The sequence below is a fragment of the Amblyomma mixtum genome, chromosome 3 (assembly GCF_055824585.1).
Source record: "Amblyomma mixtum isolate Tamu chromosome 3, ASM5582458v1, whole genome shotgun sequence".
Taxonomy (NCBI): Eukaryota; Metazoa; Arthropoda; class Arachnida; order Ixodida; family Ixodidae; genus Amblyomma; species Amblyomma mixtum.
In genome coordinates, this window is record NC_143014.1 from 325718667 (window position 1) to 325780778 (window position 62112).

A 62112-nucleotide genomic window follows, 5' to 3' on the forward strand; every position below is an offset into this window, starting at 1 on the left:
TTTCTTTAGCGACACTCGGTCAAAGAAAGGCGCGGAAGAATTAACGCATGCGAAAGTATTGCTCCTTTCGGAGTGACGTTTGCGAAAGCAGAAGGTATTCATTTTTGCTTAGGGCCTCCTGTGATAATTATTTTGCACTATTCACGGCCACACTGTAGTCTGATGCAACTCGAGAACAAAGCGGAAAAAGCCCCTGAAATGAATCCACCAGTCAAAGCCGTCGACCGATTGTTATGACGCTGCTGCTGTCAATCCCGGTTGCGCCTGCTAGTGTGAGATCGCACGGGGCTGGCAGGTGGAAGCAGATCGACCCCATCGTCACCGTGATTGGTCGACGCCTTTGGTTGGTAGGCCTCCTTTGAGAGGCATTTATTCTGCGTTCTTGAGTTGCATCTCACAGCAGAGCAATCGCTCATGTCGCTTAAGGGTGCCACTCAGTAGCTGTACACGGAAATGGACACGTACAGCTATGCACATAAATGACGGGAAGCCATTTTCGAGGATAAGGTGGTGTCGTGCATCTTTCGGGGGCCTGCTGTGTCTATGTGCCGTTTGCGCAATCATTCTGTGTGCAGCAAATGTATCGACCAGCCGGCCAACACGCGCTAATATAGTTTCAAGAGGTAAGCGCAGCCCCGGTGGATCAGGCGAGTATATGGCCGCGTGAAGCAAACGTTACCTTTTTAAGTGTTTGCGCAAGTGGTCGTTAGACTCCCGGAAAACATGCGACCCAAGGCAGGGTCGACAGACTGCGTCCGGATGGTCACCTAAGCGAAAAAAAAAATTCACAGGGCTATCACTCTTAGACTGCGGCGAATGACAGCCGGATTAATCGTCTTACACCTGATGTTTCAGCGAACACTTTCAAAAATTTCTGTAAATAGGCTTTTTGGGGTTAAAATGTGGCTTTTGGGGCACAGTGTTACAAATGTGAACACCAGAAAAGTGGTGTATTGTCTTAAGTACTGAGCTGGATAACTAATTTTTAATAATTAACTTTTTAACCAGTAGAGTTAGGCGCCTATAGTCGGGTACAACTTAAGAAGGCAGCGACTTTTCCCCGTCAAAGGGTATCCTTCCAGCCAATGGCGTAGGCCAATTCTCGTGACCCTGCTAGGGTGACAATGCAGGGAGCGGTGCCACAAAGGGGGGAGGGGTCTATCCCTGACTATGGAGGGAGGGAACTATCACCTTTTATCTACCACTCCCTGCTTTGTGACACGAGCATGGTCATGACAATCGGCTGACGCCATTGGCTGGAAGGGGGTCTTTTGACGGGGAAAAGCCGCTGCCTTCTTAAGTTGTATCCGACTATAGTGTCAATTATAGAATTGTAGCTGATCGTTAGTAATAGCAATATCGGTTTTTAGAATTTCGAAAACGCGGTTACCCTCTCCGCTTTGACTCGACAAAGTCTCGCTGTATCGTGCGAAAATACATGGGCTTTCGAAAGCATGTAGGCAAAGCGACCCCTCCAGTGCACGTATCTAGTCGAAAAAGCCAAATTTTGTCGAGCCACAGCGCCATGGGTAATCGCATTTTCTAATTTGTAAAAATTGATACGGCTATTACTAAAGACCGGATACAAATGTCTAATTGCAACTGGGTGCCAAAGTCGGCTAGTTAAGAAGTTAAATATTAAAAATTGGTTAAGGAGCTTACTATCTAAGATGATTCACCAGTTTTCTGGTACCCGCCAACACTAATAATACTGTGCCGCAAAAACCATATTTTTACCTCAAAAAGCCTGTCTGAAAATTTTTGAAAGTGTTCGCTGAAACACCCGGTATATTTATTAGAGAGCTGCTACTGAAAGAGCGACTGAGTGTCTATTTGGGAAATGATTTGCAGAGAAGAATATGAAAGGTGATACTGAGACCTGACTGCAAGGGCGCTAGTTGTAAGGAATGCTGTAGCAGAAAATGCTGATCAGAGAAATTGTTGACGCATTGCTTTATATATAATCCGACGATAACAAGGGCAGTGCAAAATACCACATGTCGTGGTCTTGGCAGCGCTTTATCACCTCTTCACGCATGTCGTTCGCGGACCGCGGGATCATCGACCGTTTGTGCGGGTCCCGGCATATCTGAGGAAACTCAGCCAGCGACGCGCATTTTCACCCGGCCGTCTATTCCACTTGCCCCGGAATCGGTGGCGAGAACAGGTGAAAGCGCGTCTTTCCAACCAGAGGGAACTCAAGTTTATGCACGTGGGTGCGACGAAGAAAAAACTGGAAGGGTCACTTAAGCTCCGCCCTAAGTGTATGACGTGAGAGCTTGAACGGGCCCATACATGCGGTATTGGCCTTTTTCGATTTTGCATTCGTAGATCCCTGGGAGTCCTCATATGTCACTCCTGGCGCAGCGATGCAGCAGCTAAGAGATGCGCCACTGCCCTGCGATGGCGGGTGCTAACACCGTGGAGTTTGTGCGACACGGATTGCTTTTCCCGAGCAGCCTCCCGCTGCCTGTCCTTAAGGAAACTGCCACCTCGCCACAATGTCACGTGACCTATGTGGCCCACGTAGATTGGTGGAGCGACCGGCTGCTCCGGCCGCTGTGGCTGCGAAGCTTTGAACGGTCGCTTACGCCGACGCCGCACAAATGACATGGCGGTACTCATCCCCGACGTAACAAAAGGCTGACGAAGTGGCTGCAGAACAGAACGTGATAGGACACTAGGCTTAGCCACACTGGCTGGGAGCTGTTCCAAATTCCTGGTAATGTCTAACAAACTGTAAGTACTTTCCCTTACTGCTGCGTTTCTAGTTTTTTTTTTTTTTACATGTAATAAATTTCCACTTCCTTCCGCAGCACCACTTAACCTCAAAGTTTCTAAAAAATGAAATGAAAATCATGATAACAAAGGGGAATGAGGGCAATTTCAAGGAATATGATGTCCAAATTTGAAGCAACGTCTACGGGGTAGTAGAGCAGACTTCGGAGAGAGGGAGATATTTGCTGGAAAGCCGGGTTTATCATGGTATAGTAATCTACAAATACAGAGTACGATGAGCTTTTCGATATTTGACGCATGTTGTAACAGCTTTTACCGGTTTTAGCGCGTAAACTTTCAGTCTATTATCGCTGCTACTATCGGTTCGTCTTTAAACGCTCAAATTTGTGCGTGCGTTTAATTCAGGTGAGTTGAATGGACGTGTCATGATTTTGCCAGGAAAGCTTGATTATTTTCTTTTCACTCTCGCCCCACGTTTGCCGCACTGCGTATTTCGATTGTAGAAAACATGATCATAGCGGCAAGGCCTGGTTTCATCATCATCCAGCCAGGTGGTTGATCAAGCAGTAATTGTTCCGCGCTGTCGGCTTCGAGTGCCTTCATCCTCTCTACTTCAGCATCTGCTGCAACTGAAGAGAAGCAATATTATTAATTTTCGATAGCCTCTTATCGAGCGCATTCACATTCTTGTAGATCTAAGCCTGCTTATAATGAGTAGTCTTTATTTCACTGAGGACCGAGGTTTGTTCATATACAATTTCTTCTAAGGCTGCTAATATGCTAGAAGACGCTTACGTAGACACAAAACATGCGCTAGATCCGCTGTTCTCGACACCAAAGGACAGGGTAAAAGGGCCGTGAAAATAGGGGCGCATTCATATGAAGCAGCAACAGAATACTGCGATAAACTCACGGGACGGGTCAGCAAATCTGGATGGTAACTCGCGCGATGAGCAGAGGCACCTGCCAACGCGGGCACTCTGCTGAGCACAGTGCAGGAAGGAGTGCAGATGCTCCTCCTCCTACCCTGGCGCCACGGTGATGGTAAGCGTAGGGGCGCTGCAGTTCACTATGAAGAAAGAGCACTGCAAAGAACAAGCATCGGATTGATGACCACTGTTCCTTGAGTCTTCCCGAAATAAATGGGAGCAAGAAGTTCGACGCAAAGACAAGACGCGATGGCGATTGCGTGCGGGCTGCCGACACGAAACAGCAGATGGCGATGTAGCTGCAAATGCGAGCTGTACCGTGTTCGTCACCTGAGATGATGTACAGGTTTTAAAATGGCTGTCTTTTAAAAGTGCGCTTTTTCGTCAAAGCATTCTCAGTGGGGGACCGCATTAGAATTCAGCTAACGCGTGCTAACTAGTACGCTGTTTAACTAATATTATACAGTTAACTTAGCTAATAGTCAGTTTCGTTATTTATTGAGAGGCATGCAGCCCACCGTGTAACTTGTATCCATATCAGACTTTAGAATTTAGAAAACACACTTACCCTCGGCGCTGTGTTCCAAGAAATTTTGCCTATATAGCGGCAATATGCATACGCTCTTGAGAAGCTTGCACGCAAATCAACTGCTGCAGTGCATGTAACTCGTCGAAGTAACCAATTTCTTGGGCCACAGCACCGAGAGTAAGTGCGTTTTCGAAATTCTAAAACCTGATATAGATATTACTTACCGTGGGCTACACGCCTCTGAATGGAAAAATGGACTAACAGTAACAGTTAAAAAGGGAACTATTCAATAGGAGTGAACCAGTGTACCAGTTACGACGTCTTCGCTGTATTCTGAGGCGCTACACAGCTGACCATGCTACGTCTAAAAAAGCACTCTTCCAGTGCAAAAACTCAATTTTCAAATATTGCGGAACATCATAGGTGGTACACCCGGTATATTAAGGATGCGCGGTGACACACAACAAGCCGAAGCGGAGACGAATGCCACGTGTGGCAACGTCTACATCTCTCACAGCGCACACGCTCAGACAACGTAACAGCTATTGCAAAGTAGCAGACATTACGCCGCAACGCAAGTTGTCACTTTTACAGCGGCAGTTGTACAGGTGGCATTCGGCGAAGTCATGTAGTCCTCGTCGTCGTTGGCCTTGTCCGGGCACGGCGCGCCCCCAAAGCAAAAAAGCCGACACGCATTCCATTATTACTTATTGTCTCTTGGGGCAGGCCGGTGTAATAAGTGTTGGAGTGAATTAAAACTACGTATTGGCGTTTATATTGCAGTTTTTCGTACCTCACATGACCTAAACACAGAGTACACATCACAGCGATCATTCGGTTCACAAAACCGAAACGGCATCAAGAAGAAATTCAATAATAAATTATTTAGGGGTCGTAGGCGAATGCCACGTGATGATCTATGTATTCTGTCAGACGAATCATTTGAAAGAGGAAAACACGCAATTAAAATTTAGTGCCCGTTACATTACATGCAGCGTGGCAAAAGTGACACGGACTCCGCTCTCCACTAGCAGTGATTAGAGCTGTAGCATACCGCGATCCTCTACCGTGGTCCCCTTCCGCGCCCCGGCAGTGGACACACGCTGATTGGTCCCGACTCGGTAGGCGCGCGCAGCTGGCCGGGCACGTGGCGCCATCTGCTGCCCTCAAAGAGGTCTGCGCATGCGTGGAAGCTGATCACGGTAGCGGATTGTTTTATGCTATAACTCTCTACTGTCGCTTGCGCACGTACCAACAAAATTGCCGACGATTACGTTACTTCCTAATGCGAAATTTGAGCGCAGCTCATCATCTGTTGCAGCTGCTCGATAGATTGAGGCAAAGATTTCGAGCAATTCATGTATGTAGAATTAAAGACAACTTGTTATCTTCCGCACATTTTGCTTCTACAAGAAAGACTCCACTAACAGTTCTTGATTGTAATGAAGGAAGCTTTGTGGACGGAGAAATAGATGGATATATGCTCGAATTGCTGCAGTAATGCCTGGTTCTCAAACACGAGGTCTATGCAAGTTTTTCGCGAGGTCATCCCAGCCGTGGGAGGCGAATAGCTTGCAGTAATTGAACTCATTCTTTTGGCTGTGACAATATACAGCATCTAAACAGCTCTCGAGAAGTTCCCTACAAATTTGCTGTTAGTGGCTCAATTAAACATGAAGAGACAAATTATTTGGTATTGAATTCAAATTGCTGGAATTTATTTAATTACGTTACCACGTTTTATTGCATTGAAAACTTTTTCAATCCTGTCGTGATGCATATCAAACAAAATGATTTTTTTAGCCCTATGCCGCTATGACTGTCATGAGTTTTGCATGAGATATTCACTAGTGATTGTCGTCACGTGAACATTCTCGTATATAGCGAATTATTGTAATACATAGGAATGACTCGTATCAAACGAAATGGTTTTTGTAGGTCTCCTCGGATATCACAGTAGTGACGCCCCATGGTCTAGTCATTAGTGGCAATAGTAACCTGACCACATTCGAGCACAGTGCATTATCTTTCTACCCAGGCATGCATGTAGCATATCAAACGGAGCGGGTCTTAAATCTTTGTCGAGCTTTAGGGAGGACGAGCTATCACGATGAAATCTAGTGATTCGGGTCACGTGACCATGTTCGAGTGCAGTCAACTCGTTTTGTAACCAGGCATGATGACTATCAATCGAAATGGTTTTTGAAGCCCAGCTAGGCGGTCCCAATAAGAAAGCCATATGACCAAGTCACTTGTGATTAAAGTCACGTGACCACGGTGGAGAACGGGGAATTATTTTTCTCCCAAGGAATGTTGCATATCAAAGGACTCAGGTCTTGAAGTTCTCTTCGGCTATCAGCATGACGAGCCGGCACGCCCGAATCACTAGGGAATCAGGTCATGTGACTACGTTCGAGCTAGCGAACTCTCTTTGTACCCAGGCATGATGCTCATCAAACGAAATGTTTTCCTAAGCCCTGATTGGCTGTCATTGTAAGAAGGCCACATGACCAACTCACTAGTGACGATAGCCACGTTACCACGTTCGAGCCAGGAACATTATTGTTCTGCCCACACATGTTGCACATCCAACAACTCGGGTCTTAACGCTCTCCGCGGCTATCGGGACGACGAGCTTGGATAAAGAAGTCACTAGTGATGCCGGTCACGTGAATACGTTCGAGCGTAGTGAACTCTTTTTGTACACAGGAATGATGCATGTCCAACGATATGTTTTTCCAAGCCCTGCTCGGCTGTCAGTATAAGAAGGCTACATTACCAAGTCACTAGTGACTGTAGCCACGTGACTACTTTGAGCACGGGGGATTATTTTCTTCCCAAGCATGTTGCATATAAAACGGCTGAGGTCTTAAAGCTGCTCTCTCTCTCTTCGGCTATCAGCATGACGAGCTACCATGAAAAATTGTGGCTAAAAATTTCTAGTATTTACTGCTGTGGAGACGTTGCTTTGCCTGCGAACGTCTCGAAAACGCATGGATTTTGGCGCAATATAGGAAGAATTTATTGGCCCACAGCGCCAAGGGTAACAGCTTTATCTAAATTCTAAAAACCGATGTGCATATCACATACGGTGCGCTACACGCCTTTCAGTAATGAAGCAGCCTAACAATAATTAGTGAAAGTTAACTATGCATATTAGTTAACCTGCGTGCTAGTGAGCACGTCTTAACTGTGCTTTGATGTACTGCACCACTGACAATGCTACGTGGAAAAAAGCGGTTTTGAGTTTTAAAAAAATGTATGAAGTCTCAGGTGAAACACCCTGTATAGAAAAACAGCGGAGAATTCGTCGATGCCTTTAACTGCCGGTAGCAAGCTCAACGGCCCTTTTAAAATCGTGAAGTATGCGTGCTCTTGTGTCAACAGACTGACGCATCATCCTTCAGGAGAAGCTTAAGCACCTAGATACACTTGCCAAGCTCCTTAATGGAGTCACGAAAACACTACGCGGAAAAGTGATACTGCATAGCTATTTCTTTGTGCCGGTAGCGGCACTGACGGCTAGAGCCCAGAGTTTTTCAGAGGTGGACGGTATGCCTTGCTTCTTAACGACGTGGTCAAAGGTATACCAATTTATCGAATGCAAATAAAATGCTTATTCGCTTCGAAAGGTACGCCTGCTAGATACCAGGTTGAGAGCAATAGCCTGATACGGCTCTGGTGTTCGTCACAAGCAGCCGCACAGAATGTGTTGTCGTGGAGGGATGCCAGTGCCATTTTCTATTTATGTGGCCGATAACGTTTATATTAGGCACTGAAGCGTGACTGGTGTATTGCAGTGGGTGAAGGAAATACTGTTGAATTGGTTTAGGTCGTTCACGTGAAGAAGTATTGCCAGCGTCTTTTGGGTAAAATGACGCATGTTAGCAGTCGCATACACGGACGTGAAACAGTGCGTTCCATTCAGGCTGTCAAAAGCGGGGCGGGAAGGCTGTACAGAGCCCGAGTGCTGCTGTTAACTCTTATACAGTTCCTGCAACACCAGCCTTCTTTTTACAAATACGGCTGGTGACGACTAAGGGCTGCTGGACGAAAAAAACAATACAACGCTTCAGATATCCATATCATGTTCTTTGTAACCCGTAGTAGTGACAGGGCCACTCTGCGAAGCTGATGATGATTGGAGCGTCAGCCCTCAGTGCCGACGCAATGCTTTGCCAACTGCATGCAGCCCAGTTTCTCCAGGAAAAGGGTAATACACTGCAAATGCTGCTTGAGGAGTGCCCACCCCGCATACACCTAGTTCTCTAAAAACTGCGGTTCAAGTTAAACTTCTCTCATGAATGATTAGCGCGTATCTTTTGTGCTTTGAAAAAAAGAAAACAATTAAGGAATGAATGAATCTGTAGCTTCAGTAGGCAAGCACAGGAGACTACCTGAGAGCCTGCTAACATTGGCACAAAGCAAAGTGATAGTCATTAAACGTTACCGAACGCCTTCGTCTTGTCTGCTAACAAAAGTAACAAGGCAGTGGGGTGAAGCAGTTCCTTTCGCGACAAGGAAGCATATAGTTTCGCCTCGAACACAGCGTCAGTGATGGTGCATAATAGGCTCCTGCAGTAACAATGCACAGGTCACAACTACGTCTCCGTTATTAGGCGCTGTTTCGGTGCTGTGCCGAAGGTGTGTCTACCAATGGTGACGCGTTGAAAACGGCTCTCTTCAGGGCGCACGTAAAGGAGCACACAAGCGTTGGGCACCGGTCGTAGCAACTAAGGGGAGCGCATTGCCAGATGCCTGTCAAAGCCATTCGCTGTCGCCTCGTATCAAGGCGACTGCCAATGAACGGAATCACATCGACGAGGCCACATAGTGAGTTAGGCGTTGCTGAATTAAGTGAAGTTCGATTTGGTTTATGGGGTTTAACGTACCAAAGCGACTCAGGGTATGAGAGACGCCGTAGTGAAGGGCTCCAAAAATGTCGACCACCTGGGGTTCTTTAACGTGCACTGGCATCGCACAATACAAGGACTTCTAGAATTTTGCCTCCATCAAAATTCAACCGCCACGGCCGGGATCGAACCGGCGTCTTTCGGGTCCGCAGCCGAGCACCATAACCACTGAGCCACCGCGGTGGCCAATTAAGTGAAGTGAGTTCACACTTTGACAATGAAACTGTGCTCATTGCACGTGAATGTGCACAGACGCAGCTTTCAGGTTTGCCGTGAGTATTTTGTTGCGAAAGCAACACTACGCGAGTCGCCGAGCCATTTCGCGGCGCTGAGGAAAGGCCATACTGCGCTTGCGCGAGGAGCAGGGACGTCACACGGCGCACTGCTGGCGCGCCGATGCCGTCGCTGCGCGGGTGACTCAGAGGTGTCGCCGCCCCGCTCGCCAGTTGTGCATGTGCAGTAGTGGCGCATATTTGCTTCGCCGAGACCGCGTCTGTCAGCGCGCAGACTGCGCCTCGCGCGAGTGTCCCGTCGCACGTGCACACAAAGCTACCAGAGCGTCTGCTCCGGCGGCGCCCCGACTTTCCACGGTTCGCCGCTGCGGCGCTGGCGTCGCGCTCCCAAACTTGAGCTTGGGTTCCCTTTGGAGAGCGACGAGACGGCTAAACTCTAGCTTTCGCAACACCATTTGGTTAACCAGAGTTAACCGCCAGCCAATTTTTAGGTGAGCTCGCTCCAGCGCAGTCGTAAGAGTAGTGGCCACAAGAGCGGAAACTAACAGCTGCATCATACCGGTACAAACCTATGGGGCAGAAACATGGAGGCTAACGAAAAGGATTCAACTTAATTTGAGGACAGCGTCGCAAGCCGTGGAAAGGAAATCAATAGCTGTAACGCCAGGAGGCAGTAAGAGAGTGGGTCAGGATACAAACGAAAGTTTATGATATTCTAGTCAAATCCAGGATAAATTGTCTTGGGCAGGGCATGAAAAGCGAAGGCTAGATAACCGATGGTCGCAAACCGTAAAAGATTGGATTCTAACAGAAGGCAAGCTTATCACTGGGTGGCACAGAAACTGGTGGCTGTATGAGGTTCGCAAGATTGCGTGGATAAGCTGGCTGGAGTTGGCACAGGACAGGCTTAATTGGAAGGATTTGGGAGAAGCGTCTTTCTTGCAGTGGATGCTATTGGGGCGACTATAATAATGAACATGATTTGAAAGCTTAGGGTAAGCAGCAGCAGAAATTCATGAAACTTGAAACAGCAACGTACATCAAGTAAGAGTCTTACCATCAAAGTGTTGTGTCGTTAAGTTTAGTATTTTTTGGGGGGAAGGCAGCGTTAGTGATTCGGAAAAATTCTGCGACAGCACAGCCAGCGCAGCGAGAGCGCTTCTAAAAAGCGCTAATTCTTTTTCCAATGAGGTAAACACACAGCTGGAATCCGTACCGAAGCAGGTCACACACCGCTATATGTTACTAGCGCTCTCTTTCATATCTGCAGAAAGCAGTCTACCATAAAGCTGTTACGTTGCTAGCTGGCAAGGAGTTCGCTCTCCTGATCGCAAGATGAGGTGGTACTTGCAGCAGCTACGTCTTTTCACAGAACGAAATAGGCGTACGAACAGGGCGCCTCGGGCGGCTTTAGCTGCGGTTCTCGGTGGAGCAGTGGCGGCTTAGAATGTGAATTTTTATTGCCGTCCAGCTAGAGTACTGTTGACACAAAGTACAATATCGAACTACAGACCACATAGTAGTCGCTGTGTAGTAGATCCAGCTTCTGGCACCATGGTGGAAAAAACAGCGCAAACTAAGACAGAAAACACAGAACAGGAGGGGAGACAATACAAGCGCTGACTCGCAACTAAGGTTTATTAGAAAAAACAGACAGAATATATACAGTAACCACCCACGACTGCGTACGTCATAACCCCGGGGAAAAAAACAGATTATATGCATGGCGTGAAAGATGATCTAGACAGTAGCAGCGCGCGTGTGCACCCGGTTATTTAAGTACCTAAATTCCAAATCTGACAAGGCCACTGAAGGTTCACTGACGCACCGTTTGCCGTTTTTTCGTATAAAAAATGCTCCCATCAGCTCCCGGGTCACCTTATCTTGGTGGCGAAAAAGCACATTGGCTTTCGGGAAAAGTGGTGTGCATTTGCAAACCCGGCAGTGTGCGGGAAGGTTGTCTGGCGGGTCGCTGTCGAGTAAGTTGCGGTGCTCAAAGGGCCTTACGTTTACACAGCGCCCCGTTTGCCCGATATACTCTTTACCGCAAGACAGTGGAAAACGATATACAACACCCTTTTTGCAAGGAATGAAAGGCGACACATGTTTTGTTGTACAAGCCTTGCGGTTCTTGTGGACACCAGCCGCCAGTTTTTTGTCCACTTGTGGGCAAATTGCAGCGAGCTTCTTAGGTGTTGGCAACGAGCTACGCTTTCTTGACATGCCTTTGAGAGCTACTCCGGGACACCTTTGCTGGATGTATCGCCCGCGCACCGTCAATCCACTCCTTGGTTATGAGTCAGGGCACTCAAAACTGATCAAGGACGGTATCGCTGTTTCGTGCCTTAAGGCCGCCACATCTAGGTCGTGCCACCACCGTGTTGCGGAAAGTGTGTCAGAGCAAGTGGTACGATTGAAAAGTAGTGGTTTTCCCGACCACGTCATCTCCAGGACAGGAGAAAAAGTTCTGAGGTGGGTTAAGTCAGGGGCCAACGGAAGAGGCCGCGTTGACAGTGAGCGCCGTAGGCCGGCTGTCATTCCGTACGCTCACAGGCTTTCCCATGGGTTTAAGAGCGTGGCAAAAAGGTACGATGTTAGGGTGGTGTTCTCGGCACCTAAGAAGCTCGCTGCGATTTGCCCACAAGTGGACAAAAAACTGGCGCCTGGTATCCACAAGAATCGCAAGGCTTGTACAACAAAACATGTGTCGCCTTTCATTCCTTGCAAAAAGGGTGTTGTACAAGTATATCGTTTGCCACTGTCTTGCGGTAAAGAGTATATCGGGCAAACGGGGCGCTGTGTAAACGTAAGGCTCTTTGAGCACCGCAACTTACTCGGCAGTGACTCGCCAGACAACCTTCCCGCACACTGCCGGATTTGCAAATGCACACCCCTTTCCCCGAAAACCAATGTGCTTTTTCGCCACCAAGATAAGGTGACCCGGGAGCTGATGGAAGCGTTTTTTATACGAAAAAACGGCAAACGGTACGTCAGTGAACCTTCAATGGCCTTGTCAGATTTGGAATTTAGGTACTTAAATAACCGGGTGCACACGCGCGCTGCTACTGTTTAGATCATCTTTCACGCCATGCATATAATGTTTTTTCCCCAGTGTTATGACTTCCGCAGTCGTGGGTGGTTACTGTATATATTCTGTCTGTTTTTTTCTAATAAACCTTAGTTGCGAGTCAGCGCTTGTAGTGTCTCCCCTCTTGTTCTGTGTGTTCTGTCTTAGTTTGCGCTGTTTGTTTTTTCCACCATGAATTCACACCAACTAGCCCAAATGTCTGCTTGGCTTCTGGCACCAACTAGACATGTCGCGCACATCGAGCTACGCGGGCAATGACAGCACTTCCGTGCTTCTAATGGCCACACCACTGCACCGCAAATCACCACCTTACGCATCACATCAGGGTAGAAAACACCGCGACAGTATTACAAGTAACGACGTGTGCCGGCGGGGAAGTTATCGGTGAACCAGCACTGAAAGACGCTTTCGAGGCGTTTGTATTATTCCAGGAATATAAAAACTGAACCACGCAATGTACGCATTCACGTGAAATTGTTGATTATGACCTGTCAGGCGATTCTAGCGCTGGCGAAAGAAGGTTTCAGAAAATCTTGTATTTAATACGTCATGCTTAGGTTCATAAGGAGCGTACGCGAATATGCTAACATAACACCAGTGCTGCTACACGTGTGAGCAAACCTTCCGTCTCCAAATCTCGTCACGAGTTGTCGTGCCTTAATTCGTGAATGACAAGCCCTAGTTCCTTTCCTTTTGGTGAAGCTTCCTTTTTATTTATTTTTTCAGTCTTCTTTCTTTTCTTTCTTCTCCTTAAGCCTGCTTCACACGTGTATATGCATGATGTAAAAAATAGCGCACAGGGAACACACGGGACGGAAAGTAAACGACGCAGACAAGCGCTAACTCGCAACTGAGGTTTATTGCTGACGCGCGCAATATAAGGTAGTCACTTTAAAAACATAAAACAAAAACAACCACAAACAGTCCCTCCTGGAAAGACCAAGTCAGAGGAAAAATTGAAATTGAAGCATCAGGCGCCACTCATCGCTGTGGAAGATCAGTTAAAAAACCATTATCAAAAAAGGAATTCAATGCAACGCTGAGGCTAAAAAATTGATTTCACAGTCTGCCAAGTTAACAGAGGGCTCACTGATACACGGATTCCGACATTTCCTAATATGGTATGCCTCCATTATCTCGCGTACACGCTGATCTCGATGTCTGAAAAGTATGACAGTACTAGAAAAAATCGGTTTACAAGTTTTCCCCTTCTGCTATTCTTTTTTGCTACATTCCCGGCAATGCTCAGGAAGATTGCCATAATGATCTTTTAGGGAGTTACGGTGTTCACCAAGCCTAACGTTGAGGCATCGCCCCGTTTGTCCTACATAGACAGCTCCGCAGGACAACGGTAGTTTGTACACTACACCCAAGCTGCAGGGAACAAACGGGGCGCGGTGCCTAACGGTGCATCCGCGCTTTTTTCGCTTATCTCCAACACCTTCTTGCCTGTTCCGTATCTGAGAGCATAAACTGCTCAGCTTGCTTGGCCCGGAAAAAACCACCTGAGTGGCGCCTGATGCTTCAATTTCAATTTTTCCTCTGACTTGGTCTTTCCAGGAGGGACTGTTTGTGGTTGTTTTTGTTTTATGTTTTTAAAGTGACTACCTTATATTGCGCGCGTCAGCAATAAACCTCAGTTGCGAGTTAGCGCTTGTCTGCGTCGTTTACTTTCCGTCCCGTGTGTTCCCTGTGCGCTATTTTTTACATCATGAACGTTATCCAACTTGCCCAACTTTCCGCTTTGCTGAGTGTATATGCAGTCGCGCAATAAATACATCGAGTTGCTAATCAGCGCTCCTTTGTGTCTTTCCTCTACTGTCCATTCCCTTATTAGCTGTGCTCCTTCACACTGTTCAGTCACCAACTCCCCCAACAATATATCTTAATACAAGGGAAGTCTTCTGATTTCACCAGAGTATGGGCCAAAATGGCACCAAAAGCGTTTCGGATTGATGTCCATCATGATTCCAAAGAAGAGTGCACTGTTCTCGAGTGAAGTCGCATGGCACGATGCACTAATGATTAGCTGATGCGAATTCCACATATTGATGGCCAAGCAGTGATCCGAAACTCATTTAGTTTCATATGCATCACCCCTCGGCAGCAGAAGACTGCAAAGGGCTGTGTCTGCCATTTTTTATCTCACATGAATTATTTCTGGGTAAGGCGGGCACCGGGATCCAACGTCGCCGGGGGGACAAATGACTAGTAAGTTTGGTTTATTGGGTTTTAATGTCCCAACCCAACTCAGGCTATGAAGGACGCCGTAGTGAAGGGCTCCGGAAATTTCGACCACCTGGGGTTCTTCAATTAACGTGCACTGGCATCACAAAGTACACGGGCCTCTAGAATTTCGCCTTCATCGAAATTCTGCCGCCAGGGCCGGGATCGAATCCGCGTTTTTCGGGTCAGCAGCCGAACGCCGTAAAAACTGAGTCAACGCGGCGCTGATAAATAGGTACTAATCACTAGTAAGTAACAACTAATCACTACTAAGTAGGACGTGTGAGTTGAATACAGTGATAGCCGAGCAATGCTTCGAACACCATTTCTTGCGATATGCGGGCGCCTGGGTACAAAAACATTGCACTCTGCTCTACCCTAGTGAAGTGACAAGAGTCACTAGCGATGTGATCATGTAGCCTCCTTTTAGTGAAAGCCATTCGGGGCTTAAAAAACCATTTGTTTTCAAATGCGTCACGCTTAGTTACAAAAAGATGTCACTAAGCTCGAACGGATTTACGTGACCCGAAGTGATTTCATCACAAGTTATTTCATCATGGGAGCTCGTCCTGCTGATAGCTGAAGAGAGCTCCAAGACCTGAGTCGTTTCATATGCAACATGCGTGGGCAGAAAAATAATTCCCCGTGCTCAAACGTGGTCACGTGGCTATAGTCAGTAGTGACTTGGTCATGTGACTTCTTACACTGACAGCCGAGCGGGGCTTGGAAGAACATATCGTTTGATGTGCATCATGCCTGGGAAAAAGAGTTCGCTACGCTCGAACGTAGTCACGTGACCGGAATCACTAGTGACTTCGTCATCCAAGCTCGTCGTCCCGATAGCCGGAGAGAGCGTTAAGACACCGAGTCGTTTGGTATGCAACATGTCTGGGCAGAGAAACAATTCCCTGTGCTCGAACGTAGTCACGTGGCTATAGTTACTAGGGACTTGGTCATGTGGCCTTCTTTTACTGACAGTCGAGCAGGGCTTGGAAAAACATTTCGTTTGATGTGCATCCTGCCTGGGTACAAAAGGAGTTCGCTACGCTTGAACGTAGTCAAGTGACCCGAATCACTAGTGATTTATCATGGGAGCTCCTCATGCTGATCGCCGAAGAGAGCTCCAAGACCTGAGTCGGTTCATATGCAACATGCCTGGGATAAAAATAATTCCCCGTGCTCTAACGTGGTCACAGGACTTTAGACACTAGTGACGAGCATGTGGCTTTCTTATTGTGACAGCCGAGCAGGGCTTGGAAAAACATTTCCTTTGATAGGCGTTATCATGGTCGTGTACAAAAAGACCTGACTACACTCGAACATAGTCACGTGACCCGAATCACTCGATTTCACCGTGTGAGCTCGTGCTCCCGATAGGTCTACAAATGTTTAAACCGGTTCCGTTCGATATGCAACATGCCTAGATAGAACAATAACGCACTGTTCTGGAACGTGGTCAGGTTACTATTGCCACTAATGACTAGGCCATGGGGCATCACCTCGCCATTGCGATAGCCGAGCAGGCCTACAGAAACCATTTTGTTTGATATTAGTCATTCCCAGGTATAAAAATAATTCGCTATACAAACAGCATGGTCACGTGACAAGAATCACTAGTGAATACCTCACGCAAACTCATGACAGTCATAGCGGGAGAGGGCTACAAAAATCATTTCGTTCGATATGCATCGAGACAGGATTGAAAAAAGTTTCACTACAATAAAACGTCATCACGTAATTAAATCAACTGGAGAAATTTGAATTCAATGTCAAATAATTCGTCTCTGCATTTCTAATTGGGCCACTTACAGGAAATTTACACGGAACTTTTCGAGAGCTGTTGCGATGCGGTTAGAATGTCACAGCCAAAAGAACGAATTTCAATTACTGCAAGCTTTTTCTTCAGAGGGGGTGGGGTCTTTTCCTGGAACGGCAGTTTCTCCCAGAATTCCGAGCAACTGCTTGGAGAGCGCACACCACGGAACGAGCTCCGGTCGATGACCGCGCGTTCCAACTCATATTGAGCGCGATAGTGCCTATAAGCGCGATCCAGGCGTAGGTTGTCAATGCCTGCAGCCCACATCTCTCTCTCATCACCACACGTAAAGTCTTTGTCAAAAGTAACCAGGCTGCATGGTTTGCTTGTAGCTTGTACAGTGGAGCCCTTGTGACCTTCCTGAAGATCAAAAGGTGTTGGAAGGTAAGAACACCCCCAGTCCTTACCTTTAACGACCATTTCAGCTTCAGGGAAGCTGTAAGGGCTCCACTGTACGAGCTAGAAGCTAACCATGCAGCCTGGTTACTTTTGACAAAGACTGTACCTGTAAGCGCGACTCAGGTGTCCACTGACCCAGGGAGCCAGTTATGCGCACTTCCTTTCCTTAAAATGGCACAACGCTGTCACTGCCAAAGCATGCAGCGCACATCTGCCACTACCGCCACGTAGCTTAAAGCACGATTGGGGTGTCCGCTGTTCCAACAGGGCAGTTATGCGTCTTTCCTTTTTTTCCATGCTCCCGCTGCAGTGGTTTCGCAGCTTAAAGCACGACTAAGGTGTCCACTGCTGGTTACAACATACAACGGCAACGGTGACGCCGCAAAACGCGGAAACGGGCGCCAAACAGCTGCGCTCTAAAAATCGCCTGCGCGTAAACTGCGGCGGCGTGAACGCGCTTACTGCCTGTGAAACACGATACGAATTCACGTGCGGCACGTTGCAGGAACGCGTGCGTTTGGCCATAAAGTATGCGCTCCGCGTTTTGCACTCCAGTGGATATAGATACAACGCAGTTTGCCGGCAGTGAAGAGAGCATGACGCACTAGACTTAAGCAGTTAAGCCGCAGAGCGAAGATCGCGGCACTGCAGATGGTTAAAGATTAATGCCGGCCACACCCTCGACACGTACAGAAAGGTGGGGAAGGTATGCGCGCCCCGCAAACGTAGGTGCGAGTTACTGTAGTAAAGGTGCAGTGCACAGTTGGGCATCCCTTCATATGTGAGGCTCCCTGCGTGAGTGAACGCTTGCACAGAAGCTCACCTTTTCGAAGAGAACCTTTCGTGAGCTCAGCGAAGATGTGGCGCTCCTTGGGGGCAGCAACCGGGAGTAAAACTCTGGAATCACCGGTAGCCAGCAAAAACCACGAGAGAATAAGCTCTGACGACTGAATCGAATGCTCAGAGCAGCAGTGTTTCTCTCAGGCGCGTGAATACGACCCTCGAGACACTTTCGCTTTTTCTACTTCGACGGCAGCGTGTGAGAGAAAACGGAAAGATCAACGACGCAAGTGATTTTCATTCAGATTTGTTCTTTTTTATAGTGGATAACTTTGCGCTCTTTCCCGGGAGACATTTTTCAAGTTTAACTTGTGTACAGATTTAGTTTTTTTAGACATGATTCCTCAATTACGTTTTCTTTTTCATCATCGCGTTCCATTGCCTGTAAAGGAGTCTGGAAGGGACTTTCAATGAAGGTACGGTATTCCAGTGGTGCAAAAGGACGCCGCTTCACGAATATCCTCCAGCAAGAATTGCTTTAAAGTGTTTTGCAGAAACTTAGAATTCTGTAGATAAAATTTGAATTTCAGCGTCTTCGCTCATTTCCCGCTCTTCTCGTCATTTTTTCCACGCTCAAAGACTCCGCCAGCGCTACCCACTCGGCCCGACCGCATGCTGCCATGACGAGCGCGGCAATTTCCCGATGAGGCGCAGCTGGGTGACCCACCGGGGAGTGACGACTGCCCGCGTGGCGTCTGAAACAATTCAATCAAAAACCATTTCTTAACCGTCACACGAAATAGCCTGAAACGCAGGAGGGCGCGAGCTTTAAAAAGTCGCCGGAAGCGGCTCGCCAGTTTTGGGTACTGTGTTACGGGTAGAAGTGTATTGTTTGGTTCAGCCGTTCATGACAGCCCAATGTGGTGATTGAGGGAGTTTATCTACTCTCCTCAGAAGGTGTTCAGGGCGCCTTTAGCAATGCTTTCGGCCCTGGTCTCCTCACTTGAGGACAGACAAAGAATAAATTTTTTGTAGACAGACATTAAAAAAAGTCACTGAGATCGAAAACGAATCGGTGCAAAATGGCCCCCTTAATATTACTCCACTTTTAAAAATTACGTTTTTTTTTTGTTGCGGTTGAAAACGACGAAAATGTTGGCAAATGACACGATCGAGCGCTGTCACGGGAGCAGAAATTTCTGACGATTTTTATTCTATACGTACTTGCTTGGGCACTCTGATAATTTTGTACTCTTTTTCTACTTTAATTTAGGCAATATTCCAACCATGGACTTTTTTTCTTAAAATAATACTAAATGTAGTACACACTTTTTTACGCGTCTTCATATGCGGACGCCACGGCTTGGTAGATAGCGTGTCGCAAACTGAAGCTCGGAAAAGCTTGTTCAAAAAATTCTTATAGCTGCAGCTCCGATCTGCATCTCATATCTATTTGACGATGCGAACACTTCCCGGTGCAGTCGACGCTGCAAACATGCCGGATGAGTTGAAGACGAAAATGGACATGTCCAGCGTTCTTGGACGTCGCTTCTAATTGCGAGGCAACTGCGGATTAATGCAACGTACCTTTATGAAGATACCGATGACAATGGTCTAATCTTCAGACGCGCAGGAAAATCTTGCCTTTAAAGCTTGACCTGCCATCGCACCGACTGGTGAACAGTGGAATAGAGAACCAATTGCTCGCGTTTTTTACATTAAATAGCAGAAAAACCCAAGCGTCTCGAGAAGGGATCAGTGGATATGGATTATTATGGTGCAATCTCACGATATGCGAAAAAATGGCACCAATGAAAAACTTCTCGTTGAAAAAATGCGCTTGTCTAGAATTTTTGAGTAATATAAGGAGTAGCTAAATTTAAAGTAAGACAATGATTCGCCAGTAGAAGTTCTAGAAGGAGGGAAGTATAAAACTGGGTTTCCTCAGAGAGAGAGAGACTCTTTAATGAAGAGCAGAGAATTTAGCCGGCGTTTAAAAATCGCTGGCATGCTACTCTGCGTAGGGAGGGGAATTTGGGAGATAAAGACAGAAGGAGAGCAGAGTGGAAGAGGTAAAAAAAACGAAGATAAAATGCGGCCATGAAATGGGTACTAAGGATGCAATGGCGAGTATTGATGTAACCTATGGAGTGATGGAGTGCATAGTCCGTCAAATGGGCTGACGAAGTTCACTGCATGAAGAATGCATGAAGGTGACGTGCAAGTGAATTTAAAGCTTATCGAGATGTCCAATGTCTTTTAAATATGTGAATAGAAAAGTCATTGCAAGTCTCTGTTGCCTAAGACAGGCTAAGGGACCTAAAACTTTGTCCATTGTAAGGGGCACTGAGCAGAGCTTCTGCATGCAATGTTCATAGTACGCACGCTCGTTAGCATATGCAGGGCACTCAAGCAAGATATGCTCCACAGTTTCTATCGCGGCACAGTTGTCACAGTGCGGACTGTCCATTTGTCTAAAACGGTATCGTAAGCCGTTTGTATATGCAGCATTAAGACGGAGTCGATGATAAAGTGTTTCCAGATGTCGAGGAATTCTGGGTGAGAGCCTTGATCTAAGATGTGGGTCGATTGAGTGAAGAAATTGGTACTGATATGTCGGAAAACTCCAAAGTCGATACATTTCTTCGGAAGCAAAACTTTTGGCCACCTGGGACGCATCAGATTTCGTAAAAAAAATTCTAATGTATCTCCGATGTTTATGGCCCTTACGGGCCGCTTCATCTGCTTTTTCATTAGCCTGAATGCCACAGTGAGCAGGTACCCACTGAAATGTTATGCAGTGGCCTGCGGCAATAGCTAAATGATGTAGATATCCGATGTCCAGGGAAACTGGCTGGTGATTCGTTTTCTTCAGCAGGTTGGCCAGGATCTGGAGAGATGCTTTCGAATCGGTGAAGATAACCCAACGGTCGGCGGTTCGGCGCAGGATGTAAGAAACAGCTTCCTTAATGCCGTGAAGCTCAGCTGTCGTAGAGGATGTCCTCCGCTGCAGCCGGTAAGAAAGGGCATGGCCTGTTGAGGGCACATAAAGGCCACATGAAGAGGTTTCTTTAGTAGTTGAACCATCGGTGAAGATATGGGTGTGCTGCCTATATTCCTCCGTTAAGTAGGCGAGAGTAGTTTGCAGAAGCGCTGCCTGTGGCATGCGGCTCTTTGAATTCACACCTGGGACAAACTTCTTCACCTTTAGAGGAGAGAGTGTCCATGGAGGAAAGGCCTGAGGTAGTAGTTTCTGTGGCTGATTAATAGTAGGGATGGGCAGGAGCTGCACTGCCTGGCCAAAGCTAGAGTTGCTGTGAGTTAGGTGGACACGGTGCAGGAAGTGCTTCTTCCCTTGAAGAACATGGCGGAGATGGGTACGCATAGTTTCCTGGGCGGCAATCACCTCTAGTGGGAGACATCCTGCCTCCGCTACTGTTCCTAATGCAGAGGAACCCTTTGGGAGGCCAAGGCATATTCGCAGGCAGTTGTTCCGTGCGGCAACGAGAGACTTACTGCTTGATGTAGATAATCTTTGAAACACTGGTAGACAGTAGCGCAAGGTTCCTTCAACGTAGGCTTTTTCAAGCAGAAGCATTGATCGGCAGTTGCTACCCCACCTTGTTCCAGCCATGAACCTAAACACTTGCGATGCTGCAGTGATCCTCTCGCGGACGCAGCGGGAAGGATTAGAAGTACTTGCGAACGTAAAAACAGCGGAAGCCGACCATGTCACCCACTGCATCCAAAGAAAAGACCAAGCCTTGCTGTGCGGTCAACAGCGGAATCGATTCAACCTGGAAGGTTCTGACGGGATACTCGGGAGTAATATTAAGAAACTGTATGCACAGGAGTGCTTGAGCAGCTGAAAAGTTAAAAAAGAAGAGTTTCAATGTTTTTTTTTTTTGTAAACGAAGATATCTCTCCCTTCTGCTAATGTTAAAGCGACACTATAGGGAAATATCAAATTAGGCAAGACTTATTCCTCGCGAACATTACCGACGTTTTTTTCCACGCCGAAAGCTGCCTGCGTTGCTGAAAAAAAATGAGTCATGAAACCTATCTCAAGGGCTCCCGTCTGCCTGCTCCCATCACCCTTCCCTTTTAGATTTGCGCACAAATGAAGTCTTAAACAACAACAACAACAACAACTATCCATATTCAAAGCGCCTGCGAAAAATAAACTGCCGTGTGGCGTCTCTACGAAAAAACCGACCAATCAGGGGCGCCACTTCCAAAAACCGGAAACTAGGCCGGAAACCGGAAGTCTTGTCGCAGCGGCAACGTGCACCAGGAACGTTTTATGGAAGTAACTTTATGTCGGCTGCGCATTGGAAACACACACACACCTTACACAAAGCTTCCTACTGACAGAACAAGAGAAGCCAGTCTGTGAAGAATGCAGAGATGAACTTGCAATTAATAACGTTTTATTCTCATGTGTGAAACTTGAAAAATTAAGGAAAAAGCACTTTACTGAATTGAACACATTCCTTTTCCCCCTAGACTGGTATTAAAGGTGCACTGAAGAGGAATCAGAACTCGCATTTTTACGGATGGAACACAATCTACACGCTCCGAGCTTTCCTGGAAACTTTGAATTATTGCCCTGTGCGTCCGATTTCCCTCATTTAAATCGCATTGACGTCGGGCTCCCGTCTTTCTTTTTTTAATTCCCTGCAAACGGTGGGAGCAGTCAACCAACGTTTCACCCAGTCCCGTGGCGGCTTGCCGCTGTGCCATCGGCGGAGGGATACGTAGTGATCGGCGAAAGCAAAGAGTCCATGCGTATTTTTATTTCCGTGAGCCTAATTTACACGTATGTAGTCTCTGACTGGATCTATCTATTCCTGGAAACCTAAAAAACAAAATAAAAGCGAAAGCAAAGCCGCCACGCGACTGCCTGAAAGGCACTCCATACGTTGGTCGACTCCTGCCACCGTATGCGGGGAATTAAAAAAAAGGCGTGAGCCGGACGTTAATTCGATTTAATTAGGAAAATCAGCCGCACAGGGCAATAAATCGAAGTTTCTAAGAATGCTGGGAACGTGTAGATACAGTTCCCGCTGCAAGAAGACGAGTTCAGATTCCTCTTCAGTGCACCTTCAAGCCACAAAGCAATTGTGGACATATCTGTGTTTTTAGCTTTTTAAGAGAAGCAGGCTTTCTCGAGAGACTATAAACTCAGATCCACTGCTTTACTTTACTTTTTTTATGCACCTCAGCCGCCTTCTCGTGCCTGATAAGAATGCTGAGGTCTTTACTCGATTGGTCGGGAAACCTCGGGATCATTGCCAGATAAGGATGGCCGCTGAGGTCACTCGACTTTCTTTAAAGGTTTTAATACAAGCCATTTCTACAATTTCTTTCCCAGCATTTCAGTGTTGTAGCAACTAACTTTGTCGGCTGTTTACACACCGAAGTTTTTCACTTTTTAGTTAAATCCGCAGAAAACAATTTTCTTACACCTTGACCTTGGCGCATGATAGCCGTGGATGCTTATGCGCCACTAAACTCAACACAACACAAACAAGGAGCGAAGTGGGGTGGGAATATTCTTTCCAGTTCATACTGCAACACTTACAGCTATTTTAGTTTCTTAGGTCGCAGAATGTATACCAGCAGTCATTCTTGAATTAGCTGCTCCGGTCAAATACCGCTTTTTGTGGTTTTTACTCCAGCATTCATGCTTGTTTTTCAAAGTGTCGCTTTTTCGACAACATCCATAAGTCATTTGAATACTCAAATGCTAATTATATGAGCAGACGTGAGGGCTAGCTGGTGATTCATGCTTCTTAAAACAGCGCAAAAGACAGGGACGGTGTGTGTCCCTTCTGTCTGCGTCCGTGTCTTTTCGGCTGTTTCAAGAAGCTAATTATATGCTGGTATTGGCGAGACCGGAACAATAGGAAGAACAACAGAAAGCATCGCCATCTTCCCGCAGTACACGACGAATGGATTCACGGCTTCGCTTAGTCGCATACACGAGTTCGTTGTCATGGGCATGCATTTTGCCTTACAGGACTATCCATGCCTGCGCACGGCGCGCGCTTATGTAGCAGGACGTGGCTTCACCAAGGTGCTTGAAAGTTTGAAGGTGTACTTTTAACAGTAAACAATTTTAGCTTCTATACTTCCTCTGGAAGCGTCATCGAGAGTTCCATGTTTAGTGCACTTCTTACAAAGCCAATATTTTGGACGGAAAAATGCTCTCTCAATTTGAGATGGCAAATGGTAGACATGAAAAGTACTGCTTTGTACTAAATGAGTTTTGCGCAATATTTCCGGCAGAACACAAAATTGCACTCGCAGAACCTTTGGGTCACGACGTTCTCGCCGTTCAAGACAGTCGCGATTCTCGTGTCTTCGGGTCCTCCGCATGGGTGCAGCCTTTGCCCCGTCACTGTCGAACGCAGGAGTTGCCCCTGAACCGGTGGAAGAAAAGTGGGCAAGACTTTCCCACGCCGCTTCTGCCACAGCTGAGGATGCTCGTGCATGTCCTCTCTGCGCTGCTGGCCATCGTCGCCGGGTTCCCGACCTCCGTGCGGTGCAGCCAGCTCGTCGCGACGCCGTTCGCCTTCTTGACGTCCAGCTGCCGGGGCTCTGCTTCGACCAGGGCATGACGACGGGCGACCATGCGAGCGCCGGCGCCAGAGGGCCTCAGAGTCACTTATATGTGCAGTACTGGTAATAATATATAGCCTACAGTAGATTCGCCTTCAAGCCGCGTAGTGGGGCTGTGTAGCGCCTGTAGTGCTGCTGAAGATTAGTATCACCTTCGAGAACCCGAGAAGGCTCCGATGCGAACGAGGCACGCTGCATGGGCCTTGAGAAGACCCGATGGTCAGCCCATTAAAGCTGCACCTTCCTTCTTGCTATTGGGTCTTAACGCAGGACCTCGCGGTGGTCACTCTACGTCAAAAAGGGGCAAAAGCATTGACAAGTACAACCAGTGGGTGTTGCGATCAAGGGGATATTTACGCCAAGGATGTCTATGAATAGTTCCAAAAATAATAACTTCCAAACCTATCGATATTCTTTTCCACAGAGTGCATATGAAAGGCGACGGCGCCTTCTTCACTTTCTCAGCTATCCAGAGAAATTTTCTGATACATCATATCCCATGAGGCGCTGTGTCGACATATGTGATCGCGACCTTAATCTGCTCACATCTGCGTATACAAGGCGAATTTTTGACCCTCCCTATCCTACAGTTTTTAAATATTACCTAGATGAAAAACTGGTGCCACCGTCTATGCGATTTTCTTAAAGGACACTTCATCCACCGTGGGAAGACAGCATGTCGTACTTTGTGTGGCCCTAAAACAATACTACGAATGCAGAAGTACAAATTTTCGCAAACTGTATAATGCAAGGAAGCGTTTTTATAATCAGTATGCATGTAATAAAATAGGCTCACTATACATTACTATAAATGAGCAGAAAAGCAGATAGGCGTAAACGAGCACCCAATTTGCCCATGCCGAAACAGGGCTTTCTTTCAGTCCCTCCTTAATCCCTTCCCATAAGGCGCGGTTCAGGCGTCCACCGGGATATGTGAGACGGATACTGCGCCATTTCCTTCCCAAAAACAAATTTCATTTAATTTCCGAGAGGGCTTTATCTTCATGCCGCCAAATATTGCGAAACGTGCAAGACAATTTTTTTTTTCCTTCAACAGACACACTTTCAGAGCAAATGTTCTTGCAAAAAAAAAAAGGCCATCGCTTATAATACTACACATTAAAAGCTTTCGTTTTCGCATTGTAAAAAGCAGAAACGTTTCATTGGTGTAGCCTGCTATTGCGGGTGCGCGCCCTATGTCCGTGCATGGACTATGTTCATGCCATGAGAAACTCTCCCAAGCCCTTTTTCTTTGAGAAAATAGTTTGCATGCAATGAGTGCCGAGTCCTGCCATGTCCTGGCGCTGAGCTTACAGAATTTGCCAAGAAAGGCATTAACTGCCGTCGCGTCGGTGTGGTGCGTGGCCCACGCGCGAGAATCATTCCTGTTTACGTCGCCACACGATGTTTCTCTGCATGAATGCTGGATTTGCGGGACAAGTGTGTTCACCTGAGGGATCTCATGAGCTCCGACTGCTGCGAAGCACAGGGTCCCACATTTTACGTTTTCAAGAAGAGAAAAAGACCCAAGACATTGCGTAGAAGCTCTTCACGTAGAAGCTCTTCACGAGAGGCAGCTGAAGAATCCCTGCTCAGTACATTTAGCCGTATTGTCCCTGTTGACCAGTGGACATTGACAAATGGCATATTTTCAAGTTCTGAAGCTGTATGGAATGCGTTTTACGCGCCGCTCAACTTTGAGACAGTCCCTTAAATTGTTAAAAAGAAGACGATCGGATTTACCTTCGCGCTGCGTCGTGAAGCCGTCTTTGCAGCGATTTTTGCCCGGTGTAATGTTGTAAGGGAGCAACTGTGCTAAGCCTTATTGTTATATTCAGGAATCCCCAACGTACCTTTAATGCGCTTATTCGCTCCTCATATCCCGAGATGCCATACTAGCGATAGTGTTTCCTCTATTTCACGGAATGAGAAAGCGAGGCTATAAAACCGTCGAAATGTGGAATAATTCCTAACGTTTTGTTGCACACTGGTCGCTGAGCATACGTGGTATTCCATTTTCAGCCACATGCCATTTATGCCGGAATGTCACCTACATTTTGCTCGTTGTTTTAAAAAAAGGGCTATCTAGTGTTTACCCATCAGTCACCGTGTTCTGACTCGTACTGAGAAAATAGCGAGAGTGAGTCATACTGGAAACGCCCTGAAAAAAAGATTATATTAACCAGATTGAAAAAGTAATGAATGTAGCAATAATAAAAATAAAACTATTCGTCGCGAAATTAAAAACCCCTAAACCCTAATTTGGCGTACTCAAAACCTCCCCGATTGGTTACTCCTTTTCTCATTTTGCACTGAACACAAGCATTTATCACAACTCCATTCAGAAAAACGGCATAGCTCGCTGGAACCGCTCACGTTTCCTGCTGGTGACCCGCCGACAACGTCGTGAATACATTTGTGTGTTTACGTGAAAAAAAAAAACTATCGCATGGCCAGTTTTGAACGAGGACTATGATGAAAAAATAAAGACAACAAACACTGTGTGACACGTCTACAGCGAATGCCTAGATGAATACAGCGAAAAGTTAAACAGCAAAATGAGGTGGCAAGTAATGTAAACACTGTCTGAATGCGTTAAATCGCGTGCATCGATATGCGTTAAAATATTCTGCTGACAAAATTAACGAGAGTGGGTGGTGGTGGGGGTGAAAACATTTATTTAATCATAGAGAAAGGTGTTGGGGGTCGTGATCTGAAGGGTCACGCCCTTACAACCACTAGGTGGGATGCCTAGTCATGCACCCCATTGGCGGTCGCCGCAGCCCGGGCGCGCTGCGTTAAGGCCCTTTGGGCCTCGAGGGTGCAGCAACCGGACAGGGTCGCCTCCCAGTCCTCTCGGGTGGAGTTTGGGATAGGTGGCAGTTAAGGGCGTTTTCATCGTCACCTGCAGCATTTTCCAAAGCAAGGTTCGAGCAACAAGCGCAGCATCGCCACCGCGGTCACTCCACTTCACGCGGCAAATAACCACCCTCTCTGCGCTGCTCCCGCTGCGATTCCCTCGAAACTCCGTCGTGGCGCCTCTGTTTACTTTAAAGAGCTCAGTACAATAAACGAAACGGCGGCAAGCTACTCGGCCGAGTATAATGCCAATCAAGGCGCAAAGTCATGCGGGCTGTCGTGCAGACGACGCCACGAAGGACTACAAACAAGATGGCGGCTCGCTACTTCCGGTAAACGCGCGCATGCGCAGAAGGCTTTGTAAATTCAGTCTATTCATGTAAGAATCCTGGATTAGAATATTTTGATCTTTTTCTGACTGTGCTGTTTCAGACTGTAATGGTTGCTGTTTTGATTTCAAAGAACTACGAGCTCGTATCATTGACTGCGAGCACGAGACACATGACCGAGAGACATACAGGCGATGCCATCATGAATGATTTTCAAAGGTGCCTCGAAGGATTCAACATGGCGGGAAAGGAAGTGTGTGCATGCGTCACTGACGCCGGCTCGAACATGAAGCGCGCAGCAAATCTCGCGCAGACGGAATATCACCTGTGTATAGGGCACGGTCTACACAACCTGGTTGTCAAGGACGGATTTGGAATCGTCCCAAGACTCAACAGCTTGCTAGTCAACTGCCGTGACATTCTGAAGACAGTGCACTACCGAACCTCCGACCTGGAGGAGATAGCGGACTCGGAACTGAATGCGGCAGTCTTGTCATTGGTCAGTACAGCCGAAGCGTTTGAACATGACGAAAATGATCCTGTACTTGATGAAGGCTATCAAATCAGCGATCATGCGTACAACGCCACTCCAGTAACACGGGTAGGGGCAGTGACAGTTAAACTGGACACACCGACCAGGTGGCATAGCATATTAACTATGTTCGAGAGCCTCGTCGCGAATAAGGCTGCGCTCAGGAAGTTGTTGGCTCGGCTAGGGCGCCCGTTCCCTAGTGTCGAAGACTGGTGTCTAATTGAAGAGATTGTGCAATTCCTGCACTCTTAAAAAAAAAATTAGTAAAAAGTTAGTAACTGCAAGGAGAAAGTTAATAACTGCAGCAGTCACTACTTCTCCTGGACCGTTACTAACTTTTCACTGCCTGTTACTACCTAGGCACAGCAGGATTGCTGTTGCTACCCGGTGCGCCCAAGTTAGTAACTGGAAACACCCCCACACATCGCTGCTCAGAGGAATCTGATAACAAGACGTTTTAATGAAGCACGGAAAAGTTGTTGCGTAATATCAACTGTGATGCCTTAGCCTCCTTACTGCGAAAGCGGAAGAGCAAAAATAAATAAAATTAAAGGTGCACTTAAGCCTCCTTACAAGCAGAAATGCGAAAGCATTCCGAGTTCCGTTGCTTCCTGTTACTTAGCAATGTAATTAAGCACTAATATAATTAGCGATGTAACGAATTAGTTAATTAACTTGTATTAACATTTGATTAGTTTTGTTCCTTAATTACTTCCATCCCTTCTATTGCTAGCTCAATTCTGGAATTATTAGTAATTCACTAATTTCTTGAATTACTCAGAGTAGTTATCAAAATTATTTACCGTATGTATTTCATTTAGTAATTCAGTCATTTAAACTTTCCATTCAATCATTATTAATCATTACAAATCATAATTACACTATTACTGGATGATCGACAGTTCATGAGGACACGCTCTGTCCACAGCCCCGGCTAACACATCCTGTCCATGCCACTCATGAGGCAAGAAATGCTTTCGCATTAGAGCAAGTGTTACATGTTTTAATACCTGAATATAAATGCCAACAATGTCACCCATTGGAGCAGACTTAAAATATCCTGTCAAGCGAGCCAAAAGATCATGTCGCAAGGATCAAAACTACAAAAAAATTGCATTAATTCACTTCATGCTCTTGCCTGCCTCTTTCTACGTTAGTTTTACTTTGATCACAGTGAGAAAATGGCTGCCATCGCAATAAAGACTTCATATGAACTATGTTTGTGATTCAGTTAAAATTAATTTTTTAGCTTCCTTTTAGACGCAGTTTAAGTGCCATCACTACTTCTCTAAAGAAGCCGGCTTCCAACTGATGGCATGTGTACAGCTCTCCTGGTTTCTCAGCTAAAGCTTGATATTGCTGTCTAATAGTGCAAAATGATGGAATAAAAACTTCCATTTAATTACACTGCAAAAAAGAACTGGACCTTTGTTTTCAAATTTTCCACACGGTTTTAGCAGCTGGGCTTTCACAATTAATAAGGCACCGCATCAGATTCATACCGAACAGAAATTTGCTAGTGTATATGAAGCAAATAAAGTGCAAAACAAGAACTATCAGGCATAAATTTTCAGAGCTGTTTTAATAGCTACAGATGGACATGCGGTTATACATCAGTGGCCAAGACATTTCGTTACCGATTCCAGTTGGTGAAGGCAAATCCTAAGCACAGCAACCACATTGGGCCAAAACAAACCGAAAGAAATGTTTGTGTTGTAACATTGTACTCCATGTCAAAGAACATCACAAGGTTCAGAGTGTTACGCAGTGCTCAGCTGCTGTATTGTTGCACTGTAATATAATAACATATGAACTACCAGCTTTGAAAATAGAATTAAGGTGGCCATTCCCATGTCCAGTGTAGCTTACGCTCTCTCATGATAACTGAACAAGCAATCTGGACAACTATGTAGTGAACAGAACAACATTTTATGAGCGCTCAATTAAATGATGAAGTCAATGTCAATGCACATTGCATGAGTAAGTAGTGGCTACGTCATTCAGCAACCATCATTTCAGGCCTTAGCACCAGCTCAGAATCAAAATAGAGGTCAAGAACCTGAGGCGATGGAAGGTTGAAGGGCTCTACAAGTTTTTGCTCTTCTGTAGCATGAACAACGTAAGACTAGCGGTATCGGTTAAATGTGAGGCTCGTGAGCACATTTACAAGCAAGAACAGGCTACCGGAATAAGCATACAGTCTAGTTATTTGTCCAAAAAGAGGCAGCAGGTCTTTCTCCAAGATGACAACATCCAACACTTTGTAGGTCAAGTTCTCCACAGTAGCAGAGCCAACCTCCCACACTGGAATGCAAGGAGAGACAACTTCACGCACGCATGAACACAAATCCTCATTTTTCACCTGCCTATGTTTTGTTGTCTGAATGGCACTGCACATTTCCAAGTTGAACAATTCAAACGCCTGACGTAGTTGATGTCGCTGTGCTATGGAGTAGCATATACGAGGTCTGTTAGAAAAGTATCCGACTTTATTTTTTTTTTGCGAACACCTGATGGATATGAAACAAGCGCGCTTACAGCAGCCGACCTTGAACCCTCGTGCGCATGCACGAATTTTTTCCCGCCTGCCGATAGCGTCAGTCGCTGGGAAGCAGCGTTTGAGTGAGGCAATGCGCAGTGCTCTCGTCGGTTTTTTGTTGCAAGGAAAATGGCGGCGCGAGAGGAGCAGCGCTACTACCTCAAATTTGGCCAGAAACTCGGCGATAGCCAAGTGGAAACCATTCGAAATGTTCAGGCGGCTTTCGGTGATGATGCTATGAGCAGCACACAGATTAAGCAGTGGTGTAACTGGTTTAAAGACGGCCGCACATCCGTGGAGAGAGAGCCACGCTCCGGTCGGCCGTCAACATGCCGAAATGACCAGGTAATTGCCGAAGTGAACGCTGTGGCGATGCGGGACTGTTGTGTGACTATCCGAGAAATTGCGGAAGAGGTGGACATCACCAATTTTTCTGCACATTCCATTATCACCGAAGATTTGGTCATGGAGAGAGTTGCGGCGAAGTTCGTGCCGAAGCTGCTGACGGTGGAGAAAAAGCAGCTTCGTGTTGAAGTCTCACAGGAGATGCTGGATTCCACAAACAGTTACCTTGACTTTACCGACGCCGTAATCACTAGTGACGAGTCTTGGGTGTACGGGTACGACCCGGAAACCAAATCCCAGTCGTCACAGAGGACGCATTCCACGTCACCAAGACCAAAGAAGGCCCGCCAAGTGCGCAGCAATGTCAAAGTGATGCTGACTGCTTTCTTGACTCCCTCTGTGTGGCACACCACGAGTACGCACCCCACAGGGTCAAAGAATGACTAAAGAGTACTACAGGAATGTCCTCCATCGCCTACGTGGTGCTGTGCGGCGCAAGAGACCGGAATTGAGGTCAACAAAAAATTGGCGCATCCCTCGCGGCATTGCTCCTGCACATTCCTCGCATTTGATTCAGACTTTTATGACGAAAAACCTGACTCCTGTAGTTCAACAGGCTCCTTACTCTCCTGATATGTCCCCCTACGACTTCTGGCTGTTTCCTAAAATCAATATGCCATTGAAAGGAGCGCGATTTCAGAAAAGAATGGACATTATGGCTGCAACGACAGCAGAGCTAAATTCCATTCCGAAAAGGGCCTTTTCGGAATACTTCCAACAATGGCAGCACCGCTGGGAGATGTATATGGAGCCCCAAGGAGACTACTTTGAAGGTTATTAGGTTTTTAACGCTCCAGTTATGCCAGTTTTTTTTCTTCGGGCAAAGGTCGGATACTTTTCTAACAGACCTCGTATTTCTGAAGTTTTGGTTGCGTTGAGCGATAGCCTTCATATATTGGTGTTTGCCTTCACACCGCATGCACCAATACTGCTTTAGTGGGCCTAGTTCGTTTATCAGTCGAGGGTAGTGCACCAGAAAATGAAGCTTCGGAATCATTTTACCAGGGTAGAGAGCAGCAAACGAAGACAAAAAAAAACGAATGCCGTCCTGCAGACATGCAAGGTGGTCGCGTGGTATCACGTCAGCAAATGTGATGTCTACCACTTTTCCAAGAAGCAGGTATACTTCCCAGTGCTCATTCTTCTCAGGCACACTGTCTCCGAACATGAGTGAAAAAAATCTGAAGAGGCACCACTTCTGGGAAGCAGTGCCCTTGTACGCACTTGCTCCACTCAGAAAGCATTTCCCCACTGCGTCAGGTCTGTTTTTCTCATCGTGTCGGCCAAAATTGAATGTGGTGATGCAATTCAGGTCTGAGTCTCGAGTCACATTAGAACTCAGCAAGCCTTGCAAAATTTGCCCGAGAACATGCGGGATGCCTCCTTCAAGCAAATCGTGCGTCAGGTCGGGAGGGAGTTGCATTGTCACATCAAAATATGCAATATCTGAAAGCGGCGATTGACTTTTAACCCCATAAAGTGCCGTACTGAGTGGCTTGTTCACCTTCGCACTTTCAACATGATTTTTATGCAGACTCAAACTTCGAACCAGGACATCACTTTCATGAAAAACAGTACTAATCACTGATTTTGGTGCCGCAAAAAATCTGCATGAACGCCCTGTGCTGAAAGAACAGCTGAAACCACTCAGCCTATTCTAGAAAGGTGCCACTAAAAGCAACCAGAATTGCTTTCACCTTGACAGTAGCAGAATTTTTCTGCAGAGTGAAGCCAGCTGTCCCTAAAGCTGCTACGTCATCAACAACTGGCTTCAAGATAGTATCAGTTCCATGCTTAACAACAAGCTTGTACTACACAAGTGCTACATGGATGAAGCGCAGCTGTGATCTGTGGCGAGCGTGGAGGTTCAGCACATTGAAATACACAACAAAGATTTTGTGAACGCCTCGTTTTGACCCAAGTGTGTTCACAACGTCCACTTCGTCGCTGTACAGCACAAGAAACAGCGTGCACTGCACACCATTCTCAAGCAGTGCATACAGTTTTTCCTTGTACAAGGAACCACCACAAAAACTTCGCAAAAGTGGGGAAGACTCCCCTGCTGAGAAGTCTCGCTCTATGTGGTCACAGAAGCTCTCAGATAACACAATGTTGCGCAGCACACCCCTTATAGGAACGACCTGGAAAGTATCGCCAGCACCAAGGTCAAATATTTCAGGCTTTACGTAGGGCAGGTGATGCTTGGCGAATTCGTTTCTCCGATATTTGCTACCAGCAACTTGAAGAATGTCTTCCAAGAATCCACAAGAAAGTAACTTGCGCAACTCGTTTCCTGCTGATTCCAGGGCGATGTTTTTTTCAACGAGAGAAGCGAACATTCGAATGATGTCGAGAGAGGTAACCTTGAAGTCATTAAAGACGCTCTCTGCTGTAGAGTGCGGAAGACTGTGCACATCAGCCACGCGAAAGAAAAGCAAACAAAGCTGTTTCTTGACCTTCAGTGCAAGGTCATTGACTGTAGCCGCGTGAACTGCAGAATCGGAGGCTGCGCTGCACCCGCCGCCGGTAGTCTCCAACGGGCAGCCCGAAGAAAAGTCATTGTTGCCGCCCATGGTGTATTCGCCTGCGGTGCCTCTCGCCTCAGCATCCCGCGATGATTCTTCAAGGTCCATTGGTTCAACGACAGCTCCTTCCTCAGTCTCCTTAAGGTCTATATAGCTTCTGTGCACTCGATAAATGTGCCTACGGTAAGATTCAAACTCCTTGTAAGTTTTCGCGCACCCTTCCACACCACGCATAATAGAAAAACTGCTGTCGTGGCGGTGGTCTCTGATGTGCTAAACAACCTTGATAAACTTTGTGGACGTGAACGGACATCGTGGGCATGCGTGCAACATATTAACTCATGCAACTTGTAGCATTCAGTTGCTGAACAACATTCTCGGCTCGGTGCGCCCAACTAATGATGGCAGCAGGCCGCAAAAATGCTTGCCGAGCGTAACAGGATGAACACACCGCGCTGTTCACTCCTTGCGCTCGCCGATAATCGATGCCGATAATCGAAACAAGGGGGGTAAAGCTGAGCTAGCAAAGCGGTCCACGCATGTAAGTCGCCATCTTGGAAGCCATCTTACAACACATTATTGTGGCCAGCACAGTTTTTTCTCGCAATGTCAAGGATGGGTGAAGTTTGAACTTGAATTCGGAAAACTGCTGCAGAGAAAATAAGTATATGTCACTCTTACACGTATTTTCAATGTTTTAAACATATTTTGTGATCTTTAGCATACTGATTGTGACCATTTCTTTTAATATCGGACGATTGTGAACATGTTCACGAGTAAACTGAGTAAACGCTCCCGGAGTTTCGGTTTTAAACTTCTGCTTTCGAACCTGAGTTCAGATTGCTTAAGCTATGGGATCAAGGCACCTAATGCAAGGAGCTGCACACGACAAAGAGTCACTCGCGCTCCCGTGCGCCGTGAAGCCACCTTCGTGCATTGACGCAAGCCAAAGCTCCAAAAGGATCGGGCATTTTGTATCATTGGTGAGTAAACGTGGGAAGTGATACATATGCACATTTCGCGACAACTGTGTACTGCAAAGAGTGTGAACGAAAATCTCCCTGCTCTCGGAACTCTCTTTAAAGGTGGATGACACCAAGCGAAAGAACCTTGCTGCCGTTTAGCCCCGTCGCGGTGGCTCAGTAGTTAAGGCGCTCGGCTGCTGACCCGAAAGACGCGGGTTCGATCCCGGCCGCGGCGGCTGAATTTCGATGAAGGCAAAATTCTAGAGCCCCGTGTGCTGTGCGCTGTCAGTGCACGTTAAAGAACCCCAGGTGGTAGGAATTTCCGGAGCCTTTCACTACGGCGTCCCTCATAGCCTGAGTCGCTTTGCGACGTTAAACCTGAATAAACCAAACCAAACTTGCTGCCGTTTGCTTTTTCACGGCATTCGGCTTTCTTAACGGCATTGCCTCAATCTGCTTGACAGAGTACACATTGGTGCTACTTATAAAGGATGTGGGTGTTCTTGCTTAAATACGTTTTTATTACGTTTTTCAGCACTAATGCATGCGGTAATTAAAGGTAACACGGTTGAAATGAACGGCCGTGCAACGATAACGGCACAAGAAGAAGGACAACACATGCGCACACTACCAACTGTTTATTACACGGAAAAGAGGCACACTTGTGATCCTCAGCTGAAGCATGTGACAGCGCATTATCTCTCCGAACACAGCCAGTGACAGGAAATCGGCATGAAAACAAGAAAGCATACATGTAATCGCAGGACCCTTTTTATCCCGTGCGTATGAAGTACTAGCAGCACTAGCTTCTCATAAATGGGTTCAAACCAAACAGAGGAATAAAAAAAAATCTCAGCCAAAGAAGTGTCATACATTAAAAGCAAAAGCAGTCAGAAACGTAAAAAAAAAAACAACACAAAAGCAAATAAGAACGAAAACCCACCACAATTTAGTGAGCACAATGCTAGACGTAAACGAAGGTTTCTCGAGCGGTACATGCTGTTCAATGTATTTCTGCCTCCACTTTGCTTCAGTCGTTCGTGATGAAGCTCGAAGCGTTGCTGCGTACGAAAATCCTATTATGAACTAGTCCCGCGCCAGAAAAAACACGGCACCGTCTTCCTCGGCGAAGAAGAAAGATAAAAAAAATGCGAGAGGCCCGCAGTACTCTAACAAACCTTCGACATTTAATATAACAAAACGCTGAACATTCAAATCAAACCAGGCAGAGCAGTTGCTCCATTTACCTTGGGCATTCGTTTCCTTTGCGAATTGTGTTGGTCCTTTAGGGGCCAAAGCAAATTTCCGACGTGTATTTGCACTCGACAACACAGGACATGTAAAATCCCGTGCGCTCTACAGACGAAATACACTCCAAGCGCGTCACTATTGCGGTAATTGCCTTCAATTAACAATTCAGAAGTCACAAGCCACCTATATGAAATTACAGTCGGTATGCGACACTACATATACCATTGAAAATAATCCAAACGCGACGATTTTCCCGTTGTTTACAGCACTTTAGAGCAGTCGAGAGCTACTCGGCATACCGCCATCTTCCCACGGACTACGTTTCCAGGTTCCAACTCCGTTCTTTGTCCAGATTTACAAAGTGTCCAAACAGCTGGCAACACACACAAACCGTTGTGTGATGGCGGCGTTCATGCGTTGCCCACTGGCACGCATGGGCTCAATGGGCAGCTTTCCCTCTAGAGTTGGTTATATTAACTCTATGATCAAAACGCTACACGCCACGACCTCCTTGCTATACGCTACTGATCGTAGAGATACTAATGATCATACTACCGATGGATGCGCGATATCGATGCGTATGCCAGTTCAGGTTGGGCTTTGGTCTTTTGGACCTTCCGGGAACGGTCGCCAAACTAAAAAGCCTGAAAGCATTACGCAAAAAAAATCAGCAATAAAAATAATTAAATTCGGTGAACAAAGTTTTCCGACTACGCTGATTAAGAAAGAAAAAAGACTGTTCCCAACAGAAGACTGGCAACGTTCTAAACGAAAGCACAAAAAAATGCTGAAAGATGTGAAAATATTAAACTTTGCCACATTAAAGTATTAAAAGAAGGTTTGTTGCTTTCATTTTTCTTTTGCAAAAAAAGTCGTAATTTGAAATGTACAGTAGTTTTTAGGTGGCGCTGCCTACTTTCTGAAAGAGAAATAGTATCCAGCATTTGTCCATTTGCTCTAAGCAGGCGCGTTTACCACCTTGCTCGCGCCCGGCCCTCTCGTTGTGCGTAGCATGTTTTGTGTGTTTGCTCTTTGTGGAAAGTGTCAGTGCTGGTTTGCAAGCACCTTATACACGTGCTGATATGGCCATGGAGCAGCGTGCCTTCGAATATCTGGTGACTTTCAAAGATCGGAAGAAAGTTATCTGCGTTCGCGGACAAAGCAAGGCCGATGTTGTGGAGGCCTTAAAGTCGACAGATTTTGGTCACGCTTTGCTGACAGGCCGTATTGAGGTAAGTTCTTTTCTTCCCTAAAATACGCGGCATCAAAGCCGCCGGAATATCGCGCCTGTTTTCAGCGTGCCAGGCAGCTTTCGATGTCGGATGCGCGTCACCGCCGATGCCGAGCGTGGCGAAAGTTTTCCCTTTTTAACCGCGCTGGATGACAGACTGCATGCGTGCGCGCCTTTTTTGAAGTGCGTCTCGCCGCCGTAGCTGCCAACTGGACATGTGCGCGCACGGTGTCATTGCAGTTTAGCGTAGGTAGCAGGAGGTATCGAATGCTCTATCCCTGCTCCAGCGGCGCCAGATTGCGTTGAATGCTGCCGTTCTCGCTGGCTGTTTCACATCGGTAGGCCGAAGAGAGTCCGCGTTTTTTCTGCCGTACCGTAATCGCGCCACGCGTGGTTGTTAAGTCGCGTTATATCTGCGCCTCGAAAGAACTTATTGGGAGGTAAATTTTTTCGAGCTCTGTGAGCATGCTTGCTTTAATTTTATTTGCTGCTATGCTTTAGTTAGACAAGATCATATCGCACGTGTTTTGTGCTAGCACGATTACCGAATGATGATTTTAGGAAGTGAGGCTAATATAAATTTTGAATTTAGGTCTGCCTCGTTCTTTATGGTTTTTTCTCAAAAGCCATTTCAGTGCATCATCTTGGGTTGTGCGATATAATCTAGAGCACGTATTCGCATACAAGTTTTCATGAGTACGTTCTGCTGTGGTCGAGGGAGCATTTTCATTGTTTGTCTACTTCTGCCAGCCATCAGGACGAAATATTTGTAAGCACTTAAAAATGATATGAAATTTCAAATACCTCACAATCACACCGTTTAACCAAAGCAGTCATAGAATACATACGTTCCATTAAGAAGGGTCTTGCATTCAAAGGCTGCAACAAGACTGTCAAGAAGAAGAAATGAAATAGTGGTCCTCAATTTGTTATTATAAGAAATGTCCTGATATTTGTGCCTATTTCAGAGGCTCTATTGCCTATTGCTGTGTGGAACTGAAAATATGAATACCTTGCAGGTATACAATGCGCGATACAGTGAGTGCGTGGACTTGCAAGATGACCACGTATTTGCTGATGGCGACAAAATTAGGCTTGTATGCGATGAAGAGTCGCAAGAAAACAGCAGGTTAGTAGCTGAATTAAAAATTTTGTTACACTCTGGAAGCTCATGTGGCAATGACTAGCCTCTCTATTTTCAGCACAACCGAAGAACTGACGATGGTTCCTGGACCTAGTCTCCCTGACGGCCATCAGCTCCTGATGGCAGTCAGCAGTTTGCCTTCGAAGAAAATGAGTATAAGCTGCCTCCTATATCTTTAGATATAAGGAGCGCAATTCAAACCTCAGAGCATGGGAAGGTGTCAAGCCTTACAAAATCGAGGATAGTTACATGGATTGACAACCATTTAATGACCATAAAAGCGTAAGTATTCATCTACATAGTTATGTTTCTTTTTCATTATAATTATAACTTCCACTGTGCCCACAGCTACCCAGGAAGGCTTTATGAGAGAGCATCGAAAGCCTTGGTCAGAGAATACTCGTCCTCAGGGACACAATTGGCACTGGCTGGGTGAGTGCAGCAGCAATTGCAATCGTGTTTGGTAGGCAATATATCTTAGTAAGCTCGACATCAGTCTTCCTTCTGATTTTTTGTCATTCTTGCTTTGCCCAACATGGCTTATTGCTGATATTGCTCGATGATTTAAAAACAAAATGTAATGCAGATGAGTATCTTTCTTAACTGCAGACTTCTCACTTGCAGGACTTCTCACTTCTTTTTTGCAGGACTCATGAAAAGTGTCCTTCAAGTACAAGATCGGCTACATGCGAAAAACTCTGAATATGCTGCCCGCTGTACAAGATGCTAGGAAAATTTATGGGAAGCGAAAAAATGTGCAAGAGACTGCATCTGCTAAAAGGCAGCGTCATTTGGCAAGTGAAATTTCATTCTTGCAGGGCGCTCACAGGGTGTATCCAGAAATTAATGCAATTAATTTTTTTTAGTGCTGCTATCGGTCCTACCACACTCGGATTGGTTGGGTTAGGTGGGGGGGACTTTCAACTTTTCATCACTGCCCAGCACAGCCTGCTGTAAGCTCTGGGAATGTCGGGATTGCTGTTTCTGTGTACCTACTGATAGTTCTGTGTCACGACATGCGATAGCATCCGCACGCGAACAACGGTACGCAATCAAGTACTATGTGAACTCATTAAAAGTCCTGCCGACACCTACCAAATGATTCAGCAGGCCTGCAGGAATTCTGCTTTGTAATATTCTCAAGTTTCAAGGTGGTTGAAGGCGTTTAAGGCAGGCCCAGAAGACATCAATGATGAATCCTTCTCTGGACGGCCAACAACAATCAAAAGTGACGAAAATGGGTCTTATGTTCGTGATCGTTTGAACACAGACTGTCCAATTAGTATGCGGATGATAGCAGAGACTCTCAACATTCCAAAAACCACCGTCCACGACATCCCAAGCGACAGTTTGAACGTGCGGAAAGTGTGCGCCAAGCTGGTCCCCACATTGTTGACTGACGACCACAAGAACAACCAAGTGGTCATCGCGAGCAAACTTTTGGAACGCGTGCAAATTGAACCTTATTTCTTGGGCAGTGTCACTGCCAGTGACGAAGGATGATATGTGAGAACGACCCTGAGACGAAGTGCCAAAGTTCCGAATGGCGCACCTCAGGTTTGCCTCTACAGGTTTGGTTTGCGTTTTTACACGTAAATTTTTTAACATTACACCTCTCCGTGTTATTTTCCTTTCAGACTGCACATCTTCCAGATGCAGAGATTCAGCATGATGAATTGACCATCAAAGGGCACATTGATTTTAGGACATAGAGAAGCTTCGCGATTCGATGAAGCAGACCAGGCCTTCAAGGAGGAAATGGATGAAGGAAACACGCCCATCGACCGCTGAAGTAGGTTTGAAGGTTTATTAAAACGAAATACAAATGAGTAGTAAGTTTCATAAAAAAGTTAGTACAGTAGGAGGTCCCAAAGTGAAAACTGTCTGGGGGACCTCCCATCAGGAATACATAAGGAAAGTGCATAAGTTTGCCAGAGGAGCTGGAATAAAAGTATACAATCAAGTTAAAACCTATTAGGGTAAATTGCGGCAATGAATAAGTTATACAATATTTAGCGGGCATAATTAAACAAAAAAGGCATAAAATAGCAAAACATAAGAGCAATAGAAAGAACACAAAAAGACATCAGATAGCAATGGGCATTGAATAAATGCAGATATAAAACACAGGCGGAGAAAGAAAGAAAAAAAAAGAGGTTCCAGATGAGTAGCAATATGACCGTTTGCTGTGAGAGTGGGGAACAGAAAATAAGATGAAGGCAACCTAGCATGGCATGAAGCTGAATGGGTTGATAGGAGATGTTTTTTTAGTAAAGTGTAGAAAGCGGGCTGCGAACGAGCGGATTTGATTGCTAGCGGTAATGAATTCCAGGTTTTGATGGCGGAGAAAAAAAGCAGTTTGTTTTCCATAATTTGTGTTCACTTTTGGTAGAAGCATATTGTTTTGTTCAGAGAATCTAGTGTTATTGCTATTAGAAAGGAAAGATGCGGAAGAACAGAGAAGTTGATTATTATTATTGCGAGCGCGGTAGATTAGAAGACCTAACCTAAGATTAAGGAGGCATTTCAATGGCAGAATGTTTAGATCAGAGTACAGAGGTGAAGCAGTGGCTGTGTATGGGCTGAAAGATAAAATTCGAAGCGCTTGATTTTGAAGATGAGAAATACATGATATATGGCATGAATAGGTATTACCCCATGATGATAGGCAATAATTAAGGTGACTGTTAATGAAAGCATAGTACAGGGATAAGAGAACATGGTGTTGAACGAAATGTCTAGTTTTTATTAATACTCTTATTCCAAATGAAATTTTTTTACTGATAGATTTGGTGTGTAGATGAAATTTTAGATGACAGTCAAGCGTGATGCCGAGAAACGTAACGGATTCGGGGGCAGTGATAATATGATGTCCCAGATAAATGGCTGAGCTCGGGATGACATGCTTTTGATGAGAGCGGAATATCATGAAAGTAGTTTTTGTAGGATTAAGCTGTAGTAAGTTATTTTCACACCATAAAACAATATTCTGTAAGTCCATGTTTAATTTCTTTATTAGGCTTGTGAAATTGCTGTACTTGAAAGATATCCAGCTTTAGCAAATGCTGAAATGGTGAGCAGGTCTCCACACCATAATTCTTATTGATTCTCAATTTGTGTCTTAACCTTACAGCTGCTAAATTGTTGGTTTCTTGTAATTAATTGAAAATTGTTTTTTTCTTATTCAAGCTTCATGAGGAGTTCACCGCTGTGACAAACATAAATTTGGAGCTAAAATTGCTCGGATTTATAAATCAGTACGGCGAGTGGTGTTTTGAGCTTGCCAAGGCTCCACGCTGCGCTAACATCACTGTTGCAGAGATTGAAGCAGAGCTGGAAAAATTGGAAGGTGATGCAAAAAAAGTGTAAGTATATCTATTCCGTGTTCATAACCTTGCTCAGTTCTATAACAAATTTTTGGTCAACAGACTGCTTTGCAGTTGGTGTGCTACAGTTGCTGCCAATGCTTCTAAAGGAGCAACCAAGATTTCTGAAGGGACCGGTAAGAAGTGTATGGCTTTATTTTCTTAGGCTGTTTGTTTACGAAACTGCAACTGATTTGGCTAATACTATTGTTGCAGGACACCTACCCCACCATTTCTCTGAACGGCGCAAAACCTCATGAAGCTACAGATATTGTGGCACATTTGAGAGCTTCAGCGTTGAGGCCATCGATGTATTAGCGGGCATGGCAGCAGTTATAGAAATGTATTGGGTTTTTGATGTCAAATACAACCCAAGCAATTTGGAACACCCTTACGGTGCTGGAGCACTTTTGTGGTCTCGCCACATCATCAAAGACGCCGTTAGTGGTCCGCACTATTTCATCCATTGTAAGTGCTCTGAAGAATACTGTTGAATAGACGTTCGGAATATGTATTGCTCTTTGTGGCAGACTTTTTTTCCCTCGTTTCTGGAACAGGGTGAGTTTTAGTTCCTGATCAAACTCGGGGACTAAACCACTTGCCCATTGTTTTTATGATAGTAAGCACTAATTTCATGAGTGGATGCTAGCCTGTTTTGTGGAAGAAGTCAGCTTTGTCTGGAGTTTTCAGTTTTTAACTATACCAGGAATTTTTTTTCAGAATGACATGAAAATGCCTTCTGCAGATACCACAATTGTGCCGTTAAAGCTGCACGGTAATGCAGAGGTAGATAATTTCTTTTTTTTTTTGCTCAGCATATCATAGTGGAAATCAAGATATTTAACAGAAATGCACTGATTAAGACATGTTGCACTTGTAGAATTGCAGCCCTTAATCGCGACGACATGTCCTCTTGGAACAAATTTTGCACCGAGCACTGATTTTGAGATTACCTACTCAATAGTGATCAAGAAAATGCATTCGTGTCTATGTTACTTCCTTCGTGCAGTGCGAAAATGTGTCGAGCAAGAGAACAGTGACTGCGACACCAGCACCTTTGCCACACACTTAACTACTGCTATGCACAGAATATGTTGTATATTTTAAACGGCTACGATTGTGTTAGTCCATTCGGGCTAAATTTATAAACTCATAGTAATTGGTGTAGGTCTTTGTTAAATATCTAGGTTACTGCTATTATTTGCAGAGCAAAAGGTGTCCTGCTCTGTGTGTTATTCAGCAGAAAGAATGGTGGGTATCTGCAGCAGGAATTTAAAAACGGTTCTTAGTCCCAATGAAAACACCCAGTATATTGTCACGTTGTAGTGACGGCAGTCCAGCGGTCAGGAAGACACCAGAAAGACTTGCAAACGAAGCTCTTTATTTGGGCTGACTTGCGCCCGCAAAAGAACTGAATCACTCGGTGGCGGCGTAAGCAACAAGCGTGCTTGTCAACAGTCGAACTACGAATGTCCGCCGCTCGCGGCATCGCTCAATTTAAAGCCGGCTAGGAAACTTCCAGATAACAGGTCAAGATCATCTACGGTAATCTGGAAAAACCTAGATGCAGCCTTTCATGGCTGCGAACAATCGAGATTAGTCTGGTCGCTTCTCGCGCCAAGAACAAAAGTGATAACGACCCTTTCCTGCTGCCTTGAGCGTGAACGAATACAGACTGCAATGATACGTGGCATTACCCCCTTCTAAAGAAGCATCGTCTCGATGCTTTAAAATGAAAATAAACACGGACAATGAAAACTTCCAGTCCTTTAGCGTTCATAATATGGCTTCAGGCGTACGACATGTACGACTTCCGGGCGTGTGCGGCGTCGCTGAGATGCTGTCGTGTCGTCGGGGATGACTTCGTAGTCGAGGTCACCGATGCGACGGAGAACCTTGTACGGGCCAAAGTAGCGTCGCAGCAACTTTTCACTCAATCCACGGCGGCGAACTGGTGTCCATATCCAAACACGATCACCTGGCTTGTAATGCGTGTCTCGTCGGCGCAGATTGTAGCGTCGGGCGTCGGTGTGCTGCTGGTCTTGAATGCGAAGCCGCGCAAGTCTTCGGGCTTCCTCGGCGCGATGAAGGTAGGCGGCGACGTCGAGGTTGTCTTCGTCGGAAACGTGCGGGAGCATTGCGTCGAGTGTTGTCGTGGGCTTCCTGCCGTATACCAGCTGGAATGGGGTAAACCTGGTTGTCTCCTGGACGGCAGTATTGTACGCGAAGATCACGTAGGGCAGAATGGAGTCCCAGGTCTTGTGTTCGGCGTCGATGTACATGGAGAGCATGTCTGCGATGGTCTTGTTCAGACGCTCTGTGAGTCCGTTGGTTTGTGGATGATAGGCAGTTGTCCTCCGATGGCTTGTCTGGCTGTAGTTTAAAATGGCTTGCGTCAGCTCCGCCGTAAACGCCGTTCCTCTGTCTGTGATGAGCACTTCCGGGGCGCCGTGTCGCAGGAGAATTTGTTCGACAAAAAATTTTGCGACTTCTGTTGCGGTACCACTAGGCAACGCTTTTGCTTCGGCGTAGCGGGTCATGTAGTCGGTGGCCACGATGATCCACTTGTTTCCTGATGAAGAGGTCGGAAAGGGGCCGAGGAGGTCCATCCCTATTTGCTGAAAGGGCTTAGTTGGCGGTGGTATGGGGGTCAGGAGTCCGGCTGGTCTAGTCGGAGGCGTTTTGCGTCGCTGACACTCACGGCACGTTTTCACGTAATGGGAAACGTCGGTAGCTAGCCGTGGCCAATAGTACTTCTCCTGGATGCGGTGCAACGTGCGAGCAATCCCGAGATGTCCTGCAGTCGGCTCATCATGACATGCCTGCATAATTTCTTGCCTGAGATTTTTGGGCACGACAAGAAGATGCACTGTCCTGTTCGGCGCGAAGTTCTTCTTCAGGAGGACATTATTGTGAAGGACGAAGGACGACAGTTGCCGCTTGAACCCTCGGGGAGGCGATGCGGTCTTGCCTTTCAGATAATCAACTAGGCTTTGCAAGTCAGGATCCGAGTGCTGCTGCTGCGCGAAACTGCTGGCGCTTACCGGTCCCAAAAAAGCGTCGTCGTCTTCCTCTTCGGGTGCTGCGTCGACAGGAGCTCGTGACAAGCAGTCTGCATCGGAATGCTTGCGGCCAGATTTGTAGACTACAGTTATGTCGAATTCCTGAAGACGCAGGCTCCAACGAGCAAGGCGGCCGGAGGGATCTTTCAAATTGGCCAGCCAGCACAGAGCATGGTGATCGCTCACAACCTTGAATGGTCGTCCGTATAGGTAGGGGCGAAATTTGGACGTGGCCCAAATAATGGCGAGACATTCTTTCTCTGTCGTCGAATAGTTGGCTTCGGCTCTCGACAGTGAACGGCTGGCGTACGCGATAACTTTCTCCTGTCTGCCATTTTTCTGAACGAGGACCGCTCCTAAGCCCACCCCGCTTGCATCGGTATGAACTTCGGTTTCGGCGTTTTCATCAAAGTGCCCGAGCACAGGAGGCGACTGTAAGCGGCGCTTCAGCTCGTTGAAAGCTTCCTCTTGTGGCCTTTCCCATTTGAAAGGCACGTCAGCCTTGGTAAGTTGAGTCAAAGGTTCAGCGATGCGCGAAAAGTTCTTGACGAATCGTCGGTAATAAGCGCACAATCCAAGGAATCTGCGTATAGCCTTCTTGTCATTAGGCTGTGGAAACTCTGCTATCGCAGCCGTCTTCTGGGGGTCTGGGCGAACTCCATCCTTGCTTACGACGTGACCAAGGAACAGCAGCTCCTCGTAGGCGAAGTGGCACTTCTCTGGTTTCAGTGTCAGGCCTGAAGACTTGATCGTTTCCAGCACTATCCGAAGCCTTCTGAGGTGGTCTTCAAAGCTTGAGGAGAAGACAACAACGTCATCTAAGTAGACTAGGCAAATCTTCCACTTCAAGCCTGCGAGCACCGTATCCATTACTCGCTGGAACGTCGCTGGGGCAGAGCAGAGGCCGAATGGCATCACCTTGAACTCGAAGAGTCCGTCTGGCGTGATGAACGCAGTCTTCTCGCGATCTCTTTCGTCGACTTCAATTTGCCAGTAGCCGCTCTTCAGGTCCATCGATGAGAAGTACTTAGCGTTGCACAGCCGGTCCAGTGTATCGTCGATGCGGGGGAGGGGGTAGACATCCTTCTTCGTAATGTTGTTCAGGCGGCGGTAATCGACGCAAAAGCGAAGGGTGCCGTCTTTCTTTTTCACTAGGACGACCGGTGCTGCCCAGGGGCTCCTCGATGGCTGTATGACGTCGTCACGAAGCATTTCCTCAACTTGCTTGCGGATAGCTTGGCGTTCTAGCGGCGATACGCGGTAGGGGCTCTGTCGCAGTGGTCGCGCGTGTTCGTCTGTGACAATGCGGTGCTTGGCAAGCTGGGTTCGTCGCACATTCGATGCTGATGAGAAGCAATCGGTGTACTTTTGAAGAAGACTGCGTATTTGGTCTTGTCTGCTCCGGGGTAATGCCGGGTTGATGTCGAACGTGGGTTGATGGCCTTGGTCAGATGGTTCTGCGGGTTGATCGAGTAGGGCAAATACGTCTCTGATGTCTGCCAGCTCGTCGAGGAAAGCGATCGTCGTACCTTTGTTTAGATGCCGGTATTCTTCCGTGAAGTTGGTTAGCAACACCTGGGCTTGGCCATTTCGGATTTCGGCGACTCCCCTCGCGACGCCCAATCCTCGATCCAGGAGTAACTGGGTGTTCCCCTCGATAACGCCTTCGGCATTTTCGATGTCTCCAGTACCTATGCCGACGAGAACACTTGATCGGGGCGGCACTCTCAATGCTTCATCGAGGACGTTTAAGGCAACGTGATGAGTCGCGCCCGTCGCAACCGGTATGGCTTTTTCCGTGGAAAGCTTGATCGACTTAGATCGAAGGTCGATGATCGCCCGATGTTCGTTCAGGAAGTCCATTCCCAAAATCACGTCTCTCGAGCATTGCTGTAGGATCAGGAAGGTTGTCGCATAGGTTCTCCCATTTACAGTAACTCTCGCGGTGCAGCGTCCTGACGGCGTAATCAGGTTGCAACCTGCGGTGCGGATCAGCGGGCCATCCCAGGTTGTTGTTACCTTCCTGAGTCGGACAGCGAGTGGGCCACTCATGACAGAGTAGTCAGCTCCCGTGTCCACCAAGGCAGTAACCGCGTGGCCGTCGACCGTAACTTCAAGGTCACTTGTTCGCGTTCTCGTATTGTACGTTGTCTTCGGTGTCCGATCTCGGCTTCGTCGAGTAGTGAGGATGCGGTGGGCGTACTGCGACGTTACTTCACTGGGCAGCGGTAAAAGCTTCAAGTCTGGCCGCGTCGTCGTCGTCGGTGTCGTCGTCGTCGGTGTCGTCGTCGGTGTCGTCGTCGTCGCCGTCGGTGTCGTCGTCGTCGGTGTCGTCGGTGTCGTCGTCGTCGGTGTTGTCGTCGTAGTTGAGGCATGGTCTTGAGTATTCGTCGATGGAGGATCTTTGTCATTGCGCTTAGAAGCAACCTCACCTCCAGAGGCTGCTTTATTTAGTTTAATCTTCGGGGGCTGGGGGAGCGTCCACGCACGGCGTAACCTCGGCTAGGAGATACAAAGCGCGGGGACGATGGCGACGGGGAACGTGATAGGCGGCTCGGCGATGAGTATTCTTCCCGACGTAAAAACTCCTCGATTTCGGCTGGTCGCTGGCCGGGTCGGGGTCGTGGAGCGTCGTAAGAGAACCCTCGGATGCCCAGTCGTCTGTATGGGCAGTGCCGGAGGACGTGACCGGCTTCGCCACAGTGGAAGCATAGTGGGCGGCGCTGGTCGGGAGTTCTCCACTCGTCGCATTTCCTCGGCTGCGCGCGTCGCTCGTAGGACGGGCGGGTTGGGGCGAGTGGGCGGCGGTCCAACGCAGCTGGCTGAGGGCGATAGGGGCTTGGGTCCCGTCGTCGAGGTGCAGGACGTCGCACAGCTGCTGCGTAAGTCATGGCTGGCGGCTGCAGAGGCTGCATGGGTGTCGGCGTCACACCCAAGGCCTGTTGAACCTCGTCCCGGATGACGTCAGTGAGCGATGAAGGTTGCGGCTGCGTTGCCGTTGGCAGAAATCGTCGGAGCTCCTCTCGCACAACTTGACGTATAACCTCCCGCAGGTCATTGCTGTTAGCGGTGTCCAGGCAGCTTGCTGAGAAAACGCGCTGCTGGCGGTCATACTGGCGGGCTCGGGCATCAAGAGTTTTTTCCATCGTGGATGCCTCTTCTACAAATTCCGCGACAGTTTTCGGTGGGTTGCGGACGAGGCCGGCAAAGAGCTGCTCTTTAACTCCTCGCATGAGCAGCTTTACTTTTTCTTCTTCCTTCATGTTTGCGTCGGTACGCCGGAAGAGACGCTTCATTTCCTCAGTGTACACAGCAACGGTCTCGTTTGGGTGTTGTATGCGAGACTGTAGCAGCTGCTGGGCTCTCTCCTTTCGCACGACGTTCGTGAAGTTCTTTAGAAGCTGCTCCTTGAAGGTTTCCCAGTTCGTGAGGTTAGCTTCCTCATTCTCAAACCAGACTTTTGCTGGTCCCTCCAAGGCGAAGAACACGTACCTAAGTTTCGTGGCATCGTCCCAGTTGTTGAAGATAGCCACACGGTCGAACTGCTCCAGCCATTCTTCGGGGTCGGTGCCAGGCGAAGCGTCGAAGGTTGGTGGCACCCGGGGCTGCTGAAGAATGATTGGAGTCATCGTCTGGGGCAAGCTCATGGTAGACGTTGCTGCTGGCTTTCGCTTCTGGGTAGGGTCCGGCAGAATCCCGAACTCAGGTTCGTCCCCTTGCAGGCGTCGGCTTGCGCGGTGGACTGGACTCAGGTCCTGCGGTAGATGACTCAAAGGGCTGGCGTCACGACTTGTAGGGGGTGTCCGGAACATGGGAGGGTACCCAGCACCTCCACCAGATGTCACGTTGTAGTGACGGCAGTCCAGCGGTCAGGAAGACACCAGAAAGACTTGCAAACGAAGCTCTTTATTTGGGCTGACTTGCGCCCGCAAAAGAACTGAATCACTCGGTGACGGCGTAAGCAACAAGCGTGCTTGTCAACAGTCGAACTACGAATGTCCGCCGCTCGCGGCATCGCTCAATTTAAAGCCGGCTAGGAAACTTCCAGATAACAGGTCAAGATCATCTACGGTAATCTGGAAAAACCTAGATGCAGCCTTTCATGGCTGCGAACAATCGAGATTAGTCTGGTCGCTTCTCGCGCCAAGAACAAAAGTGATAACGACCCTTTCCTGCTGCCTTGAGCGTGAACGAATACAGACTGCAATGATACGTGGCAATATAATATGTGCTTCGCATTACAAACTGTATCTAGTGACTAGGTAGCAGCCGTTACTAACTCCGGGTAGCAGCCGTTACTAACTCCGGATAGCAGCCGTTACTAACTCAGTGGATTAGTAACTGTTACTAACCTTCCCGTTACTAACTGCAGTTACTAACAGTGTAGTAACATATGTGACGAAGAGTTACTACCCCAAACTTAGTAATTACTACTACCTTTTTTCCAAGAGTGTGAGCTAGTTTAAATGGCGGTGGAGCTTCTTTCGTAGGAAAAATCGAGCACGTTTAATGGTTATTCGAAGCCAGCTTTTCGCCTCACATAAAGACGACATGTCCGGCAGTAGCCTTGTGCAAGAAATGAAAAGAGAGATGCTGCAGAAATTTGAAGACAGGTTTCCTCTAACTGATGTTATGGTCATTGCATCGCTTCTTGATCCCAGGTTTCAAAACCTAAAGGGAGACGTCCAAACCTGAGTTTCTAGAGAAACAGGTGCGTCGCTGTGTCAAGGAATGCGACGTCACAAAGCCACCTGTATGTGACGCGCGCCCTAACGACACTTCGGCGTCCTTAGAGCGACGCCATTCCAGTGTACCACAGCACTAGACGAACCAAATCAATGCCAAGTGTCACGCACTTTTAAGGCGGAAGCCTTTAATGCCTCATCGTTGCAAGCAGGGGTTGTCGACAGAAATGTCACGCTTTTCAATTGGTCTAAACGGTCGTGACGTCACAGTGCGCCAATTTCAAACGGGGCCAATTGTACTTTGGCTACTAACCATGCAACCAATTAAGGGATCGTATAGTGATGCTCCAAGTAAGTGTGACTGAGTTTAGTTAATTGCTTACTTAACCAATTAGCCTAATTAACCTTTCTAGTTAGACCTGATAAATAAATAAAACCGAGTAGGAATTCGGCCGAGTTCGGGAATCGAGCCCCGGTCTCCGGAGTGCGAGACGAGCACGCTACCACTCCGCCATGCCAGCTCGATGGTTTGGAATGAACAAAGGCGCGTCTAGTGAATACGGTATCTTCACCCCCGCCTTCCTCCCTTCCCGTTACAGCTAAGTCTAGGTGTCCATCGAGATATGAGAGACAGATACATTTCCTTTCCTCAAAAACCAATTTGCCGACGAGGGAGACGTAGAACCGAACGGGCGATGGCGTTGTATGGACTCTCTGGCAGCGTTGCAAGACGCTGTCGCGTTCCGCTCTTAGAGGCGAAGCTTATACATCAGTGACACAAGCAGCAACACCGCGCTTAAGGCTTTCGCCTCACCGCACTTTAGGTCAACAAAGTGCCCCCCCGGAATTCTTAAGCAAATCCTGCGCGCAAGTACACGACATTCGAAAATTCTGGAAAGGGGCTCAGAACGAGCTACCATGGCTCTCGTGCCTGGCTAAAAAAAACTCTGCGCATTCCGGCCACGAGCACACCGAGCGAACGGGTGTTCCCGGTGGCTGGTCTCGAACTTCGATCTCGAAGAGCCAGTTTGCACCCACTCACCCTAGATAAACTCTTGTTTATTCATGATAACTATAGCCTTTGTAAATCTTGCCTCCAAACTAAATTCTGTCCAATCATTGCTTTGCTCACAGTTTGTTCGTTTGCGATGTGTTTTATTGTGTACTTTTCTTATATATATATATATATATATATATATATATATATATATATGTATATATATATATATATATATATATATATATATATTCTGCCACGCGCCTAACCCGCCGTGCGGCCTCCGCGCTGACTTGAAAACGCGGCGGTGGGCTCTCGAGGCGCACTGGATCTGTTCTGTGCCCTGAGACCTGGCTCTACAATTAAAATAAGGCTCCCTAGTCTTGGGTTCTTCCCGACGCCTACCTTCACGGCTCCTCTGGTCGGGACACTGCTGGACGTGCGACCAATGCTCCCTACTCCTGCGGACGACTAGACGCGCCCGTCTCTTGTGACGACACCTGCCCATCGCGCCAGCCGGAGGATCCGAGGCCTGTCCCCCGAGGCCCTCCCTTTTGACGGCGCGCCCTCGACTACCACTCCACTCATGGCTATGCCAACGCCCGCCCTGCCTACGGCTGTCCCATCAGACAGCCCCACCTATATCACCCTTCAGACCCCACGAACGCCTAAGCCCTTTCACGGTGACCTGTTCGAGGATGCAGAGGACTAGTTGGCGCACTACGAACGGGTTGCGACCTTTAACTGTTGGGACGACGCTACCAAGCTACCTAACATGTACTTCAGCCTTGAAGACTCGGCACGCACGCGGTTCGAGAACCGTGAGGCTACTTTGTCTACGTGGCCGGACTTTCGACGTCAGCTCCTGACTACGTTTGTGTTCGGCGAACACGGGCCGGGGCAGAATTCCAGAAAGACTTGAGTCATGCAACAAAGGTGCGGCGTGGACTGGGGACGGCCGGAACAGCAGCGACGGTGGCGGCGTCAGGTGGCCGAGTCTGCCCCCGGGTCGCCGGACGGAGTGACACCGTGAAAGGTCACGCTGTTGATTTTACTTGAAAGGCAACTGCGACATTGACAGAGGTCCCGCGTTTCGGACATCAGGCGGGGAAGTACAAGGCGCCTCATTCACTACTGGGAAACGCAGCGCAGTTCCTTTCCCATGGAGGCACCGATCTCAGCACAGTGCTGAAGTCGACACGAGAGCCTTCGATGACATGTCTCCCCCCCCCCCCCCTGTCCACCGGCTGGGAAACGGCGTGGCATTCCTTTCCCTCGAAGACCGGTCAATTCGACACAACAGTGTTCGGGGACTGCTGGCTTTTGTTCGGGGACTGCTGGCTTTTCCCCTTCCCACCAACCGAGCTGCAAGAGAGCGAGAGTTCAGCACCGCCCCCTGATGTGGGTGTTACCGCCAGTGCCCACAACTGTCCACCTGATTGGAGAACGTTTTGCGAACTTTTTTCCCCAGTCAGGGATCTGGGGAATACGAAGGGTATTTAACGGGATGTTGTTTGGTGACCGCAGCAGTGCCATCTCGACTATAAATATGTAAAATAAACCTTCTGTACAGTTTCCTCCCTATCGGAGTTCGACCCCGTCCTTCGGAGCCGGGACCTGCGGGGCTGAACGAGTCAGTCAACACCAGGACCCCTCCGTCTTCAACACTGGTGGCAGCGGTGGGTTTGAAGCCCCATCTTAAACACTGGTTGGCAGCAGCTGGGATGGACCATGCGACATCGTACTTTCTCCATGGGTGAGCGCTTTGGCTTTTGCTATGGGATTCGCCAGGCTTTAGATTCAGAGAAAAATCTTGACTGGCAATCAAGGGTTTGTCATTTGAGAGGGGTTATTCTCAACCCCGTCCTTCGGAGCCGGGACCTGCGGGGTTGAACGAGTCAGTCAACACCAGGACCCTCCGTCTTCAACACTGGAGGCAGCGGTGGGATTGAAGCGAAGTCTTCAACACTGGTGGCAGCGGTGGGGTTGAAGCCCGATCTTCAACACTACGTACGCACAGAGCGACCGCCGGGAGAGCGCGGAGTGTACCCTGACCTCTCGTATTCAATTCAACTTCCCAATGAGGGTGTTGCCATGTACGTCGGGGATGTGACGCGTCTTTGCCATCGCGCCAATCCGGCCATGAGTGAAGAAAAAAAGCTGCGGCACCTGATCCGCGGCGTAAAAGACCAACTCCTTCCCAGCATTGTGCGGAACCCGCCCAACGCCGTCGCGGAGTTTCAGTCCAACGACGTGCACCAATCAGTACGCCCGGCAACTTCGTTCAGTGATCGTGGTGGTGAAAAACTTTTTTAATACTCAGGGAGAGTTTGGGGATCAGAAGACCCCGCTATATGGTCGGTATCCTTAGTCCGGGACACCGCACGACGAGGCCCCGTCTCGCGCCCGCTTTACTAGAGCCCTTTGGAACTCCAGTGTGGAGCAGTTGAAGAGGGCAGTCTCCCATGCCTCTCGGGTGGTGGTGGGGACAGGGGGAAGGTGAAGATTCTGATTACATGTCGACGCTGTTTCGCTGTCTACGTTGGACCGGTTCGACCATGATCCCAGGACGAATCCGGACTCCCTTCGCGAACTAATCCGTTCCGTGGTCCGCGAGGAGCTCCAGCACCTTCAAGCAACATTTGCCCCTCGCGTCGATTCCGCTACCAGCGTCATCCGCGAGGAAGTCCGGCAGGCACTCAGGACACAAGATGCTGCAGTTGTGCCGGCGCCGTAGTCGACCCCATACGTTCCCGCGCCGTACCCGGCTCCTGTCCAGCCAGTCACGTACGCTGACGTCGTGCGCCGCCCAACCCCATCTCCTGGGCCTTCGCCTTACACCCCTCCAGTGGTCGCGGTGCACTCTGCTCAACCGACTTCTTACTGGGCAGAACGGCGCCAAGCACCGCGAAAGACTGACCTCTGGCGTACTCCGGATCAACAACCGCTCTGCTACCACTGTGGTGAGGCCGGCCATCTCTACCGGCGGTGCCCCTATCGCGAAATGGGACTGCGCGGATTTTCTCTCGACAGCCCCCACCCACGACCTGGAGAGTGCCCTCAGGACATTGCCGAGTACGTCACCCGCCAGCGTAGTTCCCCGTCTCCTCCACGCCGCGAGTCGCGATCGCCTTCTCCATGCCGGTCTTCGCCCTCTGGGTCCCGTTATGCCTCAGAACAACGTGGTTCCTCGAGCCCTCGTCGGGAAAACTAGCTTCGCCGGCCTTTGGTGGCGAGGCCGCCGAACGCCGATCCGCCGCAAAGCTTCCACCGCCGCACCAACCGCATCGTCCCGACGTCGCACGCCGCATCGCCCAACAGTTTTCCCCGACGCGCCATTCGATTCGCCCCGAAGCCGCAACCCCAATCGCCGACCAGCTTCCGCGACCGCACCGACCCAATCGCCCCGACGTCGAACGCCGCGTCGCCGAAGAGTTTTCCCCAACGCGCCGCTTGAATCGCCCCGACGACGCAACCCCAGTCGCCGACCAGCCTCTGCCGCTGCACCGACTGAGCCATCCTCAACAGCAATCGACGGGCCGCGCTGAAGGGAGGGTCTTCTTGGATATCCCTGTTCTCGTCGACACGAAGGAGGTCAGCCCGTTGGCCTATACGGGCGCAGATTACTCTATCCTTACCGGACGGCTTGCGACGGCCCTAAAAAAAGTGACGACATCCTGGAAAGGCCCCGACATACGTACGGCCGGCGGACATGTCGCACCGCTCTGTATGTGTGCGGCCCGGGTTACGGTTCGAGGCAGCACATTCGTCGCCATTTTTCTCGTTCTGCGTGGACGTTCTCGCGATGTCATCTTTGGCATCGGCTTTCTTCGCGAGCACGGTGTTATAATAGACCTCCCGAAACGCATGGTGACGTTTTCTCCCACAATGGCCACAGAAGAGCCTGCGCACCAGGGTTCTCGGTCCGCCCTGCGAGTCGCCGATGATAACGTTACGGTACCTCTACATGCCAGCATTGACGAGCTACATCGGAGACTCCGGGTTGTCGAGCCTAATGTCTCCCTCGTACTCACTAAGGGGGTGGCGGTGGCGCGAGGCCTTGGATGCCTTCATGACGGTTGGACAGATGTCCTTGTTACCAACTTCTGCAATGAGCATCAACATCTGTTCTGTGGCACAGCCATTGCTTACGTCGACCACGTTCAGGAAGTGGCCGAATGCTTTGCTTGCGAGGAGGGCACACCTGGAGATGACGCCGAAGCGGTCAACAACGTATACATAAATCCAGGCCTTCCACCCGCTGAAAAGAGGCAACTCCAGGACCTCTTGCAGTACTTTGATGCGTGTTTCACGTCGTCGTCTAAAGCGCGACAAACGTCGATAGTTACACACCGCATTATCACGCATGAAGCAGCCCGACCTATCCATCAGCAGCCCTATCGTGTGTCCCATCAGGAGCGAGATGCTATCCAAACACAGGTCCAAGAGATGCTCGCAGACGGCGTCATCCAACCGTCAAGCAGTCCGTGCTCGTCTCCTGTCGTCCTCGTGAAAAAAAAAGGCGGAACACTACGATTCTTCGTCGACTACAAGAAGCTTAACAGTGTGACCAAGAAAGACGTGTATCCGCTGCCGCGTATCGACGACTCCCTCGACCGACTTCGTCAAGCCAAGTACTTCTATTCGGTCGACCTAAGAAGTCGTTATTGGGAGATAGAAGTTGATGAGAGGGACCGTGATAAAACCGCCTTCATCACACCTGACTGGCTGTACAAATTTCGCGTCCTCCCATTCGGGCTCTGCTGTGCTCCTGCCATAGTCCAAAGAATGATGGACACCGTCCTCACAGGTTTGAAGTGGCAGACCTGTCTTGTTTATCTTGATGATCTCATCATTTTTTCCGCAACGTTCACGGAACTACTGCACCGTCTCAGGACTGTCCTCGAAGCCGTTGGATCCGCCAACCTCTCCCTCAAACCAGAAAAACGTCACTTTGGTTTCCCCGAATTGAGGTTTCTCGGGCACGTCATTAGTGCTGACGTAATCCGAGCTGGCCCAGAGAAGCATGCTGCCGTTGCTGCCTTTCCGGTCCCCGCCCACAAGAAAGCAGTCCGATGTTTTCTGTGCCTGTGCTCCTACTATCGCCGCTTCATTAGAAACTTCGCCCCGCTCGCCAGCCCTCTGACGCTCCTAACCAGTGTTGCCACGACACATAAAAAATTAGTAGTAGATTTTTTCGCGAAAAATCAGTAGAAATCAGTAGATTTTTAATTTCAATTTTTGTACTCAGTTTATGAGCCCACGAATTCAGCGCTTATATTAGTACTCTGCTGTTGTATTGTAGCTTCTAAGAAATAGTACAAAAATTGGCCACGAGATTCTTGGCGATACTTTTGAAAAACCCGGGGATCCAGAGAGCCATTGTCAAGCACGAAGTAAAAAACAGTGAAGCCCTCTGATGGGTGATTGGGAGATCGCTGGGAGAGGCCTCCGTGCTGCAGTGGACATAAATATAGGTTGATCACGATGATGACGATCCAGAAATAAGAAAACGTGAGTCCCTTATAGCTTACGCAAATAAACTTTATTGCGTGTGAACAGGCAACTTCAAAATGGCCATGTATATGACTAGATATGCTGTGAAATTCCACAAGTGGCTGTGCCAGCAACGCCGCATTAAATACACTCATGCTTATCCTTGTGCCAGTCGTCCATTCTCCTTATCAGTGGCCTGTCAATGTTGAAGCTGTGACATGCTGAAGACGTCATCAGGCGTTTCGTGTGCAGAAGGCCACAGATAGTCTCCGTGCTAAGCTTGTTCCGCAGTTTTGTCTTCAGGTTGTTTAAAGCAGAAAATACCCGCTTAACTGCTGCACTGGAATGCGGTAAGCACAGTATAGCCGTCACAAACTCGGTCAATGCAGGAAAAGCGGCGCTTCCATCACAATGTTTTTGAGAAAACACAACTGCCCAGAACTCGTGCAACGAGGTATCTTCGCTTGTAGGGATATCAGCGTTTCTTAAATATCGCCATTCGGTATCCAAAGATTGCAAGGCTTTGCCGGAGACTAAATTCGGAAAGGCTTGCGCCAGTGGTGCAAGAGACGCTGCCTTCCCCGTCATGGACACAGTAGGATCTAGGAGTTCGAGACGTTTTAAAACCGGCTCTTGAAAAGGGATACGCTTCAGAATTTGGTCGACACTCTCAATATAAAAATCAAGGCACCTTAAGCGGAAGAACTGACGTTGCTCAGTGGTAACTGAACACTCTCCGGAAAAAGTAGCAGCTTTTGCTTTCGTTTCAGTAGACAAGCAAGAAAATCAGTAGATTCAAGCGCTTTATCACGGAATCAGCAGAAAATTTTAAAAATCAGTAGATCTACTGATAAATCAGCAGCCGTGGCATCACTGCTCCTAACCCGTGATGACGCGTCATTTTCCTGGGGCAACGAACAGCAGACTGCCTTCGACGAGTTACGACGCCGACTCCAATCGCCGCCCATTATGGCACATTTCGACACGGAGGTACACACGGATGCGAGCAACATCGGTCTTGGCGCCGTTCTAGTTCAGCGGCAAAACGGTGTCGACAAAGCAATTGCCTACGCCAGCCGCGCACTGTCGCGCGCTGATTTGAACTACTCTATTACCGAAAAAGAATGTTTGGCGGTAGTCTGGGCCGCCGCTACCTGAATGGCAGACTGTTTTGTATCGTCACCGACCACCACTCGCTGTGCTGGCTGAAAATTTTAAAGGAGCCTTGCGGCCGCCTAGCGCGCTGGGCATTACGCCTGCAGGAATTCGATTTCACCGTCACCTATAAGTCCGGCCGGAAACACACCGACGCTGATAGCTTATCACGCGCTCCCGTCGAACCTCCTCCACAAGACACCACCGACGATGATAGCTTCCTTGGAGCGGTCAGCACGTCTGAGCTCGTTTACAGACAGCGTGCCGACGCCGAGCTGCATCTGCACATCGAACATCTCGAAGGTGGGCGCCCTGAAATACCACGATGCCTAGCTCGTGGACTATCATCGTTCTGCCTGCGGAGAGGGGTGCTTTATAAAAAGAACTTTGCTTCCAGTCCGACAACTCGCCTGTTCGTCATACCGTCTGATTTACGGGATGAAGTCCTCCCTGCCTGCCATGATGAAACGGCAGCACAACACCATTGGTCGAATGTCGGGCGGTTGTTGACAGAAATTGGCACGAACATCGGTCGGTATTTTGGCCGAGCGCTACCATTTTGTAACATTAGCCCTAATTTCATGCCAATTTAGGGCCAACATTCGGCCGATCGAGCGGCCAACGCAGGGCCGGCGTTCGTTCTGCAACATGGGCCAGTAAAGGTCTCAAACTGGCAGCGAACTTTCAAACATTGGTATCCAGCTTTCGAATAATGGTATCAAGCTTTTGAGCAATGGTTATCCTGCTTTCGAAAATTGGCACGTGCAATATAGCCCACTCGCCAATGACCGGCACTGTGGATGTACCACAGTGCTGCCAGCCTCCTGATCCGCTTCTCCCCCAATTCGCAACCAAAAATTCCCTAGATTTCCGTAGGTACGAAAAATGATGTTATATTGTGAAAAAATGTATATTTATGCTTAGTTCAGTAGCAAGTTTTATGATGCAGCTGCCCTATTACCAGACGTTTGTAAGCAAATTAGCTCTAAATTTGAAAGGAAGGATCGAAAATGAAGAACTTCTAAATGTAGCTACAAGATAAACCGTAGCGCTCTTTGGAAATTACAAATTAAATTTACAATTCCAAATATTGTGTCTGTATTTTTTCTTCACTGTAAGCAAGATATTAGTAAACATGCATCGGCACGTGGAATTAACTGAACTTTTTCCCCTCATGTTGTGTCGGTTTAGACTTCAGCCGGAGGATACTACGTACAAAATGCCTAGAGGTCGCTTGAGGAGTGTAAGGAAACAGCAATGTGAAAGCTGGTTGTTCATTGGCTGTGATTGCTCTAGAGGTGGCTGACGTAACAGCTCGAGTCAAATAAAATAATGAAACAGTGATTGGTACTGCTTTTGTATGCCTCATGTGACCCCAACTCACTTCTTTCGCCGTGGTGGAACCGGGAAGTATGGTTTATGATTTTGGATAGTCTAACGTCCCAAAGTAACTCAGGCTATGAGGGACGCCGTAGTGAAGGGCTCCGGAAATTTCGGCCATCTGGGGTTCTTTAACGTTCACTCACACCGCACAGTACACGGGCCTCTAGAATTTCACCTCCATCGAAATTCGACAGCCCAGGCCGGCATCGAAGCCTCGTCTTTCGATTCAGCAGCCGAGCGCTATAACCACTCAGCCACCGCGGCGGGTGAACTTGGAATTGCTTTGGAAGATTGGGAAAATTTTCAACACGGCGCTCCTTTATCAAAAAATGGCACCCTTGTTCTGTTCTAGTTATCAAAATAAGCATGCAGATATGCTTACTAATTACAAATTTCGCGCCGTGCAGTGAACTCCAAATACAGCGTGAGGAGGGGGCGTGCGTGTTGAGAGAAGGCGGTGGCGCGCCAGATCACATCAGCGGGTGCCACTGGCCACGTCAGGGACCATACATGTCCGACTACGTCCGTGTAAAGGCTGGTTCACATCCATGCAAGTGTCTAAAAATTGAGCAGCGCAGCGCGGCGAAATATTTGTAACTTGTTGGAACATCGCCGCTCTGACTGCTGGAGCCGCCGCGATGGCTCTGAACAGCTTTTGCGCCGCAGCAACAAAGCGTTTTCACTTGCATGTGAAACTGGCTTTACTCGAGCGAGCGCCGGTGTTGTACGGGCCTCTGTCAGTTGTAGAGAAAAAACAACGAAAAGCTTGTACTGCGTTCCTAATTTGAGAGAGGAAAAAAAAGAACTTACCGACCAAATTAAATTTCCCTAGATTATACAAACAAAAAACTTTTTCCCCTAAACGACGTCCAAATTCTCTAGATCTAGGGAAAAATCTTTAGGGTTGGCAGTGCTGATGTACCATACTACCCAGCAAATATTCACAAATGAGGCTGGCAAACAATTCCTGGTAAAAGACCCGTTTATTGCATCGAGTTACGAGGATCACTCTTCTATAGCGCACGCACGATGGTTTGCGCTACCATAAGGCACCCTGGGGAAAGGAAAGGTGTGCCCAAGAGCATGGTGTCAGAGGCTGTGGGAAAATCTTTTATTTTCAAGTTTGGTGCGTGCCGATCATTCAGGTTGGACAACGCGCTCGCAAGCTGCTGTGGCACGGCTACGGCATCCACAAAGTGCATAACGGAGCTCTCCTCCAGTGAACTGATCAGTCATATCCGAAGTAATAGTTGCGCTTCTCTTGCAAGAGAACTGCTGGACTGCATTCAAACAAACTCCTCGTCCAGCTCTTGCACGATGACCTCACGAAGTACCGAGCCTGCAAAGAGATGCATGATATCATGATAAGCCTAATTATGGCCGTCAAAGGACAAAAAGAAAACTGATTATATAACACTGAATTTTGTGACACACAGTCTCCGTGAAGACACTAGCAACATATTTTGCAGGATAATTTTTCATTTATGCTTAAGAACTAACAACGTATTAGTGGCGTAAAGAGGAATTTACTAAACTTACCTTGTACTAAATGGTTCATTTTTAGACTAAGGTGCCGTGTCGCACCCCAGTAAACATACTCAATGGGACAAAAGAAAATTCATGTGATATTGAAAACAAATGAATGTATTATTTTGTTTTAATATCATAACTCGTATCTCTAAATTGCGAGCTCCTTTTTTATTCAAGTAAAGATGCACATGTTGTAGCATGTCTTCCATATGGACGTCAAAACAACACTTTTGTTCAATTTTTTTTAATGGGGTGAAAAATACGGTTTGCGATTTTTTACGAAATACGCTGAACACGAGAAACTCAGGGCACCTTTGTTTGTTTTTTTCAAATCTAACAGTTTATCGCAGTCGCTTCCAATGCATGCTATATCTGATTCGAAACTGCGAATTGAAAACCAAACAAAAACACTAGTCTGATATTCCAGAGTAATGCCCTTTTTTCAATTAGGGACAACTTGGGTAAAAGCTTTGACCAGAAATTGCGGAATTTTTTATTGCGCCCGCAAGCGCCAAAGCCAAAAAGAAACCGTGCTGAAGTATAACACATATTCTTACCGACTGGTCTACAGTGGAAAATTAATTATGTGGTTCTGATTCCTGTCGCGCATAAGCGATAAATTACAAACGTATTCCCGAATGCATCCGATCTCAGGTCACATGAATTAAAACTGGCTGTTAGACAAAGAAGTGAATGTTTGGTCAAATCACCAAAAATGAACAACAAAGTTCTTACCATTCAGGCACATTTGAACTGCCCACGGAGTCAAGCAAGACATTTCGCAATGAGGGGCGGTACACAGAAGTCATCCTCGTGCTTTGGCTCGTTCTCTTTTCCTGCCGGAAAAATAAAGGCGCATGCAGTCAAAGCACATTTACTCCCAAAACCACTTTAACTTCCAGACGTATATCAAGATAAAAGAATTTTGGTACTTACAAATAACACCTTGCAGGCCAGGGTACGAATCGCGTCGGAGCTCTCCTAACGTATGAGGTGTGGCTTTTCGCTTGCACAGACTATGAACGGTGCCAGATCGAGTGTGCACGCATTTTCACCGCGCTGGTTGTGTGGTTGGGCGCCGCCGTGCCAGCCCGTCGAGTCCAGGATGTGTCCCTGTGATGCGTCGTGCGGTTCCAAGACGAGTGGCAGGGGAGACGATGGTGGGGGGAGGGGGTTGGCTGTAGGGGAGAGAGACGTTATCCTTTACACAGGTTTTGTGGTCCCGAGAAAAGGCCTCGAGCTGAAAGGTTGAGAAAGGGAGATCGTGGGAGGACGCACCAACGGCGAAGCGCGTAGCTGCGCGCGAGGGAAAACAGCTTCGAGAAAGTGACAATCAAAAAGAAAAAGTAGCGCTTCGCGGGGTGGAGGGTTAGCCCACTACCTGGAAAAGAGCGCAGCCTGGAGAAAAGGTTGGGAGATGTTGGACATGAAAGAGAGAGGGGAGCGGGCCAAAACACGTGAAAAGGGTTTGGAATTTTTGGAGAATGAGAAAACACAGTGGTGGTGGTGTAAAGCATTTATTTCTACTATATACAAGAGAGGTATTGCTTGGACCATGCCTGAAGGGCCCGGCCCTCACAATCACTAGGAGGGATCCCTATTCCGGGACCCCTGTGGCCTCCGCGGCGGCCCGGGCTCTTGTCACCAGGGCTCGTTGGTCCTGGAGAGTTGAGCAGCCGAGCAGGGCAGCGTCCCAGTCCTCTCGGGTGGGGTGGGGGTGGGGTGGGAAAGCAGGATTGGCAGGGCATGCCCACACCATGTGATACGTGTCCGCAAACACTTCCCCACAGTGTGGACACTCGCCCGAAAAGGCCGAATTGAAATGTTTGAGCACTGCCGGGCACAGTACCGTGTTGGTGTAGAGGCGAAGTAGCCAACGCTCCTCTGCCTTCTTTAGGCCTTTACAGGGGGGTGAGTATCGGCCGTGAGCGTTTTGACACAGGAGAGAGATCTCCCGAAAAGTAATAGCCGGATTAAAATCATTACCTGGATCAGGCGGCGAGTGAGGCGATGCCCGGTGGTTAAGCGCGCGGGCGGTAGTGTCCGCTACCTTATTTTCCTCTATCCCCGCAGGTGCTGGGTCCCAGATGATGGTGCGCCGGGTTGGGAAATCCCGGTACTCACATCTGCGTAAAATTTGGAAGGCACGATCGGGAATTTGGTCCTGTTCAAAATTGCGGCAAGCTTCCCTTGAGTAGGTGATAATGACTCGGGACGCTGGATCCGCAGCTGCAAGTGCGATAGCAACTCCCTCCGCGAATGTAATGTTGGGGGCACGGAAGGTGAGGCCCAGAACTGGGTTGTTCTTGGTGGACAACAGCAGCCGTGTACCAACCCCCATGGTGTGGACCGGCCGCGTCCGTGTAAAATACCCACGGTCGAG

General features: G+C 47.9%; 1 pseudogene; it reads left to right on the forward strand.

Annotated features, from left to right (window-relative positions):
* Window positions 1–36769: 36769 nt before the first annotated feature.
* LOC149355840 (uncharacterized) lies at window positions 36770–50877 on the forward strand (annotated as a pseudogene).
* The last annotated feature ends 11235 nt before the right edge of the window (window positions 50878–62112 follow it).